General features: G+C 40.0%; 3 protein-coding genes across 3 annotated transcripts in view; 1 reads left to right on the forward strand and 2 right to left on the reverse strand.

The window, feature by feature from the left end:
* Positions 1-565, reverse strand: part of CALHM4 (calcium homeostasis modulator family member 4) — a 5,447-nt gene extending 4,882 nt beyond the window's left edge. Inside the window, exon 1 of the mRNA XM_055433855.2 lies at positions 1-565. This exon is cut by the window's left edge and continues 137 nt beyond it. Within this exon, the coding sequence (XP_055289830.1) occupies positions 1-421 (421 nt within the window). The 5' untranslated portion in view covers positions 422-565.
* A 10,003-nt stretch (positions 566-10,568) lies between these two features.
* On the forward strand, positions 10,569-50,917 carry TRAPPC3L (trafficking protein particle complex subunit 3L). Its single transcript, XM_055433398.2, has 5 exons — positions 10,569-10,610; positions 14,507-14,604; positions 17,288-17,387; positions 48,397-48,582; positions 50,798-50,917. The coding sequence occupies exons 1-5, from the start codon at positions 10,569-10,571 to the stop codon at positions 50,915-50,917; spliced, it is 546 nt and encodes a 181-aa protein (XP_055289373.1).
* Positions 34,051-46,024, reverse strand: CALHM5 (calcium homeostasis modulator family member 5). The gene is made up of 2 exons (XM_055433397.2): positions 45,408-46,024; positions 34,051-41,456 (listed from the first exon to the last, which is right to left on the reverse strand). The coding sequence occupies exons 1-2, from the start codon at positions 45,945-45,947 to the stop codon at positions 41,049-41,051; spliced, it is 948 nt and encodes a 315-aa protein (XP_055289372.2). The 5' UTR covers positions 45,948-46,024; the 3' UTR covers positions 34,051-41,048.
* Positions 50,918-67,445: the final 16,528 nt, after the last annotated feature.

The raw sequence follows: 67,445 nt of genomic DNA on the forward strand, positions 1-67,445 counted from the left end.
GGTCCACAGAAGCAAATTCACTTGCCGCACATTCGTAGTACGTGCCTGTCAGCAGGGTCACCGCCAGCCACGTTAACGGAGCAACAAGTGCCCTTCCGGTGATACTGAAGAAGAGAAGGCAAGCCAGCCTGCGCTCCAGGAGGCTGGTTCTCCGGGGCTGAGGGACACAGCTGCAGCAGTATTCACTGGTGATTGTCCACGTCTGGCTTCTCAGAGCAAAGCCGGCAACCAGAAGGATTAAGGCAGGAATGATCAGAAAAGCAGAACCATAGTAGAAATTTTTCCCAACCTGACAGGGACAACTGAATGTGAAAGAGGAGAAGAGTTGTTGCCCACCGATGGTCAAAGCAGCAATTAAAGTGTTGATAAATGTTCCACTTCTCTGCAGAGAAGATACAATGTCCCCGAGAGCTGGGCTCATCTTGGGAAGCTCCTTCACAAATCAGCTCGCAGCCCTTTCTGATCGTTAGACTCCACCAGCTATAACCATTTTATGGGATCTTACTGGTTTAACTGGTTGTGTCAGGCGACCCAACATCCTTACATGTTTAAAGGATTCTAGCATCTTTCCTTGTGTACTTTGTGAATCCTGAGCTAATAAATGAACTTCAGAGTACAGCCGAAGGGACCTGAGGGAGAGATTCATCTGGCATGAGTAACAGGGGAAACTTCTTCAGTATATCTTTCTATGAAAAAGAGGGTGATCTGATTGCAAAGCAAACTGCTGCCATCTTTCTATGTGCTCCTTTGTGTGACAAAAAATGCTTAGCACCAGCAAATACAGTATTGAAGAAAATCAGAACATTCTTACCATTGTACTGGTCCAAGATTTTGTTACCATAAAATTATAGCATAAAGAATCGTGGAAGTTATCTAATACTAGAGCAATCCAAATTTAGGGCTGTCTGGAGCATCCATAATTTCAGAGTTCTTCCTTATAGATTCCAAAAGTTTTCCCAAAAGAGACGAGCAAGACCTGGGTATCCCTAAAGTCAAATCACAACAAAAACATTCTACCTTTGGATAAAAATATGTTTGTGTTGACAGAACATAATATAACAATGTGTTGTCTTAAAAGTTAAGTTGCAGATTTGTTAATATGGTATCATTTGTTATGTGAAAATATATTTGGGTAATTAATAAAGTTATATACATATAGATAAGAAATTATATGATCACACATAAAATGTCTATATTTAATCATCAAATGCTTTTTGTTTAGAGAGTGGCTTTTTAAAACCATATTGCTTTGGCTTATAAAAATGAATAAGATACAAATTTCTCTTCTTAAATAAATCTCAGCTGGCCCTGGTTAAATAAAACATCAGTGAATTGAAACATAATGCTGAGGAACTGACCCAAAGTGCAGTATAAAAAGACAAAGAAACAAAAGAGTATATTTTAAAAAACAGTTAAAGGGAATAGAAAACAGATTAAGCAACTCCATGACCTGTCTAATAGGAGTTCTGGAGGGAAAAATGAAGGAATAGACAATATTTGAACAGAAATAACTGAGAATTTTGCAGAATCAAAGAAAGTTCTCACATCAGGAAAGTGTTATCTATTTTAAATAGTTTCACTAAATTCACACTGGACACATCATATTAAAACAGAACAGTGTGAAAAACAAAAAGTCTTAAAAGCTGTCAAAAATAAAAGACAGATAACTTACCAAAAAGTGGCAATATATTGACTGCACATTTCTCATCAGTAACAGTAGAGACCAGAAGACAATATCTTCAGAGTTCTTCAGTTCACAGTTCAGTTCAGTCGCTCAGTCGTGTCTGACTCTCTGCGACCCCATGAATCACAGCACGCCAGGCCTCCCTATCCATCACCAACGCCCGGAGTTCACTCAAACTTATGTCCATTGAGTCGCTGATGCCATCCAGCCATCTCATTCTCTGTCGTCCCCATCTCCTCCCACCCCCAATCCCTCCTAGCATCAGACTCTTTTCCAGTGAGTCAACTCATCGCATGAGGTGGCCAAAGTATTGCAGTTTCAGCTTTAGCATCAGTCCTTCCAATGAACACCCAGGATCCATCTCCTTTAGAACGGACTGGTTGGATCTCCTTGCAGTCCAAGGGACTCTCAAGAGTCTTCTCCAGCACCACAGTTCAAAAGCATCAATTCTTCGGCCATCAGCTTTCTTCACAGTCCAACTCTCACATCCATACATGACCACGGGAAAAACCATAGCCTTGACTAGACGGACCTTTGTTGGCAAAGTAATGTCTCTGCTTTTTAATATGCTATCTAGGTTAGTCATAACTTTCCTTCCAAGGAGTAATCATCTTTTAATTTCATGGCTGCAATCAGCATCTGCAGTGATTTTGGAGCCCCAAAAAATAAAGTCTGACACTGTTTCCACTGTTTCCCCATCTATTTGCCATGAAGTGATGGGAACAGATGCCATGATCTTCATTTTCTGAATGTTGAGCTTCAAGCCAACCTTTTCACTCTCTTCTTTCACTTTCATCAAGAGGCTTTTTAGTTCCTCTTCACTTTCTGCCATAAGGGTGGTGTCATCTGCATATCTGAGGTTATTGATATTTCTCCCGGCAATCTTGATTCCAGCTTGTGCTTCTTCCAGCCCAGCGTTCCTCATGATGTACTCTGCATATGAGTTAAATAAACAGGGTGACAATATACAAACTTGACGTACTCCTTTTCCTATTTGGAACCAGTCTGTTGTTCCATGTCCAGTTCTAACTGTTGCTTCCTGACCTTAGTACCAGCTAAACCATCATTTGAGACAGAACAAAATAAAGACAACACACAGAGATTAAGGGAATTTACCACCCATAGAACCTGATTAAGAGGATTATTAAAGGATATGTTTCAGCAAGGAGAAAAATAAACTTTAAGGAAAGATAGGAGCAAAAAGTAATGATGAGTACAAGTATATTTTTAAAGTCCCTTTATTTATTAGTTATTTCTATAAATAACTACATTTTATTTCAAAAGATACAAATAAGATAATCCATGGTTATAGTAAAATATAAGATATCACTACATATCTGATATAATGGCAAAAATTAAAAAGGTGCTCCATGCCAAATGTTGGTAAGGACTGTAGAGCAACTAACTCATATACACTCATGTTAGGAATGTAAAACGAAACAACCAGTTTGCTTAAAAGTTACCTGTATATACTTGCCATACAAAATAACCTACTTCCTAGTTATTTACTCAAGAGAAATGAAAGCATATGTCCACACGAAAACCTGTACATGAATGACACAAGTTTTATTTACAATAGCTGCAAACTGAAAACAACACAGAAGCCATCCACAAACTGTTCTATATCCATGTAAGGGAAAGCTACTCAGAAAAATACAAGGAATAAGCTATTAATATATACAATAACAAGAATGAATTAAAAATAATTTTCTAAAGGGAAGATTTCAGGCAAAAGGATACATAATATATGACATTTACATAAAATCCTTTAAAGTGTTAATTAATCTCTACTGATAGAAAACAAACTAGTGCTCACCTAGAGAGTGGTGGAGAAGAAATAAGAAAGGGATTGCAGGGGCATGGGAAGACTTGTGGGGGAATGTATAAATTTGAACCATGATTTTAATTTATGGAGGTGCCTGAGTGATGACAGAGAGGCCAATGCCATCAAAAGGTAAATTTATTACTTACATTTATCAAGAGAAAAGGGGCATGCCAATCCACGCAGGGCCACTTGGGAAAGCACCAGGTTGGGTTGGATGCAGAAAATGAGGAGGGGAAGCCAAAGCCAGAGCGTTCCCTGGGGTTTCTGTGGAAAAGTCAAGGCAGGTGAAGGGAAAGAGCTTAGAACTGGCTAATTTAAATGATTCTGGTGGGCTTCAGGGCATGGGGGATGTTGCTGTTTGTCTGATACCTGGTCGTGGGTTGATTAAGAGCAGAGGAAATATTGGCTTGGTGTATGTGAGTTAGATAAGAAAGCGGGTCAGAGTACTGACTCTGGGTCACACAGGAGATACAAACTATTTAGCTGTTAAATTGGCTGTGCAGTTAATGTATGCAAATGAGACAAAGAATCAAAGAAAACACAGTTATAAAACAGGAGTGATGGATATGTTAATTATGGTGATTAATTTGATGGCTTCAGGGGTGTATGCATATGTCAAAACTCATCAAACAGTAAAATCACTTACGTCTTAATAAAGCAGTAAAAATCTTAAGTGTAATTATTAAACAACAGAAACACAGTGCATAGATCACTCAAGAAAAGGGGGAAATAAAAAGAGAATAATGATAGGAAAAGAAATAGTAAACAGAGGAAAAAGGATGGTAAACAGAAAACACAAAATAATGGTAGAAATGAGACCAAACACAACATTTTAAAATAGCTAACAATTATTGAGTACTCACTACATGCCAGGTAAGAACATTGTCTTATTTAATTTCCATAATAACCCTGTGATGAGGTACTAATATTATCCTCAGCTTCTTTACAGATGAGAAAAGTGTAGTGTGGAGAGATAAAGGAAATTGCACAGGGCCACACAGAGATGAGGGAAAACGCCAGGACCAGGACTCAGGTGGTTGGGCACATGCGTTTAACTACCACACCACAGCTGGTGCAAATGCACCTACAGAGATTAAAAAATAGAGTCATGCCTCTTACAAGTGACACACCTAAAACACACAAAGCTTGAAAACTAAAGGTACTGAAATGTATACCCTTGGAAATAATAACATCAATATAAGGCAAAAGTGAGCTAAAGGCAGAGAAGTGTCAAAAGGGCTAATTTTGAAGACTCAATCATAAAAAAGGAATGATCCATTATGAGATATGACAGTCATCAACTTGTCTATGACTGTATTACTGAAATAAATAAAGCAAAAATATCAAATTATAAGGAGAAATTCTTATAATCAAAGAGATTTTTAACATATTAGAAACGATCAAGGAAACATTAGGAAATAAACATTGAAAGGATATGGAAGAACAAAAGCTTGTTAGCAAGCTTTGTCTAACATATAGTATTCCATACCCTAAAAATAGAGAATGCACTACTTTTATAAGTTCTCTATAAATCACTTGCTAAAACATACTAATCATATACAAGATCACAAAGGAAATTTCAGCATTAATGTCTAATAACAAGTAAACACATTGAGAAACCATGGTAGTAGAATGCTATAGAGTAGGAGTTGGCAACCTATATATAATTCAGGGACCAAAGTGACCCACTGCCTGCTTTGTAAGCCTTTTAAACCAAGAATAATTTTTACCTTTTAAAATGGTTTGATTTTTTTTCCAATATTTTATGACATGTTAAAATTACAAGAAATCCAAATCTGAGTATTTATAAAGTTTTATTTGCATGTATCCATGCTGGTTCCTAATTGTCTAATTGCTTCCCCACCACCTGAGCAGAGATGAGTAGTTTGTGACAAGAGTCTGTGTGGCCTTAAAACTGAAAATATTTACTATCCAGCCCTTTATAGAAAAAGTTTGCTGAGCTTCTGTGAAAAATAAATAAACTAGAGTGACAGATATTGTTATGCCCTGAGTCCGGTCCCCCCATACTGGTAGAATAAGACACTCGCAGCAATGCAAAAGCAAGAATGGGGTTTATTTCTAGCTCGAGCTAGGGCTCATGCCTCCTCCAGCGCAGCGGAGTGTGGACAAGAGCCCTGAGCCCCGGTTACAGCGGTTTTTATAGTCTCAGATTACATAAGCACCTATTTTTGTTCAAAAGATCAAGCTGGCAGAAGCTCATTGGCCAGTTCATGTGCGCGCAGAAGCTCATTGGCCAGTTTATGCAAGCGCGGGGGTTTTTCTGGGGCATTTCCCTTTTTCCTCTGATTGGTCTGATTTTTGGCGTGGGGGGGGTGGGGGGGGGTGGGGACTTTTCTAGGGAGGAGTCTCTTATTTTTGGCGCAGGATCTTCTTAGGGAGGAGTTTCTGTGAACTTAGCCTCCACCCTGTCTCCAGGAAATGGAAACTTAGGCCTAAGCAAGGTCTCAGGCCTATCCTGGCTACTCAGATGTTAGGGCTCCTAACAATATGAATATAGATAAAACTTTAATAATTTTTAATACAAGCTGTATGATACCTGCAGCATGTTACACTCTGTCAAGTTTTTAAAATAAAATAATATTATATAATCTTTGTGGTTACTGACATCTATAGGATTTAGAAACAGGTACAGAAACAACAAATGTCAAGTTTCGGGTAGTGGCAACCAATGAGGAGGAAAGAATGAGATTAAGGAGGGTACAGGATATTTCAACTGTATCAGTATTGCTTTAACGCGTAAAACAAAAACTGAATTATATACAGCAACTTGTTCAGTAGAGCTTGGTAGCAAGTACTACATCTTCCTTATGTTTATAATTTAATGTTTTAAAATTCCATTTAATAGAGTATATGGTAAATAAGGAAGTGGAGAAGGAAACTGCAGGCCACTCTTTCAGGGAACATCGATTAGAAGTCATTATTGAAGTGTCAAAGTCTTGCTGTAAAGAAATTTGTTGATGACAGATTCTTAAGCATTTATTTTCATTTACTATTGAAAGAATTGACTCTGTCTGCAATACCAGCACATACCTGTCAATGATCGTGAATGGTCACGTCATGGATAATAATTTTCTTTGGGGCTTTAAAGCCAAGTGGTGTCCTTGTTAAAGATAGTCTGCCATTGCCTGTCTGAATGAAAGTGAATGTATTAATGGCTCAGTCGTGTCTGACTCTTTGCAACCCTATGGACTGTAGCCTGCCCAGCTCTTCTGTCCGTGGGATTCTCCAGGCAAGAATACTGGAGTGGGTTGCCATTTCCTTCTCCAGGGTATCTCCTCAACCCAGGGATTGAACCCGGATCTCCTGCATTGCAGGCAGATTCTTTACCATCTAAGCCACAGGGAAACCCAGTGACTGCCTAGCCAATATAAAGTGTATACCCCTTGGCAGGAATTCCTTAGCTCATTTACTGAGCACACACCGGTAACACCGGTATGGGGAATCAGGTCTGAGAGTCAGAGCTGTCCTCAGAGGAGTAGCGATGCTGAGTAAATTAACACTGATTTTATGTAAAGAAATTCACTTAAACACCAGAAGCAGGCTTAAATAAAAAAGAAGTTGAAAAAAGATAGCAAGCCCCTGGACCAGATGTTACAGTATTTGGAAGTGGCTTTGCCTTGTCTGAGAGTTCATGGATGAGCTCAGATAGTAAACATACTGCTGACAGATCAGTAGGTGTCCTGCTCTTTGCGTCTCCCCAGTTCTCTGCTCAGCTGCCCGGGTGCTTCTTCAAAGGCCGGTACAGGGGGCGGCCCAGTTCACCACTTACTTGTGTTGACTGGCTGCTGTGCAGATATGATGAGATTGATGAACGTGTCATTTTTCCAACCCAGGCTCCAAATTCAGTCCTCAGTTACAGAAAGAATTCTTAACAAAAGAGGGAAACTTTCCTCTTCTGCATTATTTTGAAATGATTCATTTTCCTAATTTGCTGTCAAGGCAGAAAAGGAGAATCATGCAGCCCATGGGGTCGTCAAAGAGTCGGAGCCGACTTAGCGACTAAACAACAACAACCTGTTTGAAACACAATCTCTGTGCCTTCCTCTCTATTTAAGGGAAGGATGGTTTTACATAAAAAGAAAGAGCCTGGGGAATGCAAGGCTTGCTCTAATCAGAAGAGCTGCTAAAGGCAAGTAGATTTCGTGGTCTGAACACCAGAGCTGTGCTTATCAGTTGTGTTTTTGCACAGGCCCACCAGGCAGGGGCTCCTACCTGAAGCCCTGTGGTCCTGGCTGCAGGGGTGGGAGAGCGGGGAGACCCATCCACCTGGGACAGAGCTGGGGTTTTCTTTTCTTAATTATTTATTTATTTATTTTTAGTTGCTCTGGGTCTTCATTGCTGCTCACGGGCCTTCTCCAGTTTCTGCAAGCGGGGGCTACTCTTCTTTTCAGTGGGTTCTTATTATGGTGGCTCCTCTCGTGTGGAGCATCCTCCGGGGGTGGGGGTGTGCGGGGCGGGGGTTGGGGGAGTTGTAGCACATAGGCTTTAGTTGCTCCTTGGCATATGGAATCTTTCCAGACCAGGGATTGAACCTGAGTGCCCTTCATTGGTAAGTGGATTCTTATCCACTGGATCACTAGGGAAGTCCTGGCTTTTTCTAATGAATCCAGGATGTCCTGAATTCTCACAGTGGCCCTGATGTCACCACAGCTTTAGTTTAGTGAAATCAGTTCCTGTATCATCATTCACCTCCCACCAAGTACACAGACTTTTTCTGTTTTACTCTGGCTCTTTCATCTAGAACCCAGAATTACCCCCAAATTGGGCCCTGCAACATATTGTCAGCATACCTTCTGAGATTTTGTGAGTCGACCTCTAAAATATTTTGCTCTAACATAAGTGGCATATGAGCAGTGGGAATAAAAAGAAGACGTTGCTGATTTGGAGTCAGCGGATTTAGCGCAAATTTCTCTTTGTTGTCCACTTTCCAGCTTGTTGTTCAGTTGCTCAGTCGTGTCCAACTCTGTGACCGTATGGACTGCAGAACACCAGGCTTCCCTGTCCATCACCAACTCCCGGAGCTCACTCAAACTCATGTCCATTGAGTCGGTGATGCCATCCAACCATCTCCTTCTCTGTCATCCCCTTCTCCTGCTTTCAATCTTTTCCAGCATCAGGGTCTTTTCTAATAAGTCAGCTCTTTGCATCAGGTGGCCAAAATATTGGAGCTTCAGCTTCAGTATCAGCTAACCTTGGACAAATTTCTTAACTCTCCTGCTAACCTTCAACAAATTTCTTAAGCTCTGACTTTTAGATTTCTATCCTTTCAAATGGTCATGATTACAGTACTCAATACTTCAAGGGTGTAATTAAATTAAAATGAGACCAGATGGTTTAGTGATAAAGAATCCACCTGCCAATGCAGGAGACACAGGAGATGTGAGTTCAATTCCTAGGTCGGAAGATCCCCTGGAGAAGGAAATGGAAACCCACTCCAGTATTCTTGCCTGGGAAATCCCAAGGACAGAGGGGTCTGGCGGGCTATGGTCCATGTGGTCACAAGAGTCGGACATGACTTAGTGACAACCACCACCACCAAAGAAAATGAAAACCATGCTGTAAACTGTACAGTTTATATAAACATAAGATGTTATTAAAGTCTGCTACTGAAAAGTCCCACACCTCACAACCCAGCAAAACTGCTCTTCCTGATAATGGCATCCTGGAACAAAAGCACTAATAGAAATACCTTAAATTTTGCAGCATTCCATTTGCTGTATCACCTACAAAAATCATCTACAGTAGTTCATGTTTATATAGTACACTATAATGGAGAAGGAAATGGCAATCCACTCCAGTATTCTTGCCTGCAGAATCCCATGGACAGAGGAGCCTGGTAGGCTACAATCCATGGGGTCGCCAAGAGTCGGTTTATAGTACACATCATCTCTTTGATACAATTCTTCTGTGAGGTGGGCACTGTTATTGCCATTTTCCAGATGTGAAAACAGATCAAATAGCAATAAAATGCCTTGCCCATGGTGACACAACCAGTAAATGGTAGAAACGCAGCTAAGCCTGAGCCTTCCAAAGCCTCCTAGGCTCTTTGAACTACGTCACACTGTTCTCCAAAGTAGTCAGTAGTCTGTCAATATACAGAAAGAATTTTCCAGAACACCTAATCGCCTCAGGCTGTAAGACATAGGAAACCTAATCGCCTCAGGCTGTAAGACATAGGAAACTACTTTCTCAAATTGAATTTTATGCTTCTATTTCTGGAATAGTTTTGATCCTCTGAACCCTACAGTTGTCAAGATGAGAGGGTTTCTTGTTTTTAACTTGAGGTATCTCTACTTCTGCATAAATAAAACAGCCTTCAATAGCTAATACATTAGGTACTTTCAAAAGAAAGCTAAGAGCTTGCTTTCTCTGCCAGAATCATTATACATTATTAAACTGTAGAACATGCATTTTGAGCAACAGTTTTGTAAGAAAATATTATCACCCAAATTCTATCACACCTTAAATGGCTGCTTATGAAAAAGAAACAGTTACAAAATTTGAATTTGTAATCACACTAAGTGGGGATCTTTCATACTTATTATTTGGGGGATAAAGTGAAGCCCATTGGAGTTGTCGATTAGGTTTGAATCCAGGATTTAGTGTCTATAAATTGCTGATCCTTTCTTGAATTCAAACAACAATCAATACAAAGACTGAATAATGCTAACATTTAGATCTATCTTGGATTGTGAAGTTTATGTTTGTGATTTTAAAACAATGCCTTGGCATGAGAACAAAACACCACTCTTATACTCCCTTGGGCCAAAGAATTTTCAGTAGCTGGTGCTTCTGGTCTGACTTTTCACTCTCAGCTTTTATGCCTTTAGTTTACAACTCGCCCCCACAAAAGGAGCAGTATTTGATCGCTGGCACTGTACTCGGCTATAAGACAGTCCTATTTACGATTCTTTTCCTCTCCAGTTCAGCAGAGAGCAAAAGCAGTAGAGTGCAGAAGTAGCACCCGTGTCTCAGAGCAAGGAGGAACTTACAGAAGCAACACGAAGATCGGTGAACTTTCTTCACCTGCCAGGCACAATGTCTCGTCCTGCACACAGAAGACCAGAATACCATAAAATAGTAAGATCTCTTTATAAATATATTCTCAAAGAGATTTTTTTTTCCTTCTTTTGAGAAAATGTTTTCCCAAGTGATTTCTGAATTATTCTGAAAGGTGACACTATTAAGTAGATTTTTTCAGTGGAGCAAAGGGAGTGTTTTGTGGAGAGAAACATAAATTACACTTCTGGGAATAGTTACAATGATCTTTTACATACTGTGAGAGAATAATCAGTTCTTTATCATATTTTAAAGTCTTCTTTTCTGAATAATTATATCTACAGAAGTGTCAAATTTTTCTTCTATCTCTAACAGTAAAAGTAAAAAGATTAAGCAGTTCTTTGTATTTCATACTTGTAATTGGTTGTATTTCCATACTTCATGAAATAGGAAATGAAATATATACAAAATAGATGATTATACATTACATTAAGTAGGAATAGGTCATCAAAAACTCAATACTAAAAAGATTTCCTTTAAAATATATTTTCTAGTCTTAAATATGATTATTATTGTGATTTGGTGTGGGTTGTTATCTTTCCTGTATATTCCAAGTTCAGTTATTTTAAAAACTTAACTATTTGAGGATTAGATTTGAATAAGTGTTGGTCTTTAACTCTCTTTTATTATGGTTTAGAGGCATTCAGAAGTTACAGATGTGAAATTCATCATTAAGTTTAAAACTCTGTTAATTATTTCAGCAGACTTAAGGGCATTGCATAAAAGTAAGTAACTCTGGGCATGGATACTTAGAATTGTATGACTAACCCATGCACACCCCAGTTGGAAATGGCTGCAGATGCCAGTATGGAATCTTCATTTTTTTTTATGGGATTCCTCAAATGCTGAAAAATATTGTATGTGCTTCATATTGTACCTAAGTCACTTAATTTATATATCAGTTAAAACACATTTTTATCTTGATATATCCCCAAAACCTCCTGAAATAATTAATGGTGTTCTATTTTTTATGTAAAAAAAATGATTGCTTTTTATGTTTTTAAAACTGTGATGATAAATTTATGTTGATCTCTCTTGTGACCAATCTGAGACCCTTCTGGACATGTTTTTAAAGGTACAGTCTTTGACCATGAAACAAAATGAAGAACACTGGCCTTTATGGGCACCAAGCTTGAAACTCAGCTACAAGTAAAACATAGTTAGTATCCACCTACCAGAGAGAGAGAGGAAAGAAAAGAAAATGCCATTTTTTTCAGTTTAGTCTTACTTATAAATGGGCACAATGTTGAAGCTATGGCACAAAGACAGGTATAATTTTGTCTCCTTTTCTGTTTTTCAAATTCTTTTGTTTTATTGCTGGCAGCAACAACCACATTCATTCATTTCTCTCTCCCCTTCAACTTTGCTCATTCTTACACTTTGGCTTTTATCTTCTGCTGTAGCTCCTTATATGTAAGGCAGATATTTTGTGTATAATTTACAGGCAGTTCTTGTGATTTATGATTAGGTTCTTGGAAGGTTTAAATAAGAATGGAATTAAAACTGAATACATGATGACCCTTCAGTGGTTTGCTTAACAAATATTTTTGTTTAAATCGCATGCTTTACATCATTGGTTTCCTACTAGATATATAAATGTACTCATTTTTTTCCTATACCTGAATTCTGTACATTAGTGTCTAATGTCAATTAAAGTATTTAATGTATTTGACACGTTTATGACATTTTGATTTAGCTTTCCAACAGAAGTTATGTCCCTATGTACCATATACTATTTAGATTCTTTTGATTTAAAATTTATTGAGTTATAATAAATATTCTACCCAATTAAAGAAACATATTCATCATGATATAAACCTATACATAAGAGAATGGACATTGGTGGTATTGGTTAAATTTTGGAAGTATTTGGATCAATATCATATAGCATTTCAAAGAAGTCACTTGGTTGAACAAACTATTTTATTGGTTTTCTGAGTCATCTCTACTTCTTATTTAAGAAAAAAGAATTGGATACATATTATCAGGCCTTATCTTTCCCCCCCATGTGCCACACAAGATACCTGAGCCTGTAGGTAAAAACACCTCTTCTAACCTGGAGTCCATATTTGATCTTTCATGAAAATATAAGATTATGCACAAAATAAGATTATGTTTGCCAATGGTACCCCTTCCTACCTCCCTCTCGCACTCACCTCTACTCCAGGCAGTGCCTTCTTTTGTGCACCTCAAAGAAAATTGCTGTGACAGAGAGGAGCCTGCAGTCTCAGACTCCACCCGGGCTCTGCCAGTCATGGCCAGTTGAGCAAGGAACTCATTTCTCCTGAGGCCTTGTTCCCTCCTCTGAAAAATGGAGGGAATTGTAGTACATTATCTCAGATATCCTCTTCTATTTCTTTGTTTTCAATAGCAGATGCAAAACAAAGAAACTTTTTTTTTTAATTGGAGGATAATCGCTTTACAATGCTGTGTTGGTTTCTGCCATACAGTGTGAGTCAGTCAACAATGTGAGTCAGTCATAATTATACATGTATCCCCCCTCTCTTGAGCTTATTTCCCATCCCCCTATCCACCCCTCTAGGTCATCACAGAGAGCCAGGCTGGGGCCCCTGTGTTATACAGCGGCTTCCCACTAGCTATCTTTTTAACACATGATAGTATATATATAGGGGGCTTCCCTGGTAGATCAGCTGGTAAAGAATCTGCCTGCAAAGCAGGAGACTCTGGTTCAATTCATGGGTTGGGAAGACCCCCTGCAGAAGGGATAGGCTCCCACTCCAGTATTCTTGGGCTTCCCTTGTGGCTCAGTTGGTAAAGAATCTGCCTTCTATGCGGGAGACCTGGTTTCCATCCCTGGCTTGGGAAGATTCCCCTGGAGGAAGCATGGCAACCCACTTCAGTATTCTTGACCTTCTGAATTTGTCTACCCTCTCCTTCCTCCACTGTGTTCACAGGCCTGTTCTCTCTGTCTGTGTCTCCAATCCCTCCACACAAATAGGTTCCTCAGTTCAATTTTTCTAGATTCCATATATATGCATTAATATCCAATATTTGTTTTTCTCTTTTTGACTTACTTCACCCTGAATAACAGGCTCTAGGTTCATCCACCTCACTACAACGGACTCAAATTCATTCCTTTTTATGACTGAATAATATTCCATTGTATACCTGTACCACATCTTCTTTATCCATTCATATGTTGATGGATATCTAGGTTGCTTCTATGTCCTACCTGTTGTAAATAGTTCTGCAGTGAACCAAAGAGACCTTTTAAAAGGGATTGATGGAACTTTGTGTTTTCTTTTTTCCATATTATCAACATATTTTTGGTAAACTAAACCCAATTTATTCTCAGTTTTACTTTTCACTTTTAATTTATTCTGAAAAATATTACATATTTTAGAGATCTATAAGAAAAGTGCAAATTCTCCTTCTTTCTCTAAGTATAAAGAAAAACTCCAAATTTGTTGCTATAGTTGGGTTCAGCCTGATGGTCTCCTTAGAAGATCTGAAACCTATTAGGGATTGTGCAGACTCATGAGACATCTCACCCAATTTTTCCTTCCAAGCGAAAACATGGTCAAAATATACCAAAGGCCATTATAGAACAATAAGAATTTATATTAGCAATGAGTATTTTAGAAAACTTCCTCCATGAAAACGTATTGTAAGTTGTATAAGCAAATGCATAGAAAGATGTTCTCATGTTAAGAAATTTATTTCACAGCTCTTTCCCCCCAGAAACTTATCCAAATACGGGTACAATTTGTTCTCAAAAGTGAAAACTATTGCAGTCGTCAGACACAACTGAGCACACACACTTAGTGGGGAATGGGATGGAAGAAAGGAACAGATGATCTCAAAGGCTGCTTCCAGCTAGAAAATTTTACATAAAGGACCAGTAGTGTATTTCCCATAGCTTTGCCAATAACATAAAACCATCTCTTTTTCCCCAGAATAAAGATCTCTTTGTCCTCACCTATGGAGCTCTGGTTGCCCAACTCTGTAAGGATTATGAAAAAGATGAAGATGTGAATAAATATTTAGATACAATGTGAGTAGAAGTCTTTTATTCTTGTGGAATGTAGTTGGTCTTCCTCTTTTGACTTCTCTTGCTCCATTTTAGCTGTTCTTCTATTTCAACAAATCCCATCTAGAGAGGAACATAATTTCTAATAACGGCCATTTGGGTTACCATAAAGCCTAAAGCAATAAGAAGGGGATTTTATTCCATGAATATCAATCATGCAACATTTTCTTTTTTATTAGAAATCATTTCTTTGCTAGTTATCTGTAAGCAAAAGACATGGTATAACTGAAATTGCTCTTTAAAGAGTATGGTGGGTCATCACATTTCTTTTGAGGTCTTCTGTTCTAGCATAATTTCTTCCAATGTAAATATGTGATTATGTAAGCATAGACTTGGAGAAGGCAATGGCAAGCCACTCCAGTACTATTGCCTAGAAAATCCCATGGATGGAGGAGCCTGGTAGGCTGCAGTCCGTGGGGTCGCTAAGGGTCGGATACGACTGAGCGACTTCACTTTCACTTTTCACTTTCACACATTGGAGAAGGAAATGGCAACCCACTCCAGTGTTCTTGCCTGGAGAATCCCAGGGACGGGGGAGCCTGGTGGGCTTCCGTCTATGGGGTCACACAGAGTCGGACACGACTGAAGTGACTTAGCAGCAGCAGCAGCAGCAGCAGCAGCAAGCATAGACTATCTATGGAAGGATCTGTGGAAAAACTGCTAATAGTAGTTGCCTGAGAGAACTGGGAGGGAGGGCAGGAGATTATGGATAGAAGGGAGATCTACTGTTTCTTACGGAGTGTTTTTATTATCTGGACACTTTTAACATTACTCTGTTTTACTTAAAAACATATTAAATAAAGAACTCATTCCTTCCTTTTAAAATAAAAGCCCATTCTCCTTTATTAATAGACATTTCTCCTACACTAATTCAGCCTTTAATTTTCAGAACAATTATATGAGTATTATATTACTGCTTAATAATAAAACATCTATAAACATACTTGAATCTCTTAATTATGGATCCTTAAAAGGTTTCTAACAGAGCAATGACTGGAAAATTTGTACTAGTTAGAAGGTTTCATTAGAAAGTTTGAAGAGGAAATTTAGTGTAGATGAGCATTTTGGACCTCTTTTAAAATGCTCATTATATTTTTTATTGAAATACAGAAAAAAGACAATATTAAGAAAAGCTTGAACGATTTTTTTGTGAGCTCTTGCTTTCCTCCCTTTCTATATGCTTATCCTTTTTCTATCAGAAAGTTCTTTTTCACTGTTCTAAGTTCTGTTCATTTTGGTCCACATATTCTTTTAAAAATTTTCTTCTTAATTAGTCAGGAACACTTCCTCAGCTAAATTGTCTGTAACAATTTAGCTTTTTAAGCTATTTTATATTTAGGTCACTCTTAAACACATGATAAAATATTTTCAGAAGTCAGACTATTTAACTTGTTAAATTTCCATTATTTTGTAGAACAGCAGCATAAAATGAAGACACTCATTTATTTTGAACTCCCCCCAAAAAAATACCTATGGGCAGCTACTTGGGTGCATATCTTAACAAACACGAATGAAATATTAGTTAAAGAATGCATTTTGAGAGGCTGTAGAAAGGCCTTGCCATAAGAAAAACAGTAATTCGCATTTGGATTTTGTTAATAGCTTCTGCTGAGAACATCTTACATTTTTAATTTGATATATAAAATATCTGCTTTGCAGAAATATACTCTTTGACCAAAGCAAGTTATATACTGCACTGACTACAACACTCTGCCTTTCCATTACCTGTCCTAGCAGCTGAGCCTGCAGATATGCATAATATAAAAAACACTGGAAACATTTTTTCTAAAATCCTTTTATAGCTATTTCTATAGTTTCTGTTCTTTAAAAGTCTTTTCAATGTGAACTTCCTGGCTAGAATCACAAAGCATTTTTCTTGGAAGGCAAGTAAACTAAATTGAATGTTTCTATCTACTCAGAAATATAAACAGATAACCTCATAAATTTAGTAAATCACTTTCACAACAAATCCACCTCCCTCTCCCAGCTGACTGGTCACTGAATATCCACTCCCACCCTTTTCAAACTCTATGGAACAAATATAGTCCCGTACGGACTGTGTTCAGATTTTCTGAACTTTGCTTTATTTTGTTCTTTTCAATACACTTCAGTGTTCCAACTTCAGTGTAGCTGAAAACTAAATGGCACACACAAAAAATTATTTCTCCATTCCCTTCTTCCTCTCCTTCCAGAACCAATCCCAGACATACCTGCTGTCCTACCATGGAAACTATGCTAAGAAAAGATGAGCATCTAGGTACCACACCTGTAGCAGACAAGTCAGCTAGAGCCTCATTCTGTTTCTGATAACGGCCAGTGATGAGAAAACTAGCTGCCAATGAGACACATTAGGCTGCAAACACCAACCTCTTTTAATTTTAATTTACACTGTCAAGTTTGGGTCAGCCTTCACTCCTCAGACTTTTTTGCTTAAAGGAGACTAGTTAATATTTCCTAGATGAGTTGTGCTCTATGGGTCATGTCATAAGGAAACCCCTGCCAAATTGCCATTTGACTTGTCAAGCTTGGTTTACTTTATTATTTATTTACAAACATCCTAACAGATGAATCCAGGCTGAAACATGGATATTTTTCATGTTTTCAAACAATATTATTTTCAGAGCACACTCTTTCCCTTCCTCCACAGGGGATACAGTATTGGAACACGGCTGGTAGAGGACTTTCTGGCTCGATCGTGTGTGGGAAGATGCCACAGTTATTCAGAAATTGCAGACATAATTGCCCAGGTAAATGCATTTTAGCTTTGGCAGTATGTTTTGAAAAATTTTGATTGATCCTGTTTGGTGGTTTTCTTCTCCAGTTGAATGGGTTTCAACTGTATTTGTTACTAGTTGCTAAGAGAAGGAATTCTGATCAAAACACATTTTATCTCTGCACAGAGATAAAGCTACTGTGAACAGAGATAAATGCTTCCAGCTTTTAAAAATCTATTGATTTTTCTAACCATATGTGGGGCATGTACATCCCACACTGGGAAAAATGTTTTGAGAAGGTAAACAGAAAGGCAATGTAAAAGGCAGCCTTATAACACGTATAAGCGTATGGAGAAGGGGATAGCAACCCACTCCAGTATTCTTGTCTGGAGAAACCCATGGATGGAGGAGCCTGGTGGGCTATGGTACATAGGATCGCAAAGAGTCGAACACGACTGAAGCAACTTAACGTGCACGTAACAATTATGCCCCAAACTAATTTCTTTGCATAATCATTTTCAGCACATGGAAGGAGGTAACCTTTGGTTAGCTCGAGAATATTGGTGTAGTCATTTTGTTCCCAGAACAATGTTTTCCCCAGAGGAAAAACCAAACTTCCTGTAAATGCATGTGCTTTAAGAACTTTCATAGCCCTTATATATGAGAAATAACTTTGAATCATCCAGCACAAGCTCAGATTTCTTGGATATAAGATTAGGAAATGAATCCGTAGCCAGAATTCATTTAATCTGCAGGCCTTATGGTTATTAACTTGGTGCTGTCTGTTTGTGGGAGCCCTAGAAAACAGGCATGGATGTGAGATATTGATGGAGTCAGTAAGCTGCCTCCAGTTCACACAACTGACCAGTTAAGTCAGTTTCATTTTCCTTTGCTCTCATTCTTAATACAATTATACATTGTCACACTGACTCTTCATCTAAATGGTGATAATGGTTTGACACAGTGCTTTGTGATTCTAAGTGCAATTTTACATACTTTTTGTCTTTCATTCTTAAAGTATCTCTGTGAAGTAGACAGGGTAGGAGTTATTGTCTTCATTTTCCAGTTAAGAAATCTGAGCTCCAGAAAGAATATGATAAAAGCTGAATATAGCATATGTGAAAAAAAATTATACAACAAAACCCACAACCAAATGAAAGATGTTTTCACATATTGTTCTTATTACTTTCATTATTTTGTGGCCAGTGAATCATGTAGTTGAAATTAAAATCCAGGTCTTCCAGTCCTAGTGTAGGCAGTTTATTATACCACTAAACAGGTTAAAAAAATTCTCTTTCCATATTTGCAGATGGTAACTAAGATACTGAAGCAGTAATTTGAAAAATGAAATAATTTTTCACTAAATCACCGCTATAGGCAATACTACAAGAATACTAGCAGTTTTAATGGACAGTAAATACTTGAAATGTATAAATATATATGGTTGTATTCTATTTCTGTAAAAAAAAAATGCCATTTGGATTTTGATAAGGATTGCATTTCATCATTAGATTGCTTGGTAGTATGGACATTTTAACAATAGCAAGTCTTCCAATCCATGAATATAAAATGTAATTCTATTTTTTGTGTCTTATTTAATTTTTTTTCATTAATATTTTGCAGTCTTCAGTATACAAGTCTTTCACCTCCTTAGTTAGGTTTATTCCTAGGAATTTCATCCTTTTTCAGATGGAAATTATAGATGGACTTTTTCTTTTTTCTTTTTGAGGGGTGATAGTTCATTGTCAGCGGAGAAGGCAATGGCAAACCACTCCAGTACCCTTGCCTGGAAAATCCCATGGACGGAGGAGCCTGGTAGGCTGCAGTCCATGGGGTCGCTACTAGTCGGACACGACTTAGCGACTTCACTTTCACTTTTCACTTTCACACATTGGAGAAGGAAATGGCAACCCACTCCAGTGTTCATGCCTGGAGAATCCCTGGGACGGGGGAGCCTGGTGGGCTGCCGTCTATGGGGTCACACAGAGTCGGACACGACTGAAGTGACTTAGCAGCAGCAGCAGCAGCAGTTCATTGTCAGTGTATAGAAACAGTACTGATGTTTGTTGATTTTGTATTCTGCAGCGTACTGAAATTATGTATTAGTTCTAACAGTTTTTTGTACAGTCGTTATGATTTTTATGTATAACATCATATCATTTGCAAAAAGAGAGTTTTACTTCTTATCCAACCGGGGTGTGTTTTCTTTCTTTTACTTGCCTAATTGTTCTGACTGTGATTCCCAGTACTATGTTGAGTTGAAGTAGTAAGAGTAGGCAGCCCTACCTGGTTCCTCATCTTAGAAGAAAAGCCTTTGGTTTTCACTATTGAGTAAGGCAATGGAAAAAGCACAGCCTCTTCAACAAATGGTGCTGAGAAAGCACCGAACAATGAACTTGGACCCTGATCTTATACTATACACAAAACCAACTCAAAATGGATTAAAAAAAAAAAAAACATAAAACTCCAAACTCTTAAACTCCTGAAACAGACTATAGGGGAAAGTCTTATGACATTGGTCTTGACAGTGATTTCATGGATACGACATCAACAGCATAGGCAATGAAAGCAAAATAAGCAGGTGAGATTACACCAAACTAAAAAGGTTCTGCACAGTAAGCAATCAACAGAGTGAAAAGATAACCTATGGAGTTAGAGTAAATATTTGAAACCACTTATCTGATAAGGAATTAATCTCCAAAATACATAAGAAATTCTTATAACTCTAATTTTAAAAAATCCAAACTAATAACCTAATTAAGAAACAAGCTAAGGACCTGAGTAATTTTTCAAAATATACAAATGGCCACGAGGTATATGAAAACAGTTACTAATTGTCAGGGAAATGCAAACCAAAACCACAATAAGATATAACCTCACGACTACCAAAATGGCTTTTTTTTTTTTTAATGTTGCTGGAGATGCTCAGAAATTGGAACTCTTGCATACTGTCAGTGGGAATACATAATGCAGCCACTATGGAAAATAGTAAGGAAGTTCCTCAAAATATTAAAAAATACAATTACCATATGACCTACCATGCCTCTTCTGGATATTTACCAGAAAGAATTGAAATCAGGGTCTTGAAAAGATATTAGCACTCCTGTACTCTAGGAAACAACCTTAAAGTTGATTGACTGATGAATACATAATGTGATCAATACTACAATATCATACTATTCAGTCTTTAAAAAGAAGGACATTCTGCAATATGCAACAACATGGTTGAAGTCAATTACAGAATGACAAATCTGGTATGATTCCACTTACATGAAGTATCTAAAATAGTCAAATTCACAGAATCAAAGAGTAGAATGATGGTTGCCAGCAGCTGAGGGAAGGGAGAAATAAGGAATTACTAATCAACAGGCATAAAGTTTCAGTTGAGCAAGATGAATGAGCTCTATGAGACTTCTCTGATGATCCAGTGGTTAAGACTCCATGCTTCCAATGTAGGGTGTGCAGGTTTGATCCCTGGTTGGGCAACTAAGATCTCATGTGCTGTGCCATGCAGCCCCCCCAAAAAGTAAGTTCTAGAGGTCTGTTGTAAAAAAAGACTTAAAAGAAACAGGTCTGTTTGATATAAAACTAAGAACATGTGCAACATCCACTTTCCAAATATCTCTTCTCTAAACATTTTATGTCTTTTTGGTCTTTCCAATGTCATATAAATTCTTGTCAGCCCCTCCTATCCTCAGTGATTGAGAAAAAAATCCACTTTCACTCCCATACAAAATTCCTTATTAATGAGGAAAATGTTCTGTCGCCCTCACCCTTCTCTTGTGCAGAGCGGCTGTCTCTTGGCCTTTGCACTTTCCTTCAAAGACCTGATTTCCTCCCTCTTGATCATTTCCACCTCACCAGCAAAGTGTTCTTTTACATGTGGGGATGATGTCACCCAGTTCAAGAGCATTTTAACACAGATGATGATTCAGCCACTGATGCTTTGCTTATAATTAGTAGCTTTTGTTAAAAGGTTTGGCTTTCAGTAGCATTATCTCATTAGCCCTTGTAAACTCTCCTGGAGGAGGCAAGTGTAAAATGTTCCAGAGCTGGTGTTATAGAGAAGTGGGGCAAGGTCAGAGGGAGTTCACCTAGTCACACGCTGCCGTGGGGCACAGCACAATCGGGAACACAACCTAATGGTGTGACTTCCGTTTGGCTGCCCTCTCAGACCATGCACTTGTACAGAACATTGCCATCATTCTTCCCAAGTACCTACTGTATACTGACATGTCATGACTTACACAGACTCATGATTGTTGTCCTGGCTCCAAACAAGGAAAGAGAGAAAGATGATGCATTTGAAAGAAACTGACTAGATGAAGAAATCTATGCCCATATGAGTGAAGTGATTCTCTGAAGAACTGGTTAGTGAAAGACTGAACGTAGGAACAGGTCTCCTGGCTTTATGCCTCTGCCTCTGAGAGGGGACAACTATTTGACTTTGGGTATTAATAACATTTTCCCTTCTCTCGCTTTCTTCATTTTGTCTTTTCCACACAACAGATTGTCACTCTGTCACTAGGCTTCTGACAGATTCTTTTGACAGTCTTTACCAACTTAGCTTATTAGAAAGCAGAGACATTAACTTGCCAACAAAGGTCCGTCTAGTCAAGGGTATGGCTTTTCCAGTGGTCATGTATGGATGTGAGAGTTGGACTATAAAGAAAACTGAGCGCCGAAGAATTGATGCTTTTGAACTGTGGTGTTGGAGAAGACTCTTGAGAGTCCCTTGGACTGTGAGAAGACCAAACCAGTCCATCCTAAAAGAAATCAGTCCTGAATATTCACTGGAAGGATGCTGAAGCTGAAACTCCAATACTTTGGCCACCTGATGCAAAGAACTGACTCATTTGAAAAGACCCTGATGCTGGGAAAGACTGAAGGAGGGAGAAGGGGACAACAGAGGATGAGATGGTTGGATGGCATCACTGACTCAATGGACATGAGTTTGAGTATACTTCGGGAGTTGGTGATGAACAAGGAGGCCTGGCGTTCTGCAGTCCATGGGGTCGCAGAATCGGACACGACTGAGTGACTGAACTGAACTGAACTGAACCCTTAAATTGCGCCATCTAGTGGTGTGAGAAGAAATCTCATGCCAGACACCAACCAAATCACTGATTCAAAGAATGTTTAGTCAGCCTTACATTTTATAGAAAAAAGGACATACGCTAATTATGAACTCAACTCCCTGAAACATTAAACATGTATGAATTTCTAATGTCATTTTGTCATATACAAGTGTAATTTGTGTGATTATTGCTTCAAAATACAACTACAAATTTTAAGTAAGACAATATATAGTAATTAGCAGCATTATAACGTGATATGCAGCAGCATATAATATTTTAAAGCGTGAGTAATACAGAGCCTTTCTTCAGAAAAGCTCAAAGTAATCTCCACCTATTATCTATTTTTCTATTACAAGAACCGTGTGAAGCAAAAAGGCATCTGTCATTAGCCTCATTTTACTGACAACGTAATTAAGACTTAGATGATGTCACCACGAACACATAAAGAAGAAAAGCCAGTTTAACTGTTGATGTGAATCTAAATTGATGCGTTCACTATTTTCATAGTGTATGGTGATTCCTAAAAAAATTAAAATAGAACTAACATAAGATTTAGCGATTTCACTCGAGTATTTACCTGAAGAAAATAAAAACACTAATTAGAAAAGATACATGCACTTTTATGTTCATTGCAACATTGTTTACAGTAGCCAAGCTATGGAAGCAACCTCAGTTCAGTTCAGTTCAGTTCAGTCGCTCAGTCGTGTCCGACTCTTTGCAACCCCATGAATCACAGCACGCCAGGCCTCCCTGTCCATCACCAGCTGCCTCTAAATAGATGAATGGATAAAGAAGATGTGAAATATGCACACAGACACACACACGTGTGTGTGTATATAATGGACTACTACTCAGCCATAAAAATGAATAAAGTCTTGCAATTTGCAACAACATGGATGGATCTAGAGGGTGTTATGCTCAGTGAGATGTCAGACAGAGAAAAACAAATGGCATATGACTTTACTTCTATGTGGAATCTAAAAAGCAAAATCAATGAACAAACATAACAAAAAAGAAACAGACTTATTGATACAGAGAGCAAACTAGTGGTTGCCAGAGCAAGGGGATGTGAGAGGAGGGATGAAATGGTTGAAGGGGATTAAGGGGTACAAACTATCAGTCATAAAATCAATCAGTCACACGGATGTAACGTACAGCACAAGAAATATAGAAAATATTTTTAATAACATGGTGTATAATCTATAAAAATATAAATCACTATTAATGGAGAAGGAAATGGCAACCCACTCCAGTATTCTTGCCTGGAGACTCCCATGGACAGAGGAGCCTGGTGAGCCACACAGTCCATGGGGTCGCAAAGAGTCGGACACGACTGAAGCGACTGAGCATGCAAGCATGCATACACCTGAAACAAATACAATGCTGAAAATCAACTATACTTCAATTTTTTAAATGTATAGCTTTCAGAGAAAAAAAGCCAGCTTAGAATTTAATTCTTCTGACTTTGTTCCAGTGCTTTTTCCAAAAATTGTTTCTTGAAAATAGACTTTTGAATAGAATATACATATATATGTATATACATATATAACCAAATCACTTTGCTGCACATCAGAAACGAATACATGTAAATCAACTAAACTTCAGTAAAAATATAAAATACACCTTTGAAGATTTTTCTCCTATTATGACCACCATTCTGAGAAAAATGAAAATGCGGAACTTGCAGTAGAGTTATCCTAGATGATTTTAGTTGTAGTAATGAAATATTGAAGAGTTTAAACTTAACAGGCATACATCCCTGTGTTTATTATAAGAGCAAGTCAAAAATAAAATTGTACTTCTCTCTGGTCTAAGATCTGAAAGAGAGCTCCTTATTACACAAAAATGTATGTCACGGTTTCCGAACACATTTATGATAAAAATTTTATTATTAGAAGAATCAAATCAGAGAAAAACTTCATCATTGAACCAAGATAATCATAAAGGGTGGGCCTGACAAGAAATATTAGAATGTTGCCTTTCAGTTCAGTTCAGTCACTCAGTCGTGTCCAACTCTTTGCAACCCCATGAATCACAGCACGCCAGGCCTCCCTGTCCATCACCAACTCCCGGAGTTCACTCAAACTCATGTCCATCAAGTCGGTGATGCCATCCAGCCATCTCATTCTCTGTCATCCCCGTCTCCTCCCGCCCCCAACCTTTCCCAGCATCAGAGTCTTTTCCAGTGAGTCAACTCGTCGCATGAGGTGGCCAAAGTATTGCAGTTTCAGCTTTAGCATCAGTCCTTCCAATGAACACCCAGGATTGATCTCCTTTAGAATGGACTGGTTGGATCTCCTTGCAGTCCAAGGGACTCTCAAGAGTCTTCTCCAGCACCACAGTTCAAAAGCATCAATTCTTCGGCGATCAGAAGAGTAGCTTAAACATGAGCTCCGATCTTCATCAGATTTGGAGCAGCAGTCTAACCAAGTTCAATGTAATGGAGATTAAACATGAGTCCACATCCTGCTCAGTCACACTCCCACTCTGTGACCCTGAGCAAATCATACAGCTTGTCCAAAGGTCAATGTCCACATGTATCAGGTGAGATCTCTTCCAGCTGTGGTTTCCGGATTTTCAGGTATCGCTTTCCCTAGCTAAACTCTGGACACAGAACTATAATCATAAACAGCTGAGTATGCTGACTGTAGCTTCCAAAGTCTGTCTCAGAGTATCCGTGCCTTCTCGTTACTGATAGTGTTTACAAATAGTTGGCCTGGAGTAAACTCTGTTCATCAAAGCCCGGAAAGCTTTTTACTGTTAGGTCAATGTCATTATGATGGTTGCTCTGAGAGGTATAGAGGGAATTTATGATTTTCTAGGATAAACATCACATCATTGGCACTGTCACAGTAAAATGAAATTTTTAAATAGAGAAAAATATGGTATAAAATATATAAAAGACAGAAACAGACTTTTAAAACTTGAAATTCTGATCCTTAGGCTGAAAAAATTGGAACTCCATATATTGTGCTTGCAATAAATTCTGAAAAGCAAAAGCGAAATCTTTTACTTTGAATAGCATAACTTGAAACCTTGGAAAGGTAAAGGAACTCATGATCAACCTAACTGAGAACATCTTTATTATGAAAATAGGGCAACATAAGGCTGTATTTTAGTTCAACCTTTTAATCAAGCTATGACACACAGTTTCACTGTGTTTTATGCCTGTTGATCTTCCAAGAATTTGCGGCTGGTCAGCTTCTTTTATATATATTTCTGTCCTCCATCCAACGAGAACAAAACTGTTTTACAATGAATGAAAATAATATGAAGTTTTCCTGAGTTACAGTAATACACATAAAATTTGACTTGATACTTCCATAGATTATCCAGAAAAATTATATTGAATTTCATTTCCCCATCATGTCTGTAAGTTTTTCAAAGGGAAGGATAATTTCAGGCATTCTTGGGGTTTGACCCATCATTCCATGGCAAACCAGCATGTTGTGGACATTCATTAAATATTGTTGAAGTGAATTTAGAAAGTATTTGAAGATATTTTTACACATCTAAACCGTTGCTCCTCCTAGTCTGTCCAGAAGAGGGCAGTGGGCTGCATTCTTCGCCAAATTAAAGACTCTTTCTTCTCCCTTCCTTTCTTACTGTAACTCTCATTACCTGCAAAAGCCCCCTTATTTCAAGTAATATTTACTACAGTGAAAATACAGTGCTCTAAAAGTCTCTAGTTGCTCACAACAGAAAATCAGCAATAACAAGATTTGAATTACAAAAGGATCCTCAACAGGAAAATCACTGACGCTCACTGAATAATAGACAATGAACTCGTGTTGATAATTTTACTGAAATGTTTATTTTTTCCGTGATTAATAGGACTGTAGAAATTTTCAGGAGAAGATTCATTCTTGTTCCATTGATGTCAATTGTGATTACAAAATGCAAGCATTAAAGAGGTAATCCAATCCCATGTCACTTAACTTAATGGGCTCATATGTCTTCCAGTTTATTATAAGGGCAAATAGAAAATACAGTTGTACCTTTCTCTGGTCTAGGATCTAAGAAACATCTCCTTAGTTACAGAAAAATATTTCTCATGCTTTCCAAACACACTTATGGTTAAGTTTTACAGTCTTGAGAAGCTAGAGACAAAATCGATCATTTAAATAAATCATTCCCATTTATTAGGGAAAATGTTTGAAATGTATCCTAAAACTGCACATGGAACAAAATTGTGTTAGGTAGACTCTTGTATGTTGCTAGCATTTGGGTTGTCAGGTTGTAGGGGCCTGTTGCGAGGATGTTCAGGACACCACAGCTGGGCCTCATGGAAGAATGGAAATGGAGTCTATCTTGTCATCTCAGTAGCAGGCATTTATGGTTCCTTACTTCAGTCTTCTGCCATGTTAGTGACGCGACTGCTCTGGTTATTAAGCTCTTGCAGCTGCTAATGTCGTTCTATTCCCTTTATCCTCTCTCCATCTCAGTGATTCTGCTGCCTCACAGCTTTGGCCGCCTCTCGATTTCTACTTACTCATTTACTCCAGGCATTTTTTGCTTTCTGCCCAATCATCTAATCTGTGATTCTCTCTGTGTGTCTCATTCAAAATCCCCAAAAGAGAGCTTCTAGCCCGTGTAGCCAGTCACTAGCCCTCTGTTGGGTTGAGTTTTTATTCTAAGCCACTTCCACAGACCCATAGCCAAACTGTGGACTGACTGTCTTGGTTTTCAAATGCCTGTCCTTGTCCATTGTGCTCAGTCGTGTCTGACTCTTTGCAACCCCGTGGACTGTAGCCCGCCAGGCTCCTCTGTCTGTGGAATTCTCTAGGCAAGAATACTGGAGTGGGTTGTCATGCCCTCCTCCAGGGGCTCTTCCTGACCCAGGGATCAAACCCAAGTTTCCTGCACTGCAGGCAGATTCTTTATCGTCTGAACCACGAGGTGAAACAACAGGGTGATGAAACACAAAGCATGGCCATCAAAGGGAACCCCTCAGAAAGGGAATTCGGGGATGAAAAACATCCTGAGACTTTCCCAATTGGGGAAAAGGAAAAAAGAACCGTATTCTTTCCATCTAGAAATTGGCAGCAGTAATTTATGGGTCTTACTTTACCTGTGAACATTCTACTTGTTTTATTCATCTTATGGATGCTACTGTTTGTTTTCCTTTGTTCCAGCGGCTAGAATTCCTGTATACAATAGTGTAGCAGGCTCCATTTAGCATGCTAGCTACAAGGTACTGAAGAAGGGAATTATCATTGTTACGCATTTTGCAGACAATAATCAAGTAAGCAAACCTTTCGAAAAAAAGAAAATGTTACCCCTAGGAAGCAGTCCAAGTGAAACCACATTGTTAGTTGAAAGTAAATATTTTAGATCATTAGCAAGAGTGGGGCAGACATTTCTTAGAACACTAAACTCAGTGATACTTTGGGGGAAGGGAGATAACCAAGTTGTCCTAAGACAAAAATGATGTTGTGCTACAGTAGATAGTATTTGGTTTTTCTTTTAAATTTCTTATGAAAGAACCACTCATACATGTTCTGGTCCTCTAATCCTATGGGGGTTTTGCTTTTGCTTCTCTTTTTCTAAATCCCTTGCAGTCCTTTCTCTTGGCATTCTGTGTTTTTTCAGAGAATGTTACCAGAGATGACCTGATATTTTTATGTGAATAGAGAAACTGCCTGGGTGAAGTGACTTAAACCAGGCCATTCAAGTCAGAGACATCAGTATATCTTAGGGTATGTTTTTCCTCTTAAAAACAAAACAAAGCAAACAGCTTTGCTCCTTATGCTTCTGTATTTTACTTTTGTTCTTTTTTTTTTCCTGATTATATTCGGCTTTCTTCATTTTCTTAACAATATACTTTATCTTTTAAAAAAGTACCTTCCACGAAAATCACCATATTTCACAATTTCGTAGTAATAATCAATTGCTCAGTTGTGTCTGACTCTTTGCAACCCGTGGACTGTAGCCCATCAGGTTCCTCTGTCCATGGGGATTCTCCCAGCAAGAATATTTGAGTGGTTTGCCATGCCCTCCCCCAAGGAAATCTTCCCAACCCACTGATCGAACCAAGGTCTCCCACATTGCAGGCGGATTCTTTACCAACTAAGCCACCGGGGAGGCCCAAGAATACTGGGGTGGGTTGCCATTTCCAAATCTGAGTGTAAGCCTGAATGGAATGCACCCAGTACCATGCACAACATACATGATTATGTTGACATCTTAATTCTGTGCACAAAACGGGGAGGCTTTTTTCTGTGCTTTAAACATTTTATTATTTTTTTTCTCTTACCAGGATAAAAATTTAAATCTCAATTTTAAAGTTGCCTCCATTCCCACGATGCCCCCCCCCACCCCACAACACACAGATACACATAAACAGATACACACCCTTGCCTTTCACACACCACTTACTTAAAGGGATAGACACAGAAATGCAACCTGAATGGCATAAAATATAGGGAGCCTTGGAACATTTTTATGGCTAGGCAATGCTTGCCCTTTGTTAAAATCTCTCACTGATGTGGAGGACTGGTTTCCGCTGATCCTTTTGAAAGGTAATCCGTTCGTGCTACTTTTACTGCCTCAGGGCCAGGAGCACGCCTCTGCCTAGTTAGTGGTCAGCATCACCAGTGATAACACACCTTCCTTCTTCTGCAACAGGTGCTCTCCACACTCAGCTCACATTCTCTCCACACTCGGCTCAAATCTCTCCACATCAGGCAACTCAAAGCCGCAACCCGGATAGTCTGCCAAGAATCCTGACACTGTGGGGTGGGAAGAGGGAGAGGGTGCAGGGGGCCACCGCTAATTTCACCTCCATTAAATGGTTTAACAGCCAACAATTGTGCCTCTGGGACAAAGATCCCCCAATCCTGAATTTTTAGGTATCTTGCCACTGCTTTATACTAAAATAATTTTTAGGTAGATGTTTGAGGATTTAGACATTATGATATGGGCTCCCATCCGCACCCAAAAGATCGAAGTGGGAAACTGAGGTCCTAGAACAGTGGAGTTCTCAGAGTCTACCTGGCATTCAGGAGCCAGGCACTCCTTACCTGTGATGCGTACAGGGAACTGAAGCAGCGGTGAGAAAGAAGCCAAATGACAGCCTGGGTCACTCATCAGAAGCGTCTGGGCAGACCAGGAGGGTCAGGTTCACAACCAACAGGGTGGCAACTGGAGAGCAGGTCACAGAGCAGCTCCTAGCACAGCACACTGGATGTGGGTTTCAGGGCTGACGCACCACACGTGCCCCATCCCCAGCCCCTTCCTAGAATTCCTGCTTCCCCTCATCCCGCAGTCAAGCAATGGAAGTGAATCAGACTAAGCCTCGACAGAACATCTTTCTTTGCTACTGATTGTTATTTTTCAAAGTTTAGCTCACAATCTAGTGGTAGAGGCCTACAGACTTTACTTTTTTCCAACATACGATATTAACATAAGTGGGAGCCCTTAGTAAACAGGGATTAAATTCCATGGAAGTCACAGCACAGCACCACACAGCATTCCAGAGAAGCCTGGTCTCACAGTTAGCTGAATGTCCGACCATTTTCCTTGTTAGTGATATTGTCGAGCAGAGAAGACGGAAAAATTAAAAGGAAAGAAAAAACCTTTATAGTCAGAACATTCTCAATATTTAAAAATGATGAATATTAACAGCAAAGGGCACACACAAAATATTTTGAAAATTCTTACCATTTGGTCCAGCAATGTGTTTCTTAAAAATAAGAAGACTTTTTTAAAAAAACATAACCATTTAGACTCAATTTTCCCCTCTGAGTAAGCAAGAACTGCCTTATATAAACACCCACACACTGGCTCTGTTCCCTTTGTACCTCTGGGAGGGGTGAAAGAAAAAAAGCGTGGGAAGTTTTCCTTTGTGAACAAGCTTGTGTGCATAACCACAAGGTTGGTGGATTCTGCAGGCTGAGGGGGTCTAACCCAGAGGACTGCATCAATTGCTCTGGCAGATTCTCAGCATGAAGCCAAGGCACCTGCAGGAAAATTACCCTTTAGCTTTTTTTAGACTACATTTGTATAATGTTATTTTCCTTTTAGACACAGAGAAGTATCTCTTAAGGCTCAACTCTCAGTAAATTCTGCAAGTTACCTCCCCTTACTTGTGAATGTCTGTCTTCCACTTATGTTCATGATCAAGTCTTAGAGGCAAACTGGCTCTTTCCAGGCATCTTAGCACTATTACCAAAGATGTTCCAGAAGGAAGTGTTCAATCTTTCAGATATCTCAGTACATGAAATCTAGGCTGTCCTTAATTTTCCACTGGAGACTCTTGGTATTATTCCTATGTCTTATTTGGAAGACACTCATGAAAAAGACTGACTTATGAAACAAACTTAAGTGTTCAGGTTGAAAACAGCAATAGCATTGGGAGCATGTCATTAATGTAACTATTTATCATGAAATACCTGACTAGGGGGTGAAAACAGTTGAGGAAACACTCTGGGAAACAAAACGCCAAAAACTCAAGCAAGCTCTACCTGAGTCTGGAGATTTGGAGACACATGGGCAGGACAGCCATGCTCTGGGTCAGTGAGCCCTGCTTGGTGTGTCTCGTAGTTTGTGTCAGAAGTAAGAGTCTGTCCAGATTTGTCCTGACCTCTCAGTGCTGCGCCAGAGTAATGGTTATCAACCTTGATTATTTCACAGAATCATCAGCTTCTCCCTACCCCAAATTCGGATGCCCAGGCCCTAATTTTGACCGATTAAATGATAGTCTCTGGGAATAAGGTCCAGGCATCAGAATTTTTTTAAAATGCTCCCTATGTGAACAACAGACTGGTTCCAAATAGGAAAAAGAGTATGTCAAGGTTGTATATTGTCACCCTGCTTATTTAACTTATATGCAGAGTACATCATGAGGAACGCTGGGCTGGAAGAAGCACAAGCTGGAATCAAGATTGCCGGGAGAAATATCAATCACCTCAGATATGCAGATGACACCACCCTTATGGCAGAAAGTGAAGAAGAACTAAAAAGCCTCTTGATGAAAGTGAAAGAGGAGAGTGAAAATGTTGGCTTGAAGCTCAATATTCAGAAAACAAAGATCATGGCATCTGGTCCCATCACTTCATGGGAAATGGGGAAACAGTGGAAACAGTGGCTGACTTTATTTCTTTGGGCTCCAACATCACTGCAGATGCTGATTGCAGCCATGAAATTAAAAGACGCTTACTCCTTGGAAGGAAAGTTATGACCAACCTAGATAGCATATTAAAAAGCAGAGACATTACTTTGCCAACCAAGGTCCGTCTAGTCAAGGCTATGGTTTTTCCCGTGGTCATGTATGGATGTGAGAGTTGGACTGTGAAGAAAGCTGATCGCTGAAGAACTGATGCTTTTGAACTGTGGTGTTGGAGAAGACTCTTGAGAGTCCCTTGGACTGCAAGGAGATCCAACCAGTCCATTCGAAAGGAGATCAATCCTGGTTGCTCATTGGAAGGACTGATGCTAAAGCTGAAACTCCAATACTTTGGCCACCTCATGCAACGAGTTGACTCATTGGAATAGACTCTGATGCTGGGAGGGATTAGGGGCAGGAGGAGAAGGGGACGACAGAGAATGAGATGGCTGGATGGCATCACCAACTCGATGGACATGAGTTTGAGCGAACTCCAGGAGTTGGTGATGGACAGGGAGGCCTGGCGTGCTGTGATTCATGGGGTCGCAAAGAGTCGGTCACGACTGAGCGACTGAACTGAACTGAACTGATGTGATCTTTGGGCTTCCCAGGTGGCACTAGTGGTGAAGAACCTGTCTCCCAATGCAGGAGACATTAAGAGAAGGGAGTTTGATCCCTGGGTCAAGAGCCCCTGGAAGAGGGCATGGCAACCCCTCCAGTAGTCTTGCCTGGAGAATCCCATGGACAGAGGAGCCTGGAGGACTATGGTCCATGGGGTCTCAAAGAGTTGGATGTGACTGAAGCAACTTAGCATGCACTCACACACGCATGTGATCTTTAACGGCACCCACTGCTTTAGAGCACGGGTTTCCTTGATGCACCAGGGTGATCACTGCAGAGGTGAGGTGGCATGTGGGGACTGCTACTCCTCCTTCCCTCAGTTCAGATGCTTCCAGAGTTACCACTCCTTTTTATCTCCTTTAAGTGTTTCAAATAAAATAAAATGTCTTTGGGGAAAAAAGTGGAAAACATTAGAGGGGTGTTATCCAGGTGAGTCTCCATTGAAACAGTGCCCACCAGTGTTGGGATAACTAGTTTATCCCATGGGGGAGGAGGTAGGGAAAGAAACTGCCAGGACCTTCACTACAAAGAAGATGAAATTGATCAAACACCAGTTTGTAAGTATATGTTTGCAACTATGTATTTCTTTAACTGCTTTACTTCCTTGTTAGTATCAGGTGAAACTCACTCATAGTTAGCCAATTAAGGAAGCAAGCCTTTTAAAAACCCTGATTACTATCTCATGTTTTCTCTCTTGGCACAAACACCAACAAAACACCTGGGAGATATCTTCTTGGTCTGTTGATACCATCAGCAATTATTATTATTGCAGAAGCACATCCTTTTATGTTAAAAATCTAAGATAAAATGTTGTTACCATGCAACTAGTGGAGAAGAAAATGGCAACCCACTCCAATATTCTTGCCTGGAAGAATACAGTCCATGGGGTTGCAGAGTCGGACATGACTTAGTGACTAAACTACTACCACCATGCAACTGCTGCTGCGTCACTTCAGTCGTGTCCGACTCTGTGTGACCCCATAGACGGAAGCCCACCAGGTTCCCCCGTCCCTGGGATTCTCCAGGCAAGAACACTGGAGTGAGTTGCCATTTCCTTCTCCAATGTATGAAAGTGAAAAGTGAAAGTGAAGTCGCTCAGTCGTGTCCGACCCTTAGCGACCCCACGGACTGCAGCCTACCAGGCTCCTCCATCCATGGGATTTTCTAGGCAAGAGTACTGGAATGGCTTGCCATTGCCTTCTCCACCATGCAACTAGTAACCATTTTATAGGTTGTGTACTCTGCCAAAGGATGTGTATATTTTGAGATATTTTCTAAAGCAAAATTATTCAACATCATCCAAATTAATAACTTTTCTTACTTTATCCTCTTCCTTGAAACAATCTAGAGAATGTGATTAAGTAAATTAATTCATTTTCCCCAGTCTCAGTCCCGACAATTTAAAATGTTTTAAAGATTTGTTTTTTCTGGCATTGGTGTGGCTGTAGGGTCAGGAAATTTGAAACTGTGAAAAGACAGCTGATCATACAGACAGAAAGATGTGCTCTCAAAGATATAAATATTAAAGTTTGGGTACTCTTCTAAATCTTTTATGAACTTTCCATTGCTGAAAATTTCTTCTTTATCAATTGTAATTTTTACCTGAGGAAATAAAATATGATAGTGATGCTATGTTCTAACTGTGCTTCTGGCTCACCTCATCAATATGGTGAACGAGAAGCATAGTTCAAGCATAATTATCCCAAATATATAGAAACTCAAGTGAAAACACTGTGCAAAAGGGAAAGAGGCTAAGGGCCCAAATAGAGACCAAGAAACCTGGAGATAGACATCAATTCCCAGGAGTACACCAAGAAGACAATGCACTAGGAGTTTACGGACTACTGCCTTAAGACTCAGGACGACAGAATTGAAAAACACTCTGATGTACTAATCCAACACTCAAACATTACAAGTAAGGAAATTTGCTTTAAAAGATTAAATGAACACTTGAGAATACACCACCATGAAGCAGTATTTATGTGACAGAAGTTGAGTCAGACTAATTCAGGTCCAAACTTAAGCTCCATCTCTTACCTGTGGCTTAAACATAACCTTTTTGAAATTTAATATTATTCATAAAGGTGGAAACAATCATCTTTCCCAGTGTGCTTTTGAAATTTTAAATACAAATTATATGTAAAACATCCAACACATAATAGCTTGTTAACAAATTTTAATTCTGCTTTTCCTCTTTAGTGGAGTAGCAAAATTTAGAATATAATCTCACTTACAAATATTCTTTTATTTGGCTAGGCAAATATTCTTTCTGCATAACTCAATTTTAACAAACAACTAAACTTTGAAAATATTATTTGAAGCAGCCTAAAAGCAGTTTTCTTCCAGAATCAAATATGACATTTTATATTTGTAATAAGAATCTTCCAACCTCCAAAATGAATTAAACTAACCTAATGCTCTTGACCCGGAGAAGGCAATGGCAAGCCACTCCAGTACTCTTGCCTAGAAAATCCCATGGATGGAGGAGCCTGGTAGGCTGCAGTCCATGGGGTCGCTAAGGGTCGGACATGACTGAGCGACTTCGCTTTCACTTTTCACTTTCACACATTGGAGAAGGAAATGGCAACCCACTCCAGTGTTCTTGCCTGGAGAATCCCAGGGACAGGGGAGCCTGGTGGGCTTCCGTCTATGGGGTCACACAGAGTCGAACACGACTGAAGTGACTTAGCAGCAGCAGCAATGCTCTTGACCAAAACCCTACTCCAGCAGGTATAAGAACAAAGGCACTGGCACTTGCCTTGCCTGCAAGTAACACAGGCCTCCTTCTGGGGTTACCCTCCATGTTCAAGTTCAGCCTCAGTAGTTCAGCTTGCCTCCTTACCTCTCCTAAAACCTCATTATGTCCCAGTACTCATTTAGGGCTTCATTAAGTTTTAGTCAGAAGCCACTGCATTTAACAATTAAAACTGGAGCCAGATCCTTCCTTGTGTCAGCTCCTCAGGGCAATCTAGGCTCCTTTGGGAACTTTGGGGAATGAAGAGATTGGTTGAATACATGGTAACAATCAAGGCCACAACCACACAAATGAGAATAGTCATCCTTGAAGCTGCCACATAAAAGGAGCATGTGCAGATCCAATGCTCCTTGCTCTTTACATCATAGGTAAGGGGCTGCAAGTATCAAAAAGTCAACTATTGACTTTACTCTGGTTGCATGAGTGAACAAAGGAGAAGGAGAGGGTAGGAATGGGCTAAACAAGAATCAAGACCCCAAGATAACCTAGCTTTTAAAACTTTTTATTCAGTTAATGACATTCCAATAAGAACATAGCCATAGCTTAGTTCTGAACCTAAAACCATAAGATTTCATGAAAATCAAGTAGAGCGACAAGGAGAATAAAGGGAAACACGTAGACTCAATTTTCTTGAAACGAGAGAAAATATTTCTCCATAATGAAAGAGTGTAACTAGTAGCAGGGAAAATTGATCCAAAAGATCTATCTGAAAGTATATTTAGTATGTCATTGGACTTTAAAGATGAAGAAAGGGTTTTTTGAGAATATAGGTTAAAAAAGTTGATGTTAGTAATATATTATTAAGATAGCATCAGATGTTCCCTTAACAAAATTCAATGACAGAAGGAGTAGAGTAACACATAAAATATACTCAAGTAGAGAAAGTACGAACCAGCTAAACTATCATTTGCGTACAGAGTAGGCCAATAACTTCAGTTCAGTTCAGTCGCTCAGTCGTGTCCGACTCTCCGCGACCCCATGAATCACAGCACGCCAGGCCTCCCTGTCCATCACCAACTCCCTGATTTCACTCAAACTTGAACATGTAAAAATTCAGGGAATAGGATTCCTGAGAACTTTTTCTGAGAATATTACTAGAAGGTAGACTCTGGGCAAGCAGGAGTTGATTGACAAGACTTCAGCAGAAGAACTGAGGTGAGCACTTGACTTATTTCATTGCATAGCTATTTTGAAAAATTTCAAATCTATACAAAGACACAGAGAATATGTAATGAGTCCTATGTAGCTACTATCCCACTTTAAAGTATCAATATTTTGCCAATCTTGTTTCAACTATCAGATCCCCCATTTTGTGATGAAATATTTTAAAGAAAACTCTAGACTTTCAGGTAATTCACATGTAAATATTTCAGTGTGCTGAAACTGGTAAAACATTAATCAGCGTGCTATTATCATGCACATAAAAGTGAACAATTCCTTGAATTACCATATATCCACTTAATACTCATTCATATTTTCCTAAATATCTCAAAGATATCCTGTGTCTGTTTGTTGCTTGAAACAGGATACAAATAAGGCCCACATGTTGTTTCTGACTGTTATGTCTCTTTTATTTTCCTTTTGAAAATGCCATTTGTTTATGGAAAGCTGGGTCATATGTGAAATAGCGTGTCCTATATTCTAGATTTACTTGGCTGCTTTCTCATGGTGCTAATTAACTTGTTTTCTTTTGCCTATTTTTCCTTTACACTAATAGTAAGATCTTTTTTAAATTCATAATTTATTTTTTTAGGAAACAGTATTGTACAGGTTGTACTGTACTAACTCTTGTACTACATAACATTAGGAGGCACATAATATGTGGTTGGCCCATTTTTGGGCTTCCCAGGGGGCTCAGTGGTAAAAAAAAAAAAGAAAAAAATCTGCCTGCCAACGCAAGAGGACCTCCCTGGTAGCTCAGATGGTAAAGCATCTGCCTACAATGCAGGAGATCCAGGTTCGATCTCTGGGTTGGGAAGATCCTCTGGAGAAGGAAATGGCAACCCACTCCAGTACTCTTGCCTGAAAAATACCATGGACAAAGGAGCGTGGTAAGCTATAGTCCATGGGGTCGAAAAGAGTTGGACACAACTGAGCGACTTCCCTTTCCTTTCACTTTCAATGCAAGAGACACAGGAGATGTGGGTTTGATCCCTGAGTCAGGAAGATCCTCTGGAGGAGGAAATAGCAACCCACTCCAGTATTTTTGCCTGGAAAAATCCCATGGACAGAGGAACCTGGAGGCCTGCAGTCCACGGGGTTGCAAAGAGTCAGACATGACTGAGCAACTGAGAACAAAGGGCTCATTTTTAGGGATGCTAAGACAGATGAATGGCTTTCAGTTGCACACTCCGCATCTATTCCTGCCTTCACCTAGTAGGTCAGAATTCATTATTTATTATCCAGATCCATTATGTCATCAGGGGTTTCAAAATAGTTATTTTATAATGCAAAAAGCTCTGCAAAGAATAAAATAATAGTATAGTATAGAGGTTTAAAATATATGCATTCAGTTCAGTCACTCAGTCGTGTCTGACTCTTTGCAACCCCATGGACTGCAGTACGCCAGGCTTCCCTGTCCATCACCAACTCCCGGAGTTTACTCAAACTCATGTCCATTGAGTCGGTGATGCCGTTCAACCATCTCATCCTCTGTCGTCCCCTTCTCCTCCTGCGTTCAATCATTCCCAGCATCGGGATCTTTTCAGATGAGTCAGTTGTTCGCATCAGGTGGCCAAAGTATTGGAGTTTCAGCTTTAGCATCAGTCCTTCCAATGAATATTCGGGACTGATTTCCTCTAGGATGGACTGGATGGATCTCCTTGCTGTCCAAGGGACTCTCAAGAGTCTTCTCTAACACCACAGTTCAAAAGCATCAATTCTTCTGTGCTCAGCTTTCTTTATATATGCATTAAGTAATAGCTTTTTCATGTGCTCAAATAAATAGCACTTAGAAAATACCATGGAAAAAAGAAAACATTAGACTAGTGGCAAAGAAGAATGCAGATGTACAATATTTGCAAAACTTAGGTGAGGAAAACTTTGAAAATATCCCTAAGTGATGAAAGGTAGCCTTGAATAAATAGAAAATACATGGAAAGTCACCCCATGTTGTCAGACAGGTTGATAATAACACAGAGTCTAATTCTGTAGATCTGGGGTGGGGCCCAAGATTCTGAGTTACATCTGTCTTGCCTTCCCCAGTGTAGCCTGCTTTGTGCTTTAGAGCTGTTGTTCTCAAGATGTGGTCCCTAGACCAGCAGCAGCAGCATCACCTGAGAAGTTGTTAGAAACACAAATTCTCACCCCCAACCTGTCAAATCAGACACTTGGGCTCAGCAATCTACATTTTAACAAGCCACCCAGATGATTTTTGGCACACATTAAAGTTTGAGAACCAGCACTTCTAAAGTTTAAGTTGCATAGAATCACCTAAGATCTCGTTTAATGGCAGACTTGATTCAACAGGTCTGGAATGGAGTCTGACTGTGCATTTCTAACAGGCTCCCTCATGATGCTGATGCTGTGGTTTGAATGCAACACTTTGAGGAGTAAAACTAGAAGACCAATCTGTTTCTAACTTACTCAAGTCCAGCCTGTCCTGTGCCTTCCACTGTCATATTTTTCTGGGTATTAATGCTAAAAATATGTTACTTTCTCAGTGATTTATTTTAAACCAAATTAACTCACAGCAGTGTGTTCCTCTCAAACCAAATTTAACAAAAAATCATTAAAAATGAATCTCAGGCTTTGGTGGAGCTAGTTTGGAGGAGTAACTATTCAGCATCTATCAAATCATTCCACAGCTCATTCACTGCTTACTGAAATCAAGAGGAAAAATCTATGCATAGGAAGATATTTGCATAATCTATATATAAATTCAATGTGCCTCTAATCTCTCATTTAACAAATTCTGATTTTCACATATTAGTGTTCAGGATATCTTACTTCATAATGCCTATAATTTGATTGGCTTCAACAAACAACAAACGTTTATTTACGCTCAGGGGATTTGGACAGGACACAGTGTGGACCCGTTTATAATATCTGCAGTCTGAGATGGTGTGGCTGAGAAGTCTGCATGGCTGGCATGACTTCACTCAGACCATAGATCTGGGATCTTTTTCCTGGCTGTTCGTTGGGTTCTCTGGTTCTTTTCCACGTCTTGTCTGCGGAAGCTGGAATGTCCAAATGATTTCATCACTCAGATGCCTGGTAACTAACCTAGAATGACTCAAACAGTTAGAGCTGGCCTGGTATGATCCCCCTCTGTCTCAGTCTCTCTCTCCACTTGGCTACTTTAGCCTTCTTCAGGGCTTGGGACTCTTCATTAAGGTAACTGCATTTCTTACATGGTGGCTGGTTTTTACCAGGGAACTGAAGCATTGCCAGAAACCAAGGCATAAGCTGGAATAGTTCTGCAACCTGGCTTTACCTCTGCTACATATTGTTGGTTCATTAAGGCCAGATTCAAGGAAAAGAGGAAAAGACTCTATCATCTCTCAACTGGCACCATTAAGCCATGTTTAATCTACCATGGTTAGGTCTTATTACAGTGAAACTCAGATCCACAAAAGTTGTACCAGAGACATTTTGGCTAGAATGAAAGTAAATGCACCACAAAATCTTAGAAAATTCTGGCTCATATTGTCCATGATTAGCATCTCTTCCTAACTCTGATTTCAGTGACATCACCTCGGTAACTTGAATTTACAACATAGAAATGGGCAAACACTTCAGATAACCACTTTTTTTTCAGGAACAAATTGTTACACATTTGTCACACACCATGTTTTAAACCCAAACAATATTGCAACCTCACAGCCCCCACCTGCCACTCTCCCACCTACATACACACACACACACAAAGTGACTCTGCACCTCCAAGTTCCCAAGGATATGTGTAGGGTCTTATACCTGTAGGATCCTTTCCCCAGTTTGGGATAATGTTCCATGATAATAAGGAATTCAGCCCCAGGATTCTCCAATGAGGAGGCAAGGAGCCTCATGGTATAAAATGTGAGCCACAGTATAAAACATGGTACTTCTTCCAAATATTGATTCCACTCAGAGATTTAGAGGGAACTAATATATCTATATATTTAAAATTTGCATTCTGTAGGAGCCCACTAAAGTGTAATAAATGAACTTCAAGGTTGAAAAAAAGTTCTAACATATAATATTAATATTGTTGTTGCTGTTTAGTCGCTAAGTCATGTCCAACTCTTCTGTGACCCTACGGGTAACCTGACAGGCTCCCCTGTAAATGGGATTTCCCAAGCAAGAATACTGGAGTGGGTTGTCATTTCCTTCTCCAGGGGATCTTCCTGACCTAGGGATTGAACCTGGGCCTCCTGCATTGCAGACAGATTCTTTGCCACTGCGCTATCTGGGAAGCTCTATACAATATTAATATATGCCTTTATATCAATAGTCATAAGTATAGGTGTGTGTGTGCTTGTGTGTATGTGTACATGTGTATTTTTTAATGTAGAAATAAGCCCATGAAGGCAAAAGTGCCTAGAGTCATAATACAGCTCTGACACCAGGAGTCTACTTTCAATGCGTAGTGGAAACATGGGAAAAGCTCTGAATTTTTGGCATCATATCCTTTCAACGTGTTATTTCTGGGAACTGATGTCTTCAGATTCCAAGGAAATGAATTTTAAATGGTAGCATTTCATACATTCTTGGAAGGTAGTAAGATAGATTTACTACGAGGATTTCTACCAACTACACCGCAGATCCCACTGTGTGGAAGTGGGAATTCTGTCAATAACAGAAGTCTGTTAAGGGGACCACACTCACTCACAAGTCACCACTGCTCCCCCTGGATTCCATGACCATATTTACATAGAGTGGCAGAACTTCTCGCTTGAGTCTCACTGTCAGTCACCTGATCTTAGAACCTGAAGCCCCTGAGCCCGATCCCCAACCCCCAACCAATACAAGAGCACCATTGTCACCATCTTTGGCCAGTCTCTCAGCATCAGTTTGAGCACATGATACCTTTGTCATGTCTCAAAAGCTGCTTCCCTTTGTGTTATTGTCTGATTAAAAATACTAAATGGAAGAAAACGTGGAGATATCCAGGGAGCTGTTGATGCAGGAGGAAGATGTCTGGACCCCGTGAGTCAGTGGTGGTGGGCGAGCTGCACGTTTTGGGCGGTTTCCACAAGCATCATTGTGGTCTCCTCATCCTCCGGGCGAAGGTCCAGCCCATCTTCTACTACCCTGTGAAGGGTGCTGTAGTGCTGCCGGTTTTGGTGGAAGGAATGGAGCTCCGAAGCAGCCTCCCAGGCCTCAAAGGTGGGCATGGGGAAGACATCTGGCCTCTTGTTTTCCAAGAAGCATTTCAGGTTTCTGTCACTCAGCTTTTTGGCATAGTCCACGAATGTGTTTTCCAACTGCTCCTTCTCCTTCTGTGCATACGTCTTCCAAAAACTCAGCTGAAGGTAACTAACTTTAGATCGGCAGCGGGCATAACACGTGGTGAGCAGAGAGAAGAAAGATGCGGAACAAATCAGGAACCATCCTAGAATCTTAGACAGAAAGAAATATTGAGCACACGAAAAGCAAAGCCAGTTCTCACGGAGATGGGGTAGTGTTATTGGGAAGTGTATGGCTCATTTAATAGCAGACCTCAGTTGACCTCCTTCATCTTAATTATTAACAAGTTTTGTTCTTTGTTTTGTTTTTTTACAGTCAAATAAAGTTAAGGTTTACCTAACCTCTGTTCTCCATCCTACCCAACATTGCTGGTATGCAAAGAAATACCCAGAAGGCAGGCAAATGGAAATGAGCAAAAATATAGAGCATCCAAGAACTGGAAGAACCAAGCCCTTATATAGTACTAGCGTTAAAAGAAAGAATCCTGTGTGTGAGCATGCTACTAGTTCCTTTGGAGTGTCTTCAGGCATTGATACGCGGATATTCATGACAAGTGACTGATTTTTCCCACGTTACATTGTTTGCAGAGAACTGCAGACCCTCCCTGAGAGAAGTATCATCACTCATTACCCTATCCTGTCTCACTAGAAAGCAAGACAAATGTAACATGACAAGGAAACTGAAGGTATAAGAATTGGAAGTTTGTGTAAAAGCCAAGGGGGAAAAATGAACTTTTGGCCATCAGTTCTCAAAAATAACACATTGAAAGGATATGATGTCCAAAAAAAAAAAAAGGAATGAATTTTTTGGCCAACCCAATATTTTTCACAATTGGAGTTAATTTCATATGTGAACAACTAACAAAGCTCTTTCCAAGATTCTCTTAATATTTTAGTTAAATGGCCCTTAGTATTTCTCAGCAGATGGGCCTATTTGAACATAAAAATAAGAACCTGCAAATGAACCCATGCTGACTGTAATAGAACAACAAATAAGCTCCAGTGCTTATTTGGAAACCAGCGGTTTCCAAATTCTGACTCAGACTATGGAGGTCATTGCTCAGGATCTCAGATCCCACATGAGTGCCAGCTCTGGGTTGGCACTCAGTTCAGTTCAGTTCAGTCGCTTAGTTGTGTCCGACCCTTTGCGACCCCATGAATCGCAGCACGTCAGGCCTCCCTGTCCATCACCAACTCCTGGAGTTCACTCAAACTCATGTCCACAGAGTCAGTGATGCCATCCAGCCATCTCATTCTCTGCCGTCCATGTCTCCTCCTGCCCCCAATCCCTCCCAGCATCAGACTCTTTTCCAATGAGTCAACTCGTCGCATGAGGTGGCCAAAGTATTGCAGTTTCAGCTTTAGCATCAGTCCTTCCAATGAACACCCAGGATTGATCTCCTTTAGAATGGACTGGTTGAATTTCCTTGCTGGTTGGGTTTAAATCTCAACTTTCACTTTTTTACAGGTATTCTGTGTGCCTCTGATTCCTCAATTGTAAAGTAGGGGTTACCCTCCTCCGAATGTAATTTAGAGGATTAAAATGAGGTGATATAGAAATCCATGTGACTCAGCAAGTATCAGCTATTAGCACGGGCTGCTATTTTTCAATCGTATTGTTGTCTATGTAAAGGCATTACTGAACATAAGGTATCTTTCTGACGTGATTAAGAAATGAGGTACAGCTCCCATCGTGTTCAGTTCAGTTCAGTCGCTCAGTCATGTCCGACTTTCTGCGACCCCATGAATCACAGCACGCCAGGCCTCCCTGTCCATCACCAACTCCCGGAGTTCACCCAAACTCATGTCCACAGAGTCGGTGATGCCATCCAGCCATCTCATTCTCTGTCGTCCCCTTCTCCTCCCGCCCCCAACCTTTCCCAGCATCAGACTCTTTTCCAGTGAGTCAACTCGTCGCATGAGGTGGCCAAAGTATTGCAGTTTCATGTAACAGTGCTTATATTTAGTCACTTGTGCTTGGCTACATCAGATCTTCCTCTTTTCTCTAACCTCTATCTTCTTCCACACAGCCTATCCTCCTGTAGGCCATCTCACTTCAGTATCTAAACCAATTCTGCTGAGTTATTCACTGTTTGATCAGCTTCAGGCCCTCCTCCCCTCATTGCATGGCCTTAGCATCAACTTGCTTTCTCCTAAGTGCTGCGCCCGGAGTCCTCTTTCTCTTCCTTAATTCATGGTACCCAGGATCTAACTAGACATGATGGATGGTCCTACCCCTGCCCTCAATAATACACCATTCTGCATGTGTCTTCTCCCTCAAACACTGGCATTTTTTCTCATCAGTTTAAAATACTTACTGTGTGCCAGCAGTTTTATGCCCATTTATGTCCATCATCTCTGTACTTCCAAGGGTAGGTGTTATTACCCCCAACTATGAGGACACTGGGGCTCTCAAGTGTCAAACAGTAGCTCTGGGTCACATAGCTAGTGAGCAGTAGAACCAGGATTCAAACCCAAGGCTAGGCAACTCCAAGATGGAGTTCTTGCCACTACTCTACCTACCCAAAGCACGGAAAGCCACCCAGCTGGATTTCGTTCCTCTGCCCCACCCATGGACGTGGCAGTCTTTCCACCCGCACCAACGTACCCAGCTGTGGGTCCGGACTGTTTGCTGCTCCTGCCTATCGGAAGCACTGTGGTCAGCACCTGCTAAGATACAGCTCCCTTTGCCCGCATTATCCCCTAAGGAATCAGCCCCAGGTCCTTCTCATTCCTCTGAAAAGTAAACAGGTCAGTGTGCCCAGGCTCAACTGTGGCAGGACGGGCATGATTTCCTTACACCTGTATTTAGAGAAGGAAATGCTCACCCAGTGGTGAGTGTTTGGATCTGCTGCTACCTGAATGGAGCCTGGTGCCCGAGGACACAAATCACAAATCACTCATTGCATCATCACGTTTGTAATTAAGACCTTCCTTCAGCATGAGAAGAAAGACGTTTGGCAGCCTGGCATGTTTTTGTCTAAAATGTGCTTTATGCATTAAACAAAAGGTTTTGTTGGGGAGCATTTTTAGGCTGATTAGTTTATGAAGAGAGTCTGAATATATTGCCAACCAGTTTGGGAACAATTTTTGCTTTGATGTGTTGTTGAAAAGGCCAGTCTATATTGAAAAAAAACAAAGAGTAAAGTATTTTCAGCGCATTTATTCTTAAACAAATAGCCTTCCTGACAGACTGTGGACCTGTTTATCTACTCCTATTGCTTGTTTTGATTTGTGGAATGTCATTCCTGCTCCTCACAAGTAGGAATTCAGTCTTTTCCTGAGGCCAGGGCCAGGCTCACATCTGGATTTGTGCTCACGTCCCTGAAAGAATGACAAGCTACTTCCTTGTATCAGTTAGGTAAAGCTACAATTTCCTTCTGTTAAATAAAACAATGCCCCAAATCTTGAGCTCCTAAAGTAATGTAAGAACTTTTTAGCTATAGAGCACAGAACATAGGAGGAAAACTCCCTGGAGAATATGGTCCTGTTTCACTGAAGGCTATTTAAAGTCTGCCAACACCCCATTTTATACAGGAAATTCTTTTCCATCTTAACAATATTTACACATAGAGATAGCAGTTGCCAGAAATCATGCAAGGGAATCTCTACACTAATTATATGATGTGCAACTTTGAAAAGTATTAGCTCATTTGGTTCAGCTGTATTTTAATGGATGTATGCTATCTATATGTGTGTGTGTTTCTCTGAAAAACCAGTTTGAAAATAATTAATAGAAGGCAGTAATTTCTAATTACAGCTCTTCCATTAACACTTGATAATGAGTTAATGTCATGCATCATACAAAGTCAACCCAGAGAGATTGTTTTAAAGCACTTAAGTGTTTACAGATGTCTAACTCAAGAGATTTTCTTTTCAGAAGTGGAAAAGACAATCCAGTCAGCAATTTTATTAGCCATCCGACCTCTGAAGAGCTTTTCCTGAGACTGTCTTAATGCTGCACTGCATTCCAATTTCCAGAGTTTCAGAATGTTCTAGCAGGATTCAGGCTCTACCCTGTCTGAACGAAGTACAGAGAGAATACTTCAAGCTCATGCTGGGGGGCAGGGGGGGTGGGGGAAAGGCACCTGTGTCCCTTCTTACCTGAGACTGGGCTTGCAGTGACAATTTCAGTTCTTCGTTGTCCGTGGGGGTCATGCTGGTTTTTCCGCAAGACACTTTGTAAAGTTCTTTCCAGCACTCTTCAGGCTTGCCTTTGCAAATCAGATCGAGGAGTCTTGGACTTTGGGTCCCGCTCATTGCACATTCATAAAAAGTCCCATTGAGCAGAGCCACACACAGCCACATCATTGGAGCCACCAATGAACTCAGAATGATCTGCCCGAGGACGGAGAAGAAGCGGCAGTTGTGGCCCCTGGGGAAGATTTTCCTGGGATTCACACAGCAGCCTGTGAAGAGTCTCCATGACCTGTTGTTCAAAAAGAATCCCAGGATCATTAACACCCAGGCGGGAGCGAACAGGAAAGCCAGTCCGTAGGTCACATTCTCAGCGCCACAGGGACACTTGAAAGCCACGAGTGAAAAGAGACGCTCACCTCCCACGGTCAGCAGAGCCATGAAGCTGTAGCCAATAACAGTTTTCTGGTTGAGGATGAATTTTAAAAACCCCTGAAAAGCATCCATGTTGGAGATACACAGAGGGAAAACGCTTTGCTCTTATTTGTTGGCAGAGTCGCTGTGGCAGTGGCCGAGGGTGGAGCTCTTTCTTCTTAGAAACAACAGTCCTCCTTCTCAGGCTGAATTCAGCCAGATAAGGAAACAATGTCATTCCCTAGGAATGAATATTTCCCAACAGTGCTCAGATAATGCCTCCTACTGGTGAATGTTAGGCCGTGAAACTAGAGCCAAAACACTGAGAATAAAAGTAAATTCACAGTGAATAGCCTCCACTTTTATGTTATTTCCATGTGGCTTGGATTGAGAATCAGAAAGAAATTCCGACTATTACAGATAATAATAGTTTAGGAATTTTCCATCCAAAGGAATAAACATTAGCAGAAATCGGGTTTCAGCCAATTGATTGGGAGCCAAATCAATGTTCCTAGCCTAGACTTTCATGATGGTATTTTTCTCTTGTTACTTAAAACTTTTGCTACTTTGACTTACGATCTGGAAGCTTCATTTTACATCCTCTTTAACTGATCTGTGACTTTATCAAAATTTTGGATTTGAGCTGTTTGAAATGGAAAAGTTCAGGGAGAGTTTGAGTTTTGAGTGAAAGACAAAGTGAGAAGGGTCCTCATCATTTCTTTCCTAGACTATCACAGTGACCTCTTGATTGGTATTTCTGCCTTTGACTTCATGCCTACCCCCATTCTCAACCCTAAATTCGACCTCTATGCTGACACAAAGGAGATCCCTCTAATATAGAAATCCAGTTCCTCCCTAGCCTACTCACACCTTTGGGGTTCCCTGTTGCCCACAGTTGATAAATGTGAACTTCCCCTGAACCTCATCATGGTATTCTGTGCCCTTGACATGTTCCTTCTATCTGGAATATCCCCCCCACCCCCATGCACACACACACACACACACACACACACCTGACCTTGTCTACCTGGCAAACACTCTCTCAGTATTCATAAACAGGGTAGAAGCTTCTTCCTCTGTAAATATTTCAAGGGTTACTTCCTAATATACAACATTGTACTTGTGGAGTTTATCATAATATTGCAGTTATTTATTTAATATCTGTAGCTCCGTTTTAACTGTAAGCTCTTATAAAACAGGCACTACATCTTAATAAATTTTTTATTCTGGGTGTAAAGATGATGTCAAACACAGAATGAATGCCTATTCAATAATTCGTTTTTCAAATAGTTGTTGAATTCCACTGTGTGCCAGGCACTGTGCTAGACAGGCAGTACTCGACGTGTACTACTGAATGAGTGAATGAGTCACGAGTCTTTTAGTACTTCTAATTATGTATAATTTAAAGAAATTGTCTTCACCGGTTCTACACTGCTTTTAATATTACATATACTTCTTTTAATATGAAAATTAATGAAATCACTTGAAAGACAGCAACAATCAAGCTGACAAATTTCCATTAATAAACCTCAGTTTCCAGGTCTGTATATTTTGTGACAAGAACGTCACTTGGACTAGAAGCCAAGGAACTAAGTTAAAGTGTAATCTTAGCGATGTCGTTTTACTTCTCTGAATCCCAGTTTACTCATTTGTGAAACTGGAGGTATAAAAGAAACAGTCCCCAAGGTTTCCTCTATCTCTACATTGTAAAGTTCTTTAAGCTCTTTAAAACAGCGGACTTTCTTGAAAAACTGCTTTATGACCCACTTATGTGCCTGCCACCACTGGCCCTTGCTCCTTCTCAGAGACATTATTCTTGGTGAGATGACTGCCTCCACTTCCCAAAGCATACTCTTGGGTTTAATCTTCCTTGACTCCCTCTGCCCTTGACTCTGTCAGCTTCCTGTTTTGGCACATGTATCTTCGGTCCCTTCTAATTCAGAAGGCTTTGCTGGATTCATGTGACAAATATTATGCTGATGAGTAATATTTTAATTTCTTACCCTTCTAAGGAATATTTTTTTTGGAAAAAGTTTGTTTTTTTTTTTCAAAAATACGGCCTTAACTTTGTGTTTAACAAACCATACTGTTTCTACAGAAAACTAATACCTTAGGAGATTCCATGAAAAGAGTTTAAGAATTGTACAAGTCGTAAGGTCAGTAAATTTCAAAGCTGAGTATGAACTCAGTCTTTCTGATTACGAACTCCAGAAGCTTAACAATTGTGCCTGGAATGGTATTTGGGTGTCTTACTAACAGTTCTTTATTTTCATGTATTTATTCTTCAATCAGAGGAAAACTGCTTTACAATATTGTGTTGGTTTCTCCTGTACAACAATGCAGTTCAGCCACTTTGCTGTCATCGTTTAGTCATTAAGTGGTATCCGACTCTTGTGCAACCCCATGGGCTATAGCCCACCAGGCTCCTCTGTCCAGGGCATTTCCCAGGCAAGAATACTGGAGTAGACTGCCATTTCCGTCTCCACTAATAGTTATTTATTCCAGGCCGAGTTTTGTAATATTTTTTTTTCCTGTTTGCTAGGTTGCTTTCAAGATGTACTTAGGAATTACACCAAGTGTGACCTGTAACAACGCAAGCAGAAATGAATTTTCCCTGATTCTAGACAAGAATCCTCTGGTGGAGTTTGTGGAAGAGCTCCCCACTGGGCGGTCTTCTCTGTGCTACTGCAACTTACTCTGTGGGATTATCAGAGGGGCCCTGGAAATGGTAAGGCACATACTTTATTTTTTATAGTCATTATCTGGGCTTCCCTGGTAGTTAGCTGGTAAAGAATCCACCTGCAATGCAGGTGGGAAGATCCCCTGGAGGAGGGCATGGCAACCCACTCCAGTATTCTTGCCTGAAGAATCCCATGGACAGAGGAGCCTGGCGGGCTACAGTCCATGGGGTCGCAAAGAGTTGGGCCCGATTAAGTGACTAAGCATGGCACAGCATTTGTTATCTAGTGCTGGCTAACTAATTACCCCCAAAGGTAGCTGCTTAAAACATCAAATATTTATTATCTCACACAGTTTCTGAGGACCAGAAACCTGGGACGGCCTTGCTAGGTGGCCATGGTTCAAAGCCTTTCACAGTGTAGTGCTCAGGCAGTCAAGAAGTTGGTTGGAGCTGCAGTCTCTGAAGACTTGACTAAGGCTGGGAATCCACTTCCAAGCTCACTCACTGGCCTCAATGCCTTGCTCACAGCTGGCTAGAGGCTTCCTGAAGTTCCTTTTCTCATAGGTCTCTGTAGTGCTCTAATCACCACAGATGCTGTCAATTCTGCTGGACTTTGGAGGGAGCTACTTAAATGATAGGAGGTGGGGTCACTGGGGGCCGCTGGAGGCTTAGTTAAATCAAATCAAATCTAATCATTCATTGATTTAACTAAGTAGGGATCAGCCTCTGTGAAGCGGCGTTGAGCATACAGAGAAGAACAAGACAGAATTGTTGCGCTTCAAGAGTCTTTTGTCCAGTATAGGAGCCAAAGGACTCAGGGTCGTGGGAGGACCTGGGATGGGACAGGGGTGGGGAGAAGGAAGCCTTCCTAGGGAAACTGCGAGCTGACATTTGAAAGATGACAAAGCAGTTAGGTGAAGATCTTGGGGTAAGGGGAAAATAATATTCCAGGTAAAAGGAGAACTATGTCCAAAAGCATACAAAAAATGTTTCATTCAAGGGACAAAGAAGTTAAATTAATTCAATGTGAATTGCATATAGACAGAGAAAAAAATCAAGTCCAAAATAGAATAAAGAAATCTTTTCAGTTTTCATGGATAGCAATTGATTATACGTGCTGAATGACATTTATGTATCAGACCTCATGTGGCCCCATATACCCAAATAATTTCAATGTAGTCTTATTATTATTTTAACTCATTTTCAGTCAAATTATGACAAATACAAAAAAGATATTATGAGAAAAAAATGAGAGTGCATTTAAATTCCATATTTCAAAGTGCAGTGTACATCCTTTTACTGGGTGATGGGCATCACAAAGGTATGTTTTTTGCACTCAAATAGCAAATAATTTGGCACACTGGGAAGTCTACGGTTTAACAAAGGCAAGCTGGTTGGCCAAGGAATTCTTAGTGAGAGAAGGGAATGAGTCAGATCTCAATAAATATTAATTTTAGACCCAGGCCTTTTCACTTATTTGCTTTTACTAGGTATTTTTGCTTATTTATCTTATTTATTCCTGTGACTTAAAATAACTGAAAAGGCACTCTGTTGAGGGTAATTCAGCAATATGCTGCTCTTTTGTGACTGTATTTTAACGAATAGAGAAGTAAGCCCTAAGGGTTTACTTCAATGTCTGAGAAATGAGAAATGCTTTATCGTGGAAAAGAAGGCCTGGGTATCAAATATTCAAGTTCATAATTTCAATGTTTAATTTTATACTTATAATTTATTTAGTTGGTGTTGTTTCATAGCTCTCAAAGCCGTAAGTGATTGCTAAATGCTGTTAGGACAAATGATTATATTATTGAGCTAATGACAGAATGACTTATAGCAAGTCAGCTGGAGAAGAATCGTTTAAGAAGCCATTTATCCTTGGAAGTTCTGTTTGGCAAGGCACGCTGGGTCACGGCCATCACTGAGCTAAGAATTTGTGTTCTTCCTGAGATGGAACCATAGTTTAGACTTATACTGTGAGCAAAAACAGGCCCACATTCTGGGCTTGCCTGAGAATCAACCAGGATGATCTGAGCCTGTCCTGGACCACCCTTCTGTCTGCAGACTCACACACAGAGCTGACCACATCCAGACCATCAATGGAGGACACACAGTAAAGGGCCCTTCAGCCATAGAACAAGCACTTTTTTATCATTCCACAAGGAAAGCGAGCTCTTTATGGGGTATATCAAACTGAAAAATAGAAAAATTTAAGATTTTTTTAAAAAGATGAATAATATAAGCCTTTTTTTTTTTCCTTCCCTAGGTTCATTTGGCGGCTGATGTTACATTCTTGCAAGACAGACTAAAAGGCGACAAAGTGACAGAAATAGGAATAACATTTCTGAAAAAGCTAGATGAGAAAAAATACAGACGGAAAAAATGAAGAAAAGCATGCAAAATGCCACAGGCTGGCTGGCTGAGGAGTTAATATTAGCTAAATATATATAGCCATATAAATTTTGAATTTCTTAATAGCATGGGATTTAAAAGGCTTATAAATCAGCCAGAAATTTGAAATGCAGGGCATTAAGATTTAAAGCTGTTTTTTCTTTGCTTGTAAATCACACATTTTCAATCTCAAGTCCACAAGATTTCACATACAAATAACTCCTTGTAAGATAGAAAGCATGAATTCTACATATTATAAAGTCTAGTCTAAGAGAGTCTGTTTATTTCATTTACTTATGGTAATGAAAAAGATGTATACCACTTACACAGTTGGTGTATTTATCTCTTCTTGTTGGAAAAATGGATGAAATGATATAAAATTCACTATATAAAGATAGTTTCTAGATATTGTATATTGCATCCTGTATAGAAACAATATCAACTGCCACAATTTTCCATAGTTTTATGAAGCTGTAGATATAGACTAAATATCTATAGCTATAGACTTTTCTCATATATTGACTTGGCTTATAGCTTCAGCCTCCTGAAGTTACTACTGGTTTATAATTATCAAGACAACCTATTTATTTGGATGCTAACTCTGAAATACTTTAAAATAACATTTAATTTTAATTAATTTAACTTTTAGATAGCTGGTAGTAACTAAATTCCTTCCTCTACTCATGAAATATTGCTGTTGGTCAGGCCAGGAAATAAAAGGAGAGATAAATAATGTTCTTTGAGAATACTTTCTTATCTTCAGTTAGAAATTTTGGTATCATTTTTATCCCTTAAAAATTGTACAAAGTATATTCTGTCACCAGAACATACTTAAAATTCACAATGTCCTGGATTAAATAAATGATCATCTTTACCAGACCATAAGCATTTAGCAGTCCAGGATCTACTAGGCTCTGCAGAGAACTCAAATGATAAGTAAAAGTTACAGTTAGTGTGGCACCATCAGTTAAAGCTGGTGTAAATGGTACGGTAGTGATAGACCTCAACTAGGTCTCAGGAACCTAAACATATAGACTCAGTTCTGTTTCTAGTGGCTTCAGTCAATCCTGACCAGTGGCTGATCCTGGCACATCATCTCTCAGCCCCTCTCTGCCTCTGTCTCTCTCACTCACTTATCTGTAAACTGAGAGGATTAAATGTAATAAATATCTGAAATTATTCCAATGAGCTTAAAAGACATAAATAACCACCACTGAAATTCCATATTTTTGGACTTTAGAAGGCTATGGAAAATTGCTTGTTCCCCACCTACCTAGCTGTGTCTCTGAAAGGACGCTGAGGTAGGTATCAAGAACCAATTAAGGCCACTGGAACAGCTGCAGCATCAATGGAAGGAGTTTCAAGCCAGTTGCACAGAAGACCAGGAGTAGAAGGATGGAAGAAGGATGTTATCTGATATCAGAAGGGATGATATCACAGTTTCAAGCCAGTTGCACAGAAGACCAGGAGTAGAAGGATGGAAGAAGGATGTTATCTGATATCAGAAGGGATGATATCACAGTTCCATGGATGCCTTCAAGAAGAATGTTGGCCTACAGTCCACCCCAAAACTTATTTTGGAATGTTTCCATCTTCTGCTCAGACTCACTCCTCCAGAAACCCGAGATATTCGTGTCTAAGGGCCTCCCTCTGAAGAGAGCACTCAACTAGCCATCTTGAAAATTCCAGGCCCTAGAGTATTCTCCTACATGTCTACACCTTCCTCTCCTTTCTCTCCCAACCCAGTCACCAAAACTCACTCAGCCCATGTCTTCATCACCCACCCTCTGAAGGCAGCTAATCTAACACTCTCATGGCGCTGAGTGTTGAAATTGGTAGTGGCTTCAGGGTGAGGTTTGTTTCCTATCTTTTTTTGTTTTCCTCACCCTGGGAGACAATTCTCTTGGCATTGAATTTATGCTGTGAAAGGTGATCCATGTAACCAAGAGAGTGGTTCGTTTGTATTCAATTGTTGCTCTTTCCTGAAAAATGAGAATCTAGAAAGTGCCATTCAATAGAATCATGAGATTCATATATAAATTTTCTAATTAAATTCTTTACATTAAAAAATAAAAAGAAATAGGTAACATTAATTTTAATAATTTATTTCATTTAGACTAGTTAACAAAAATATTATTTTAATATTTAGCTAAAATAAAAAGTACTATAGATATATTCTTTTTTATACTAAATCTTTGAGCTCTAATGTGTATTTTACACTTTTAGCACATCTTAATTCAATGCTAAATTTTCAGAGTTTACAGTGAAATTCAGTCCTACGAAAACAATCTAACAGTGTTTAGTATTGTTTGATAGCTTCAGTTTTTAAATCTAAATTAGTTAAAATTAAACTACATTAAAAATTCATTTCCTCGGTCACACTAGTCACATTATAAATGTTCAGTAGCTATATGTGGCTTCAGTTGCTGTAATATGTAACACAGGTCCAGAATTCTCTGTCAAAGGGAATTGACCTTGGACACAAAGAATAAGTGGGAAGGATCCAGGTTCATGGAGAGGGACAGAAGAGATGAATTGAAAAAATTAAAGATAAGGAGGGAGAACATCCAAGATTCATGAAATGGTGTCTCTCTGCAAACGGAGTGGGGATTCAAGAAGACAGAAACATTTCTTAGTAAAGGAAGGTTGCACACCACCTGCTGGGCTCCAAGCGTATTTTCTTTGCCTTTGTGTGAAGCTGAGTCTTTACAAAGAATGTGGAAACGGCACAGTATAAACTACAGAGTTATATCATAGCTTTATTTCATAAAAGCTTTCACTTTGAACCCAAAACCTTGACCAATGCAGAGATTTCTATCATCTTGGTAAAATCAAAGGGAAGAAAGGTTTGGGACAGTGTTATTCAAATGACATTGTCAGATGGTTCCCCAGCTGTTTGCCAAGGAGGCCTGCCTCGGTTGCCTATTTGCTATTTAAAGCTGCCAGGAATCAGACACATGTCTCTCAGGAGCCTGCTCATCTATTTATTGTCTTCTCAAATCTCTCACTTTCACCCGCTAGTTATTGGAAGCCTGGATCTCTTTAGTTGGAATGGACTATCACGAATAAGTGGAAAGTTCCCTCTCCTCCTTGTTTATGAAGGACCAAAGTAGAAATTTGGAAAACCAGATGCTTGACATGCAAAGATGATATTAAAATTTTATAACCAAAGAGGTCACTTTAACCAATATCTGCTCAATGTTAAGCAACACAGTAAATGCTAAAAGGTATATTATTCATTGCTTAGTGTCTCCAACTGGGACCATAGACTGTGGTGGTTGTGACAGTTCACAGCCTCATTCACCAGCTACAGAGCCTAATTCATTTCTTCTCAGTAACACTGACGCTATCCCTGATGAAGGTGCCTCCCAGCCCTAGAAACTTGGTGTAACAAAGGATTCTGTTTTTAAAAAAGAGAGCTGAGTTTCCTTTTCACTGCGTTGCATATTCCTTAAAGGATCAGTCCAGTACTTCCTTATTCTGGGAACCTTCCAGAACTTTAACTGGACATGACTAGTGGTCATCCTCCAGTGGCTATGGCAAATAATCAGCAGATAGAAGAGAGATGCCGTCAGCATAAGCTTCCTATTTGTGATCTGAGAAGGAAACATGTAGTCCTTATTTAGTCAGCAATCAGTCAGTTCAGTTCAGTCGCTCAGTTGTGTCCGACTCTCCGTGACCCCATGAATCACAGCACGCCAGGCCTCCCTGTCCATCACCAACTCCCGGAGTTCACTCAAACTCATGTCCACAGAGTCGGTGATGCCATCCAGCCATCTCATTCTCCGTCGTCCCCTTCTCCTCCCTCCCTCAACCTTTCCCAGCATCAGAGTTGAAAAGAAAGAAAAAAGCCATAGCCACAAAAAAAGCAAAATTTTATTTTTCAAGTTTCCTTAGGAGAGGGGAGGTTAAACAAAGCCCACCAACAGTTGGAAATACTTCACTAAAAACAGTTAAAAAATAAATGTCCTAGGATAATTCCTTCTTCTCCCTTATACCCAGACTCTGTCTTTCCCAGTTAGATTTTTCTTTGCTTTTCTTCTTTCAGCTTCTTTTATCTTCCACTCTTTTGTTTCTTCTAGGAGCTCTAGTGCCACTGCATACACTTTTTCTTCCAAAGACATGTCCCTGCAACTCTTTTGCTTCCTTTTTAAGTTCTATCACTATGCTTCATGTAACAGACATTTGTTGGCTGACTGAATCTTACCCCTCATAAAAGAATGACACGTTTCTATTCAGCTGCCTACCATTTTATGAGGCAATGTGTCTACTTCAGGGTAAGTCATCCACAGCCCCAGCTCCCTTGCTATTCCCTAGGCATAGTGGCTTTTTCCCAGGTTAAAATCTTGCCACCCAGATCCAAGCCAATTGGGACATGGCATTGAATCACCACTGCTGACATAGGGAAGGGTGGAGACTGGATGGATTGAAGAGAAAAATAACCTGTCTGTTACATGAGGAAATAAATGTACTATATTCCTTAAGCAAACAGAGTTGGGTTTCTGTTAAAATAATGCAACAAAGTTCATGGCATGATGAATATGTGATAGGTCAGACAATTTGCAACACACTGGAGAATAACAAAGAGAATAACTCTTTATCAATGCATTTTTTTTTACATGATTGAATGCTCAGTGGAATAAAATTTGGATTGACAATAGCTCTTTTCCTCACAGAGAGGAAAAGTTTACGGGACAGAGAATAGAACCTGAATTGTAGTGTGTGTGTGTACATGACACAGGTTCCAGGAAAATGAGATTTCATAGCAAGAAGACATTTTCAAGGAGTGGTAGCTCTTTTAAAAAAAATCATACATTTCAGGTTGCTGCTTCAACTATTTCTACTGGAAACTTAAATCACGCCTGGAGTCACCTGAGGATTTCCAAGTCAGAGCTTTCCAATTTCTGGAGCCTCCCAGTGGCCTAAATCTTTCAAGTCAGCAAACTGTATTTAGTGACTTGCTATTTCCGTGTAGCCTATGAACCGCATAGATTTTAATGATTTAAAAAAGGAAGTGTTGAAACTCCCAGTGGTCTGTATATACCAAACAACAGAAACACCTGGAAGGGCTGCTTTCTTGGTTTTAAATTCAGTTAAGATTTCCATCAGGTGCTCAGTTCAGTTCAGTCACTCAGTCGTATCTGACTCTTTGCGACCCCATGAATCACAGCACGCCAGGCCTCCCTGTCCATCACCAACTCCCAGAGTTCACTCAGACTCATGTCCATCGAGTCAGTGGTGCCATCCAGTCATCTCATTCTCTGTCGTCCCCTTCTCCTCCTACCCCCAATCCTTCCCAGCATCAGAGTCTTTTCCAGTGAGTCAACTCTTCGCATGAGGTGGCCAAAGTATTGGAGTTTCGGCTTTAGCATCAGTCCTTCCAATGAACACCCAGGACTGATCTCCTTTAGCTAGACATGTTAATTATGTGGTATGTCACTTCATTTTCATAACAAGCTGTGAGGTATTAAGTTGGTAACAGAGAGAAAGGGCTGGAGCTGAAACCACAAAGGGTCTAAATGTGCCTGCCCTAAGTGAATTATTCATGGAAGCAGTAAGTCAAGAGAGTTGGTAATCAGACTTGGGAGGCTGAGTGAAGGACTCAGGAAAAGGAGGCAGCTTAGGAAAGAAGCTAACAAGCTTTGAATATTTTGAGTCTTGAGATGCTTTTGAAACATCCAAAAAACATGAGGAGCTCACAAGTCTGAATTGAAGATGGACTTTGGAGTTATCAGTATATGAACTATAGTAAAAGCAGAGGATAAGAATGGCCACATCCGGGGAGAGCATGGACTTCAGCAAATACAAGGAGCAAGACTTCCCTGGTGGACCAGTAGTTAAGACTCTACACTGCCAATGCAGGGCGCTGGGGTTCAATCCCTGGTTGGGGAACTAAGATCCCACATGTTGTAACACACAGCCAAAAAATGAAAGAAAGAAGGAAAGAAAGAAAGAAAACAAAATACAAGGAGCAAAGATAGAATCTTGAGAAATATCACCATTCAGCAGGTTGCACAGAAAGAGGAAGAACACAAGTGAGGCTGGACCTTCAGCCAGAGACGGAGATGGAGCTGGGGGAAACTGGCAGTAAGGAGGCCAAGAGAGTTTCCAGGAGAGGAGAGTGGTCAAGGGATCAGATGCCTTAGAACAGCCAAGAAAATCAGTCCAGAAAACGGACGCTGAATCAATGAGGAGAGGGTCTTTGTCTCAGGGTAGTTAGAGGGCAAGACGAAGGCAGCAGACTTGTTATGGTAGATTGAAGGGTCGGTGCAAGGTGAGATGCTAGAACAGGTGATCCTTAGAACTTGACTGTAAATAGACAGAGATGTAGGATAGATGGTATAAAGTTGGGCTTTTGCTCTTTCCTTTTTAATTTTTAAGAATGCAGGCATAAAAATACAGGAGAGAGAGAATGATTGATAAAACAAGATTGTTAGAAGGTAGAAACAGACAAGATTCAGATCATAAGAAAAACATTGGACTCTAAACAACAAAAAGACTACCCCTTCCCCTGAGAAAAGAGTGCTGATGGTGAGAGCAGGCACGCACAGGAGTGGGATTGGTAGTGTGGGGGTAGGTCTTGATGGGGCTCGTGACCCCCTGGCCTCAATCTTTCACATGAAGCAATATGCAAGGTCTTTGTGGAGATGGAGGTGGGCAGTGGCTGTATGAGGATACCTGCTGGCGCAGGTCACTGCTCATCCTCTCAGTACTCACACCCAGAAATAGAAAACGCCCCACCTTCAGCTTGAAGACGGTACAGAAGCCTGAGGAGAAAATACAGTTCACCTTTTATTCCCCTGAGCTCTAATGGACCATCCTGCACCCTGGCATCAACACCCGGGGTATAACAGCCTCACTGGGTGCTCTTCCCTCAGACTCCACATGGATCATAAGTGGAATTCCCTGTCTCGGAAGGAGATGGGGAGATTCAGCAGTGGGCTCTTTTAAGGAGCTCTTCCCCATGACGGGTAGAACTGTGGCTACAAAGTTGCTCAAGAATGCCCTGTGTTCTGGAACTGCTGATGGTCACACCAAAAAGGGACCGCTGAGGAGGGCCATGGAAAGTCACAGAGCTGAATGACCAACTCTTCTAAAACAGTTTTACCAAAGATTAGAAGAAATGGCATGGTTTTCCTTTGGGAAAAATTTTCCAAAGTTTCACAGAATCCTGTAAAAAGCTGACAAATGCCACTATTGGGAAAAAAAAAAACAAAAACGGAAAAGCTGCATGAAAGCTGGATCCAATAAGTAAAAAAAATGTCCATGGTCATAAATTTTACTGCTGCAGAGATACTCTAAAACTAACAGAAAGAGTATATGTATAACTGAATCCCTTTGCTGTATACTTGAAACTAATATAACATTGTAAATCAACTAAACTCCATACATAAAACTAAAGTTAAATTTTAAAAAACAACAGAAAGAAGCAAATCCCTATCCCCACTATCAGCAGTCCCTAACATCTGTAACCTATGACTGTCATATGGCTGCCTAAGACATTTCAGACAGTCTGGAAGAGCTTCAGGTGTGAACCATGTGCTTTACAATCCCCTCGAGAGGTGGAAATTGCCTCTTTAAACTTTTCTAAACATTCAGAAAACAAAGATCATGGCATCTGGTCCCATCACTTCATGGGAAATAGATGGAAAAACAGTGGAAACAGTGTCAGACTTTATTTTTTTGGGCTCCAAAATCACTGCAGATGCTGATTGCAGCCATGAAATTAAAAGACGCTTACTCCTTGGAAGGAAAGTTATGACCAACCTTGACAATATATTAAAAAGCAGAGACATTACTTTGCCAACAAAGGTCCGTCTAATCAAGGCTATGGTTTTTCCCGTGGTCATGTATGGATGTGAGAGTTGGACTGTGAAGAAAGCTGATAGCCAAAGAATTGATGCTTTTGAATTGTGGTGTTGGAGAAGACTCTTGAGAGTCCCTTGGACTGCAAGGAGATCCAACCAGTCCATTCTAAAGGAGATCAATCCTGGGTGTTCATTGGAAGGACTGATGCTAAAGCTGAAACTGCAATACTTTGGCCACCTCATGCGACTAGTTGACTCACTGGAAAAGACTCTGATGCTAGGAAAGGTTGGGGGCGGGAGGAGAATGGGACAACAGAGAATGAGATGGCTGGATGGCATCACCGACTCGATGGACATCACCGACTTGAGTGAACTCCGGGAGTTGGTGATGGACAGGGAGGCCTGGTGTGCTGTGATTCATGGGGTCGTGGAGAGAGACACGACTGAGCGAATGAACTGAACTGAACTGAACTAAACAGCCGCTAGGTGGGGTCTCTCCTAAGGATGTCAAACCAAAATGAATGAATGGGGGAAAGGAGGCCCAATACTAGTTGCTTCACTTTAGACAGCTCCAGTGGCTATTTTTTGCCAAGAATTCAACTTCTCTGGGTTCAATAGTTGAATAAGATGGTGTTTCTAGTTGAATAAGATGGTGTTTCTAGTTGAATAAGATGGTGTTTCTAGTTGAATAAGATGGTGTTTCTATGCATAGACTGGGCCAACCATCTCTTGACGAAGATTTGTGATACTTGATAGTCAAAAGTTAAATGTACCTGAACACAGTGATATGCCTGGTAGCTACCTTTTAGAGGTAAAAATGTCTGCAGCAAATCTGGCGTGGCAGTAGGGAGGCAGACCATGTGATAACCCAGAAAGTTCATTTCAGCTTTGGGATGGTAGATTTTATAGAAAAAAGCTATAAATAATTCTCTTCAAGGAAGAGAGACACAGGATGGCTCTCTCCCGCGCAGTGAGGGTACAGCAGGGCAACCATCTGAAAACCAGGAGGAGGTCTCTCACAAACACCAAATCTGCCTGCACTTTGATATTGAAGTTTCCAGCCTCCAGAATTGTGAGAAAAAAAATATTTTTTGTTGTTTAAGCCACTAAACCTATGAAATTTTATTATCGCAGACCAAATAAAGATGGAGTGCCAGGTTTGAAACTGGACAGTTCTCTGTTAAAATACTTATCTTAAATTTCTCCATCCTGATTCTTCTCCATTTTAGCTGGCTATTGGTTCAAAGACTCTTTCATTCTCCTTTAGTTCCTCTTCCTTCCAAAAATGTTAATATAATTAAAAATAATTACCTAATAACAATTAGTTATCTCATAGTCTCTGTGGGTCCAGAATTCAGTAGCAGCTTACCCTGGCTTGTTCTGGGCTTCCCTGGTGGTTCAGATGGTAAAGAATCCACCTGCAAATGAAGGAAACCCAGGTTTAGTCCCTGGGTAGGGAAGATTCCCTGGAGAAGGGAATGGCAACCCACTAAAGTATTCTTGCCTGGAGAAGCCCATGGGCAGAGGAGCCTGGTGGGCTACAGTCCATAGAGTCACAGTCAGACACAACTGAGTGACTAATACTTAACCCTGGTTCATTCTGGTTCAGGTTTCTCTCAAAGCTGCGATCAGAATGTCAGCAGAGTCTATAGCCATCTGAAGGCTGATGAAAACTGGAGGGCTTAATTCCAAGACAGGCCACTCACATGATTACTGGCAGGAAATTTTAATTTCTCACCGCATGGGCCTCTCCACTGGCTGCTCCATCACCCTCACAACCTGGCAACTAAACTCCACCAGAGAAAGCAATTTAGGAGAGAGAGAGGAGGTGCAGCACATTTTTATGACCTAAGTTCTGAAGACACCAGTATCATTGCTTCCACTGTTTTCCCATCTGTTAGAAATGAGTCACCAAGTTCAGCTCACAATCAATAAAGGGAATTCATCTCTCTCTCTTTTTTTGACTGCTCACATGGCATGTGGGATCTTAGTTCCCTGACCAGGAATTGAATCCATGTCCCTGCAGTGGAAGGGTCAAGTCTTAACCAATGACCACCAGGGAAGTCCTCATCTCTATCTCCTCAAGAAGGTGTTTTAAAAATACCACATGCTGTTTCAAAGATGTTTCAGTGGTTTTCCATCAGAATACTAAGAAGGTATAATTTTTTTACATTTTTAACTTCCTCTCTTCAGTTCAGTTCAGTTCAGTTCAATTCAGTCACTCAGTCGTGTCCGACTCTTTGCGACCCCATGAATCACAGCACGCCAGGCCTCCCTGTCCATCACCAACTCCCGGAGTTCACTCAAACTCATGTCCACAGAGTCGGTGATGCCATCCAGCCATCTCATTCTCTGTCGTCCCCTTCTCCCACCCCCAGTCCCTCCCAGCATCAGAGTCTTTTCCAGTGAGTCAACTCGTCGCATGAGGTGGCCAAAGTATTGGAGTTTCGGCTTTAGCATTAGTCCTTCCAATGAACACCCAGGATTGATCTCCCTTAGAATGGACTGGTTGGATCTCCTTGCAGTCCAAGGGACTCTCAAGAGTCTTCTCCAGCACCACAGTTCAAAAGCATCAATTCTTTGGCGATCAGCTTTCTTCACAGTCCAACTCTCACATCCATACATGACCACTGGAAAAACCATAGGCTTGACTAGATGGACCTTGGTTGGCAAAGTAATGTAATCTTAGGGCTAGCTAATCTTATTATCAGGGGTTAATTTTACCATCATTTTTGCCTTTTCCTCTCACTGTCATAGAGATTTTCTTGTCCTCCATCTTATATGAGACTGCTTGTTTCCTTGATCCTGTGACTTTCCTTTCTTAGAGTCCTCCCTCTTCTGAAACTGCATACCTTAGGGGCTTCATGATAAAGAGTGAATATCAACTTTGTTTGTGAAAGTTTGTGAAAACATGATCATTAAGCTTCCAACTGTTTTTCAGAAATTCAGTGTCATTGGATTTTGGATTCCTGGTCTGTTGTTTCTCTGGAAAACTTTAGGATCTTCTTATTCTCATTGTTCCAAAATTGTGCCATGATGCATCTCACTGTGGGTCTGTGTCCTTCCAATGTGCTGATCATCTGATGAACTCTTCAATATAATCTATCATCTATTTGGTAAAAAACATATCAAATTATTTCTTTGATGATTTCTTATCCCATTCTATCCATTTTTCCTGTTTCCCCCAGACTGGTTCTCTATTTTTATTTTTATCTTTATCTTCTCTCCTTTCCATTTCTTTATCTTAATAGTTTACTTCCTGGGAGATTTCCTCAAGTTTATCTTCCAAATTTCCCATTGCAGTTTTTAATTTCTGCTGTCATGCTGTTAATTCACAAGAACTCCTTTGTCTTTAAATGTTTTTAATACAATTCTATTCTCATCTCATACATGTTACATCTCCTCTTATATCTCTAAAATCTATAATGGAAGATTTTTTAAAGTTTTCTTCAAAGTGCAGCTTGCTTCCTCCAGTAACTTTTTCCATTTGTTTTGATTTTTCATACTTTTCTCAAATCACTGGAGCTCGTTGGTTTTCTGCTCATATTGAATAAAATATGAATTTGGTGGAACTTGCAGATTATGGGCTTCAACATAGAATAACAAACTGAAAGATTTTATTTTATCATTTTTTGATTTTAGTAAACATTTTATTTTAAAGTAGCTTTAGATTTATAAGCCTTCAGGCCACTCATTTGTTTTCTCCTCTTCTGGATCATTTTATGAAGATTCATTGGGAGTGGGGTACAGATTAGAGTAAGGACTTTTTTCCAAAAATTACAACCTGGTGATTTTTCAGCTAGGATTTTAGAAAGCCTCTGAAAGCACATTATTTCTTCTCTGGTCCCACTTTATCTCAGTCCTGATGGACTGAGCTAGACTTGGCTTTGACATTGAGTTTTAGAGTTAAATAGCCTGCTTTCTGACTCTGTCGATAGGGTTGGATAGCAACTGAGAGAGTTAAGGATGGCAGGCAGCTACAGGAGGGATCCTTAACATTTGGTTTCTGGACATCGTTCTCTCTCATGGGACTGTGATAGGGGAGTGTTAGTCATTTCTGCTGGTGTTTCCTGACCCAGATCCCTCCTGTGGAACACAGGGAGTGTCTACAAAGCAAGGCCTGTTTGCTCAGATGCTCTCTTGAGTCTCTCCTCATACCGTGTAGAGTGGTTTGAGGTGGTGGCTGTTCTGGGCCCAGGCTTCGGTCTGCAAGCAGACAGGTGGCTGTGGGCAGAATAATATCCATGGGCAGCTGGTGGACTTTGCTGTGAGCCCCAACCACATTCTCTGTTTAAGGGAGAGGGGTCTGCATTCTCCTTGGCTCTGGGTGTGAGTAGACAAGCCTGAAGTTTGTTCACAGCCTCTGCTGGATGTGAGATCATTCCAGAATGATATTCCTGTAAAATTATATTCCACTCAGGATGTGAAACTGGATTTGTGTGAGAGCCCTGGCACTTCAGGGCTCATAGAGGGGCAGGAATTAAGTGAGATATACAGCCCTTCTTTAGAAGGTGGGGAAGACAGAAAGAGAAAAAAATCAATTCCTAAAGGATTCTGCATTTTAAATTGGTGTGCTAAAAGCACCCCAGGGAATTCGTGGGCTTGGCACTCAGACTGCAGACCTGGTGTTAGTTGTCCCAGCTGCCTGCCACCCTGGCAGTATGGCAAGTTGCGGAACTTAAAGTGAATCTCAAGATGTGTCATTTTATTGAGATCTCTTCTCCTGGGTAGTTCAATTTGCTATTCTTCTGACCTACTGCCTGGAGAATATAGGCCTAAATGCCAGCATTCTGGGACCCAAGCTAGGGAAAATAAAATTCAGTATGTTTTAACTTTTATTCCACTTTGTTCAGTATAGTACTCCTGCCTTCAACTAGCCGGTTGTCTGAGTTCAGAAATGTTTAAAAAAACTGTATCTAGGAACTTCCCTTGGTCCAGTGGTTTGGACTCTGAGCTTCCACTGCAGGGGGTGAGGGTTCAGTCCCTAGTTGAAGAACTAAGATCCTGCATGCTGCACAGCCAAGAAGACAAAATTTGAACTGAATAAAGATGAAAATACCACATTAAAAAAAAAGAAAGAAACCCTCTATCTGGCAATTAAACCCCCATGTTTGCTAAGTTAGGGAGAAATAGCTGTCCAGCTGCTCGGAGTGGAGGCAGTGATCTGAGGGATCAATTCTTAAACCAGGTTTCAGTCAGTCATACTTTTAACTCTGCCGCCAGCCTTATTTCGGGATGACCGGTGCTGTTGATTCCTCATGCATTTTTGCAGATTCTGTGGCACAAGTCATATTGCTTCTTATCTTTCTCCTGTTCTGGCTCGGGATTCAGATTTCACTCAGGTCTGTTAGGACAATCACCACTTACCATCTGCTTTCCAACTTCCAAAAAATGTACTGCTTTTTCCTGTCTTTTTCTCTGGTTGCTTTATGACATGAAAAAAAAAAAACTTTTTATTTTGATTGTGGTTGAATATGTACTTTCAAACCAACAATTTTAACCAGAAGTACCTTTTTGGATTGCCTTTCACTGCCAATGATTGCATTTATTAAGCATTCTTTAAACAAGTATAAATTACTGAATCTCAAATTGGAGTGGGGATATAGAGGATATGGAGTAAAGATGTAGATTTATAGAAAATATAATGCCCATTTTATAGAGAGAGCTTTAGCACACATCTGCAGAGAGAGTTAGGCAGCATCTAGCGAGAATAAATGTGTCAGTGGTTAGGAGGCTGGCAGGATTGTGGAATTCTGTTGGTATGAACAGTGGCAAGCAGATTTAAAGGTAAAGAATGTAGGCTTGTTAAAGTTAGTCTTCTTAGATTGCATAGGAATTGAATTGGAACAGTTGTCTCATCAAGAAATCTTGAGCAGAGCTGGGAGCTGAGAAAGGGGTTAGGATTGTTTTGATTTTTAAGAGGAACAACATCTGTTCTTTATTTTATGCACTGCCCTCTCTCCTAGTGCTTTTAAGTATCTTTAAAGATGCCTACACACATGATGATCTGGTCTCCATGAAATAGACTACAGTTTAATGACTCCCCTATGTATCCATCTACTTGCTTGGCTGTTGAAATGTTGCCCCATAACTTGACCATGTCTCGGACTTGAGTTCATTCAAGTTTCTATTTTTCGATAGACTATATGATTTGAGAATACTGTGAGGCAGTCCAAACAACAGTTGATTTTCCATCTGCCTCTGATTATCAGAGGTACTGTTTCCCAAACTGTGATCTGTGGAACATCAGTAACTCAAGTTGTTAGTGGATACACCATGAGAAAAAATCTTTTGTCTTTTAAGTTTTGTTTCATTCCTATATGCAAAAAAAAAAAATTAAATATATTTTTGTAACTGTTTTCTTTTGTTATAATCTGCCTTTAAGAAATGGAGTACCATACACAAAAGACCAACAAATAACACACACAAAAAAAAATCACACGATTTACAAACATGTGGTTTTCAAGTCAAGAAATAGTAGTGTATTGACCAAAATGCAATCTCTGGTTATTGATATATTTCCATGGTCATGGATTTTGTGTCTTAAAATTTCAAGAAGTATTTGTGATACTTACTATTTTTTCTTCTTAATCAAAGCATAAATATATTTAATTATTCTCACTTGTTTTTAATCAATTTTGTTGTTGTTTGTGACATTTACAAGGTAATCTCTTTTTTAAGTCTTCAGAAGGCATACAATCATTCTTGGAAGAGAAAACACATAATTTTAATGTGAAACAAAATAGGTATACGACCAAGTGCTACACTGAGTTTGAGAGGTGTTGTTGCGAGAGTTCAGAGAAGGAAGTTGTGTGGACTGATGTAGTTGGGGGATGCACTGAGCGGGAGGTATGATTTGAAACAGGGCTTGAAAGTCAAAAGACATTGTGTGATGGAAGATAGCCCTCCATGAGTCTCTCGTGCTCTTGCATGTCTTACTAGTATGCCAGGAATGCAAGGCTCTGACTGCTTTTTACTAGGTCATCTCTTAGGGTTGTGTTTGCAACAACCTGCCTTGAGAGAATAACCTCTCTCTTGGACAAAAAGCAGGCTTGATTACCTCTTGCTATGAAACAGTGATGACCCATGTTCAGTGTTCTCTCCTGCGACATCAAGCACAATGTGCGCAGGTAACCATATTAGTTTTCTGTGTTGTTCCCCCTAGAACATAGGATGCAAAGGGAACCAATGCAAACACAACACTCACACTTCCTGCTCTGCTGTGATTAAGAGTTTTTGTTCATTGGCCCAGAAATTTTATCTCTTCTGCCAGCCTCCATGATACAGTAATAGGTTAACTATTAACTTGTAAGTGGGAGAGAATCAAATCCCAGTCAAGACATCAGGATGGTGACTGAAAAGAGAGCCTGTTGAGTGAAGAGAAAGGCTGAGCCTTTCACTTTCACACTGTTTAATGTGTGTGGAACGATGTCAGAAGACTGATTAAATCTGAGATTATATATTGGAGAATGTTAAAAAGTAGCCGTAGACAGGTGGGATGGAGTGGAGGGCAGGTAGATTTTAAATGCTTTGAATGATGATGCTATGGACTGCTATCTGCGACCCTTCAAAATTCACATGCTAAATTGGTATGTCTTGATCCACAATGAATGTCAAAATGAAACATTTGTGGTATATCAGCAAAGAATCCACTTGCCAATGCAGGAGACACAAGAGACACAGATTTGATCCCTGGGTCGGGAAGATTCCCTAGAGAAGGAAATGGCAACCCACTCTAGTATTCTTGCCTAGAAAATTCCATGGACAGAGGACTTGAAGTCCATGGGGTCGCAGAGTCGGACATGACAGCACACATGCACACATGAATATTGGGTTCTTTGTGACAATCACTGTTTAATACATGAGAAAAGGTGACCAGACACTGATCATGCAGGGAAGAATTCTGAGTTAGTCTCTGTAACAGTATTGGTTTAAATTAGATTCTTAAGCTGCCACTGTTTAAAAAATAAATAAAATTCTACACACACAGAATGAAACATTACATTGAAAAACACAATCACCACCCCTCAAAAGAGGTTGAGTTCAAGAAAAGAATGCTGCAGAGGAACAAGCTCTGATGGAGAAACCGTGAAATATCACCTCGAGGGGTAGGGGTAGGGTGAGGTGAGAATGCCTTAGGACTTAATACTGATTACCAGGTTCTTAAGCAGCACTCCTCAGTAGGAATGTAAGGCAGGGAAGCTTCACTGGGAGGCTCTGGGTGACTTGAGAGATTATTGCACTTTTGGTAGGCTTGACTTTTCAGTCCCTCCCTGATAAATGGAATCCAACTCACTATGAAGCCTTAAACTATCCTCTTTCACAATGATTTATTTAAATATTTCTAGGCAGAATTTATTTTCTTTTTTCTCAAAACACTTTGTTATGTTTCTATTATCATATATCTTATTCCTACTCCTGTCATGGTTAGGATGGAGGAGGATGTTAGCTGCTCAGTCGTCTCTGACTCTTTGCAAACCCATGAACTGTAACCCACCAGGCTTCTCTGTCCATGGAACTCTCCAGGCAAGAATGCTGGAGTGGGTTGCCATTCCCTTCTCCAGGGGATCTTCCTGGCCCGGGGATCCAAACTGGGTCTCCTGCATTGCAGGCAGATTCTTTACTGTCTAAGCCACTAGGGAAGCCTATTATGGTTAACTGTTTACTTATTTGCTTACCAATTCCTTGAGACTAAATATTATCTTATTTCTCTCC

Source organism: Moschus berezovskii, chromosome 10, assembly GCF_049115385.1.
Source record: "Moschus berezovskii isolate FMDL1 chromosome 10, NW_MosBer_1.0, whole genome shotgun sequence".
Lineage (NCBI taxonomy): Eukaryota > Metazoa > Chordata > Mammalia > Artiodactyla > Moschidae > Moschus > Moschus berezovskii.

Bases quoted from the DNA above. Each gene is read 5' to 3' on its own strand.
- CALHM5 (XM_055433397.2), bottom strand. From the start codon at position 45,947: ATGGATGCTTTTCAGGGGTTTTTAAAATTCATCCTCAACCAGAAAACT. The intron at 41,457-45,407 runs GTAAGAAGGGAC...TTTCTGTCTAAG, and splicing joins CACTGCAAGCCCAGTCTCAG to ATTCTAGGATGGTTCCTGAT.
- TRAPPC3L (XM_055433398.2), top strand. From the start codon at position 10,569: ATGTCTCGTCCTGCACACAGAAGACCAGAATACCATAAAATA. The intron at 10,611-14,506 runs GTAAGATCTCTT...CTTTTTCCCCAG, and splicing joins GACCAGAATACCATAAAATA to AATAAAGATCTCTTTGTCCT. The intron at 17,388-48,396 runs GTAAATGCATTT...CCTGTTTGCTAG, and splicing joins TTGCAGACATAATTGCCCAG to GTTGCTTTCAAGATGTACTT.